Raw genomic sequence first — 72,089 nt, forward strand, 5'->3', positions numbered from 1 at the left:
AAAGGTATAATAAAAAAAAGAGAGGAAAAATTAAGAGTCGGTAAAGCAAGCAATGATGACTTATTGGGTCTATTAATGGAATCAAATTACAAAGAAATTCAAGAGAAGGAAGCTGGAATGAGTATTGAAGAGGTGATTGAAGAGTGTAAGCTGTTCTATCTTGCTGGCCAGGAAACTACTGCATCTTTGCTTGTATGGGTACTGATTATGTTATGTATGCATCCAATTTGGCAAGAACGTGCACGTCAAGAGGTTTTTCAAGTCCTCGGGAACAAAGAACCAAAATTTGATGAGCTAAACCGGTTGAAAATGGTAAGTAAACATTTCTTTTTAAAAATATACCTATATAGTATACACCGTTTCTATTTCTATCCTTAAACGCCCCAAGACAGCTTAATTAATTTGGCTTTCAACAGTTTAGTGTTAATGGGTTTGAGGCCTCGAACAGCCCCAAAATATAATTAAAAGGGGATGACATTTTCCCTCCCACTTAAAAATTGACCACCAGCAACCAGGGGCCGGATTTACTATAGGACCAGTGGGGAGTGGGGACTTAAGGAATTTTTTTTTTTAATAATTAGTTTGTCTGCCAGCAAATTCCATAATTGATGTGAAAAACCTTCATAATCTCCCCCCACACGTCTGGCCTTGGGTCAAAGAGCAGACATGCATGATGAGAATTTGGTTCTTGGTTCGGTTTCGAGCCAAACATAATCAGAGTAGAAGAATATGAACCAAAATTTATTTTGGTTTAGTTCAGTTTATTCGACTTTTCATTGTGGTTTTATTAGTTTTGGACCACTTTTTTTTTTTTTTTCAAAATTCGAACGAAATCAAACCAAATACTGAATACTTTGGCCTGAACGAATGTATACCAAAGCTAAACCAATTTAGAAAACCAAACTGAACCAAATTCAAGACTCTGGTTGTTATGAATAAAACCGAATCGAATGCTCAATGCTATAGCAGAGGCAACATGTTTCTACCACTGGATTGTCCCGCCCAGAATATTAATTAGTATAGTGAAATTTTTTTTAAGGAGTGATAAATATTTTTATAGGTATAAAGAGAGAATGAAAAATTTATCAATAGAACGAAGTTTGATTGAGGACTATTTTGGTATACAACAGAGTGTGTAGACTCAAAAAATAATTTTTAAAATTTAATAAAAAGGTGTACGAAGTAAAATTTAGAAAGTAAATATTCTCATCCTATAACTTCAGTGGTGCGAGTTCCTCTAATTACATTCATAAAATGACTACCGGTCCCTTCCACAATTGGTGTAGGATAACCGCAAGACAAAGAACATATTTTTTTGAAGTTTGCCTAATTTAATTATTTCTTTATCTATGTTTCAGGTTGGCAAAATTATATATGAGGTATTTAGAATATATTCACCAGCGTATTTGATTTTCCGAACTAATGTTGAGGAGACGAAGCTAGGGGACTTCATTCTACCGCCTGGAGTTCTGCTTTCATTGCCAATAATTCTAGTTCATCATGACCATGAATATTGGGGTGATGATGCCAAGGCATTTAACCCGGATAGGTTTTCTGAAGGAGTTTCAAAGGCAGCAAAGAATAATGAAGTGTCATTCTTTCCATTTGGTGGGGGTCCTCGAATATGCATCGGACAAAGCTTTGCATTGATGGAAGTAAAATTGGCTTTGGCGATGATTCTGCAGAACTTTTCTTTTCAGCTTTCTCCAACTTACGTACATGCTCCGTCTAGTGGTATAACTGTATATCCACAACATGGTGCTCACATGATTTTAAATAAACTTTAGAATGAAAATTTTTCATCTCTTTTTCTTTTTCGGGATATATATTTTGTGATTGCTCTTTAATAAATTAATTTTTTTGTTCTCTTGAACTGTTATATTACAATTTTTTAATATGATAGTTTTAGTCTATTTAAAGTCTAAATCGATACATATAAAATAAAATCTCTCTACAGTGATATTCTAAATAAGAATATCTACAGTAATACATATAAAGTAAAATTGATAAATTTTATCAACACAAACAAATAAGTGGGGGATGGTGGCCCCGTTTTCTCTTTATTCTAAACACTGGGGGCGGTTAAGAATATTTTATTGACTTAACAAAAAGTTTCTGTACTCCTTTTTTTTTTTTTTTTTTTCCATCGGAGGTAGATTCCTGTCGCAAGCATATCCATTCATTAGGCAAGAGTAAAAAGTATGCATAATAATAATTGATAAATGAATAATAGGATATACATGAGGAGCTCACCCAATTAAATAAATAAAAGTTAAAAATCCACTAGTTAAACTGATAGCGTGCTGGGGAGATTTGTGCTAAATCTGTTAATATGTCTTTCATTTAATATACTAAAACGCCATGGAAGCCTCTGTAATTGGCACCACGAACCACAAGCAATTCTAGAAAGTGTTTTTGTATTTATTAGGAGAATATAAAGGAAGTAAAATATCTCTGCCCGTTTATAAAAAAGGTCTTGGTGCATCAGGGTACTGTTCTTTATTTGTTTATTACTTACCAGATGGTATGTATATTATTATAATTAATCGAAATATACAAAATTGTAAGAAGTGAATTGAAAAAAAAAAGTAGTGTTATTGTAAAACTTTTAAGGCCATATTTGGCTGGAAGAAAGGGGAAGAGAGGAAGAGAGTGGAATGGAGGGGATGGGAGAAGAATGGAGTAAAGGAGAATAGTGAAATTAAATTTTATTGTTTGGTTTGATATAAAATTTGATAAAAAAATCAATTATAATTTATTTCTTTGGATAAATTTATCCTTTATCTTAAATATTAAATTATCTATATTAGTAATGAAATATAATTTAATATCAATACCAATTTTTTTAATGTCAAAAAGTCCTAAAACAATTCATGATTTATTAGAATATATATATACACACACATACACACACGTCCTTTCTTTATAAAATAAAACGGTGGTCCAGCAACGGCTCGGGGAAGTTCTAGCGACTTTTTAGGCAGTGGTCAACGGTCGTCTAACGGCGTTCCGGCGGAGTTCCGGCAGCGATGGTTCGACAATAGTTAATTTATATTTCTATATTTTTATATTAAATACATAAGTTTATTTATTTTATTGAGTTTCTTCAATCATTCATTAAATTCAATTAATGTAAAATTATTTATAATATTAAATTGATAAAATAAAATTATAAATAATAATTATTAATGGTAAAAAAGTTAAAAATATGAGAGGAATTTAAAAAAGTTAAAAATAATAATAATTTATAAACAAGTTAATAAATTGAAGGGTAATTTTAGAAGATTTGGTTTCCAACATTAGAGAAATTTAAATTCTTCACTTCTTGGTGTGGAATTCAAATTCTATATTATGATGGATATTAAATTCTAATGGAAATTAAATTCTTATATATTTTGTCCAACCAAACAACGGAAATAAAAATATAATTTAAATTACTTTCCTCTCATCCATTCTCTCCTCCTAAACAAACACCTCTTAAAATTCCAAGTAAGTCAGAATAGCAATGGTTAACCAATAACATCCGGCAAAAATCTCAACAATCACTAAAATTTGTTAATAGTTATTGTGAACAGTCATGTACACCATATCCACGAAAGTACTGATAAATAGTCCTAATTAAAAAATTATGTAAGTCCCATATAAACTTATTTGTAAGTTGGCTGTGAATGGGATAGCAACATATAAGGGCGATTTATATAAATATATTATCATTCTCATATAGGTATCCTCATTTTTTTTAATGTGGACATGTTGTTAAGTCTTATAGTTTTATAGTATTAAAATCTGACTCTGCAAAACCGCATTGCATAAAAGTGTGTCCACATGAAAAAATAAGGGCCCTTGCACTATAGAAAGACTGTAATATGTATATGTAAGTATGTGTGTGTGTGTGTGTGAGAGAGAGAGAGAGAGAGAGAGAGATAATTCATTCTCATGTGTGGGCACCCTCATTTTTTTAATGCGGACATGCTATAAAACCTTAAAGTTTGGCAGCATATTTGCATGAAATAAAATGAGGGCACTCTCACATGAAGTTTTAAAGGTTTATAATTTAAGCGTTTAAACCGCACGGTTTATGAGTTTTCCCGAATGATCCCGCACTTTAAAATTCTGAATTGGAACGTATATATATAGCAGCGATTCCTAACTCTTGATCATTTCAAATTTGAGGATTTAAAAGACAAAAACCAAATACAAACTTCAATACAATGTATTTTGTTCTATTGTATATTAAAATATGTGTTTTTTTTTAATTTATCTTTTACTTTAATTTAGTAAGAGGTCTTTGAATGGAAGCTAGCGGGATGAATAAATTCTAAAACAATTTTTTAACATAGCACCTCCCTATAATATTGTTCAAGCATTTATTTTATTATTATTTATTTTATAATTTGTAAATTATACAATTAAACATATACACATTAAATAGTTGCAAAATCTTTGACGCTTACATTGTACCTTCCACCAAATAAAAAAAGGGTTAAGTTGTAGGTTTTTGACCACCAAAACCAATGGAAACATAAAGGTCAATCATAATGGGGAAATTTATAAAAATGGCCATAAAAGTTTTGCGTTTTTTAACTTTGACTCCCCAAATTTTTTTTCTATCATAACTAGCCAAACACCCTATTTTTGGACTACATTATCCTCATCACTTTCATCAAATTTATAAAAGCATGCCACTTTTTCAATTCCAACACTACTAAATCGTAATCTTCCTAAAAAACTTAACAAACTTCATCACTCTCAACAAATTCCATCACTGTCAATAAATTAACAACTTCCATCAAACAAGTGTTGCATAATTGAAGATATAATTATCAATTGAAGAGCTTCTTAAGGTTAGTTTATACTCTTACCATAACCTAAACTTTTAATCTATTGATTTTATCATTTAAGTTTGAAATTAAAGTGTGTTTTTGTTGCAAACGTTGTTATTTCTCATTAATAAAACAATGTAATTTGTTAAAGTAGTTAGTTTGAGTTGAGAAATGAAGATAAATAATTGAAACCCTTGAAAAATAGAGCAAAAAAGAAGCTCAGATCAAGTGAGACAGGCGTTTGTCTCACATAGACTCACTGGTTTTATGTGAGACAGGTGCCTGTCTCACTACCTGTCTCACTTGTTCCCATTGATTTTATGTGAGACAGGCACCTGTCCCATTGCCTGTCTCACCAAAATATGTGTGACAGGCAGTAGGACAGGCGCTTATCGCAGATAAACCCACTGGTTTTATATGAGACAGTTACCTGTCTCACTGCTTGTCTCACTTGTTCCCACTGATTTTATGTAAGACAGGCACCTATCCCACTGCCTGTCTCACCAAAATATGTGCGATAGGCAATGGGACATGCGCCTGTCATACATAAACCCACTGGTTTTATGTCAGACAGGCGCCTGTCTTAGTACATGTCTCACTTGTTCCCATTGATTTTATGTGAGATAGGCACATGTCACATTGCCTGTCTCACTTGTTCCCACTGGTTTTATGTGAGACAGGCACGTGTCTCACTGCTTGTCTCACTTATTCCCACTGGTTTTATGAGACAGGCACCTGTCCCACTGTTTGTCTCACTAAATTTCAGCTATTTTCCAAAAGTCATAACTTGGGTTACATGTGTCTGTTTTAAGCGTATAATATACCATTTCGAAGCTTACGATGAGACGAATCAAATCCAAAATCGTATACTTCATTTCATCCATATAAATATGGTGCATATTCACTTTACTAGGTTTTGTAGCATGTAATTTTATATCTTTTGTTTTTATTTATTTATATTTTTTAGGTTTAATGGATTCCGGTGTACTTCAATTATGTTATGACGGTTGGTGGGAGACGTTAGCAGATGGCCGTACGGAGTACATGAATGCCAAGAATACATCATTTTTAGTTCGGAAAGATTGTACGTTTGAGCAATTTCTGGCAAGGGTATATAAAGTTTTACAGATAAATCCTAATGATTATAGTATGACGATGAAAACAACTTTGAGGTCTAGTAACACAATGTATCGTGCATGTTCACTACCTATGGACATATTTAATGATGAAATAGTTAAGGTTGTGATGCACATGGCCTCTGATGTGGTCAATTATGGATGCATCTCTATATTTGTCACAACATCTCCTCGAGTTCCGGCCGAAATTTCTGAGCCATTTGTGGAAAGTGAAACTTCATTTAGAGCAAACTAGTCTGTCCCCGATATTGAGAAAGAGGTGTTACCACAACAAATGTCGTTCCAGCAACGTTACTCCCCACTCAACGAAAACAATGACACTATTGATGAGAACAACATTACGTTAGCGGATGTTGAAGAAGAGGTGTTACCATTAGATAGGGTTGGCAAAAGTCCGGGTCGGGTCCAAGTTTCGGGACCTACTCGCATGACACACGTTGCTGCCCGGACCCAGACCGTGCTCGGATTTTTTCTATGCGGGCCGGGCATATGCCCGGCACTATCCGGGCACGGGTTTTTTTTCAGGTTTTCTCTGCCCACATTTTCCAAGCACTAGGCAGACTACAGAGGCATCCCTCCTGGGCTCTTCATGCTTCAAGCCTTCAACTTCAAGTCTTCAAGCATATATAAAAGTTTACTTTTAACTAATAAACCAGAAAAAAAATCAAATGACAAAAAAGAACATTACTAATGCCAGCTGCCGCTGTTGCAACAGTGATGTTGTCGATCTCGGAGATCCGCTCTTGCTCAAAATAATTTTTGAACACAGCCATCGTTTTCTTGATCAAAATATTTTTTTAACTGAATTTATTTCTCTTTTTACGGAGGTTGATTCGTGAGAGATTACAGGTGGTGTAGCGGGCTTGTGGCGACATGATGCAGCTGGTGTTTTGTGGAGGCACGCTGCGGCAGTGTTTAATGAGAGATAGAGAGGAGTTGCAGCCGTGCGACTTGTTAACGAGGGGGATCGGTTTTTCTTTTTTAAACCAAACAAAAGTCTGATATTAAATATTCAAACTTACAACTATTATTAAGCCCAAAACAAGCTTAAACGAAAAGATTCTCCCACAAAATTCTTCAACCAAAAGCATAATTTTCACTATTGGCAAAACCATGAAAACTAGCCATTGGTATTGTCACAATCCTACTTCTACACAATATATGCAGGAAATGTTATGATTTCGAACCAATCCATTAACTGAAGTCAGCACCCACTTCTTTTCAAGCTTCATCATCTTGTTTTCCATGCTTAACTTTTCTAATTCGCGATCTCTTTTCTTGCTAAACCTCTGCCACTTGAATCACTGTTTCTCCAGTTCCAGCATCTCAACTTGAATCTGTAACTTCTGTTCTTCCAATTGAAGTGAGCGAGATTCAATCTAATGCTTCAAGACAAACGAGAGGGATAGGTTGAGAGGCAAAAAATTGGGGATTTAGGCCTTCATTAATTCGTTATTTATATTTTATATTTTCTTTTTTCTTTTTTTTGTTTTACTTATTAAAAAATCGGGCACGGATCCAAGTTCCGGGTTTTTAGTGCCATGCCTGGATCCGTGCCCGGGAATGTTCGGGTATTGAAATTCAATACCCGGGACCGTTTTATTTGCATATGCGGTCAGGGTTTTGCCCGGACTGGATTGGCTGGGTCCGGACCAGATCCGGTCCGGGCGGGTTTTATTGCCACCCCTTCCATTAGGGACATCGTTAAGGCAACATTACTCTCCATTTCACAATAATGAGTTCCGCAGTTTTGATGATCCTGCTTATGACACCAACAACACAGAAGCTGATAATGCTTGTTTGGAATCGTTCAATAGTGTGCAAGACATGAACTCCAATATTGAAGTTGATGACATAGGAATTGGTCATTTCGATATTCATATCAATGATGAGGATGAGCACCAATATGATATTCCTATTAATAATAGAGACAACCGACCTATTCCTCCGATGGCCCGTTCGAGGAGGAAGACAACAGTTAATCCCCAGGTGAGTCTTGCTCTAGTTTTGCCTTCAAACTTGGTTGCTCCAAACTTAGTTAGAAGTTGTAATTTTGCTAAAACTGGTGTGGGAAAGTTGTTTGCTGAGAAGAATGAGTTAATACTGGAACTACACAAAGTGGCCTTGCGGGAAAAGTTTGATTTCAAGATTGTACAGTCCACAACGACACGCTTTAAGGCCCATTGTTCTTCGGAATCATATAATTGGCTTCTTCGCACAACGAGAGGTTTGGATGAGCAGAATGTTCCTTGGGTAGTGAGAAAAGTTGACAATGTTTATACGTGCTCTAATGAGGTATTGCCTAGTGGTCTCCGTCAAGTAAGGAGTCGAGTTGTTGGCCATCTTATCGCGGATAAATTTATTCAGGACAAACGGATATACACGCCGAATGGCATTAGAGCAGACATGCAGCAAGAATATAGTGTCAAGTTAACATATAAGCAAGCATATGGGGCTAAAGAAGTCGGTCTTGAAATAGTACGAGAGAATCGTGCAGAGTCATGCAACTTACTTCCCAAATACTCTCACTTGCTGACCAAAGCGAATGAGGGTGCAGTCACACACCTCGAGCGAGATGGAAATAATAATTTCTTATACTATTTTGTTGTTCTTGGATCTTCCATCAAGGGCTTCACGCAGTACATTAGGCTTGTGATCGCTATAGATGACACTCATTTAAAGGGGCTATATCATGGAAGTATGTTTGTAGCAACATATCTGGATGGTAATAACCAACTGTATCTGTTAGCTATTGAGGTCATGGATTCAGAAAACAATGATGTTTGGGAATGGTTTATGACAAAGTTACACGGAGTGATTGGCGATAGGCCAGAGTTAGTATTTATCTTTGATCGATGCACTGCCATAAAGAGAGCCGTTTTGAAAGCATTTTACACTACTGCTTATGGCGTTTGTTTTTACCATATCAAAGGCAACATTAAGTCAAAATTCAGGATGTCCAAAGCTATTTGAGATTAATCTGAGCCAGCCTTTATTAATGCAACAAAAGCATATGGACATGAAGAATTTAAAAGGTAACTTGAAGGGTTGTGGATGCTCTACTTGGGCACGGCTGATTACTTAGAGAATAATGTGGGTACGTGTAATTGGGCAGGGTCTGAATTTGAAGGTAAGAGATACAGTATACTTACCGCCAATATTGTGGAAAGCGTGAATTATTTAATGAGGGAACCACGAAAATTTCTTGTTACTCATCTTGTTAATCACTTTAAAAATATATTATAGCAATGGTTTTATGATAGGAAAATTATGGCTGAATCAATGAGCACTCGTCTAACGATGTGGGCACATGAGATAGTCAGCGAAAGGAGAATTTTGGTCGAAATAATAACTGTCTGTCCTGTGTCTCAGCATCGATTTCATGTTTTGGGTGGTAGTATAAAGGAATGGATAGTTGACATTCATGAAAGGACTTGCTCTTGTAGAGTATTCCAACTCGATCAACTTGTTTGTGCGCATGCAATTACTGCTTGTTTGACTGTCCGTGTGGATTACATAAGTCTTTGCTCTGCTTATTACTCTAAAGATTCATTGGTCATGGCATATGCATAACCAGTGGAGCCAGTTGGCGATATGACAGATTGGGATATTTTAGAAGAAATCCAGGAAATCAAAGTTAACCCACCGATAGAAGCACCGCCACCTGGTCATCGTCCAGAGTTAAGAATTTCTTTTATCGGTGAGGATGTTAACCGAAGAATTGTGAGATGCGGGCGATACAACCAACCAGGTCATAACCGCAAGAGATGTAAAAATCTCATCGTGTCAAATCCAAACTGACTATATCATTGTAACCAATTATGGATTTTGAACTCCTATTTTAGTTTATTTTACAATTATATATAATGAGGTATTTTATTTTATGTTCATTTGCATAATAAGTACTAAAGTAGATCAACAATTACTTATAGCTAAACATATGAATATATCAAAAGTTTATATCCATTAGAATAATCTACATCCATATATCAAATCTGAACACAATAAAATGACTTACAAGGCAATATCGCTCGTAAATATATCTACAGCAATTTTCTTCCTGAAGTAATGCCCGTGGCTACCATCAAAATCAAATTTGAGCCCGAACATCAAATACATTGTAAACATCAACATAAATACGCCGCAATCACCACTTCCAGGTTCTTATTGAGGCACATCCTTAACAATTTTTACTTTCCAAGGGTTCGCACTCTGCAGCTCAGGGCGGATGTTGTAGAATCCAACATCTTGAAGCCATTGAGGGAAGACGACCTGAAGAGGCTTGAATTTACGCAAATATGTTTTGTCATCGCGAAAGATAACCAACGAGTCGTAAATCCACACCCTCTTCACACGAAGGTCCACTCTAGTTAGTACCCAATGATCGCCGCCCAAATTCATATGGATGAATATCTACATAAATAAAATGTTAAATTATCATATTTTATACGCAACTACCATAAGATTGAGTGACAATTCTTACCACATCGACGTCCGTAAACGGTTTGGACATGATATCTTTCCGCCCATCTATATATCTGTTCAAGTTGTTGCCATATTATAATGAATGGACATCACAACTACCATTGTTCCATAATTGATTTAGGAACACCTATTGCATGATGAGTAAGAAATTAATAAGATTTCGGGATATTTAAAACGTCGAAATTATAGTTAATGATTTTAGAGTTTGTAAACATGCCCAAAAATATGTATCCATCTGCATGACGCACTGTGGTAATGCATTTGGAAACTACCGTTACTTCTCGCTGATCAAGCGGTAAAATGTGTGAATATGCTGTTGAGGGATTAAACCAAGTAAATTTAGAACAGAATTCATGCCAGCGGAAAGATGAACAATATTGTAATGTTTTGACTATTAAGCACACTTACCTCGTCACCAATCCACCCTATCGAAGCATTACCCACGAGTATTTAAAAAAAAATTTGGGACTGTTGGACTGGCCGATCCACAGAAATTTTGACAGCAAACCATTGATCAAACTCCTCACATAGACTTGAATCTTCTAGTCCCCTAAGCGGATTCATATCCACACTCGATCTTTCATCAACCTTATAGTCCGTAATTTTGAGTGCGGGTAAAGGCCTGATATTTTTAACTCTCTTGTCAGGAAGAATGATGTAAGGACTGCCAAAGATATATGACGGTTTGTACGGACGTCCAAACTTACTAATGTCGGGTGGTGCCTCTGTGAATATCTGTACACTGTCACCATTTATGTCCCCATAGAGATTGTACAACGACATGGGGGCGCGCTCGTCATCATTACCAGCTTCAGTATTCGTATCGTAGCTAGCATCAGCGTTCGGACCATAGCCATCTGCGGCCTATCGGTTTGAGGAGATGAATATATTAAACTAATTTTGGGTTTCAAACCATAATAACATAACAGAAGCATGTGAAACTTGCTCTCCGTGTACGAGCAGCCAAACAAAGAATCATCGTACGCGCACTAGGAAGAACCCGCGCCAAACTTGAAACCATAACTCATCTTTTTCATTTCCAGTGCCGTGGGACACTTGTCGAAGCAATATATTATGAACAATTACACCAATGAATGGATAGATTTGGCATTAGAGGAAATGCCCAAATATATTATCTTTGAACAATTTCAATTGTTGCTTTAACACCTTTTTCCCGGATGGCATTAACAACGACATCTAATTTGCACATACTCGTGATATGCCCGGGAAAGTGATCATCATAAGGTATCTTCATCATTCCCGGTTCTTTACTCGGTCCGAGTGGATTATGCAATGCTATTTTTTATTTGCCCATTTATCTGGTACAAGTTAAAAATATTACATGTTAATAAATTATCAACAAAAGCAACAAAAAAAAAGGTGTTGTTGTCGCACCAAGAGGTGTTGCTTCATGGTGTGACGAGGGTGCCTGTCGCACCAAGAGGCAGCACCTCTTAGTGCGACATGCACCAAGGGCGAGGCCTGTCGTGCGCGAGATGAGAGCAGACTGGTACACAGCTCGCACGCAGAGGCTGGCGCGTGCATCTCACGTGCGATCGGAGCATCCGGCGTGCGCATTGTATCTCGTGCGCGGATGGGCCTATCGCACGCCAGAAGCACGTAATAGGCGCATCCCGCGCGAGCGAGGTCGTACCTGTCGCACGCGAGATGTGTGCGCGGATGGGCATGTCCTGCACATATCTCGCGTGCGACAAACGAGGCCTCGCGCGTGCGAGATACGTTAGCCGCGCGCGCGGTATACACTACAACCTTTCCTTTCACTTCCCTTTCCCTTCCCTTTCCCACATGCATCTCACCCACCATCACCATTAAACACCAACATCAGCCGCGCGAGATACGCTAGCCGCGTGCGCGGTATGCACTACAACCTTTCCTTTCACTTCCCTTTCCCTTCCCTTTCCCACATGCATCTCACCCACCATCGCCATTAAACAGCAACAACAGCCCAAATACTCAATCCATCACTAATGCAACCAACACAACACAACAACAACAACAATAAAAAAATACAACAATGTTGGGTTTTCAATAACTCACATAGGGTTTCCAATTTTTGTCCTTGATTTTGGAGATCTCCGAAGATTTTCAATGTAATTTAGCTTGTTTCAGCCACCGACAACTTCCTCCGCTACCGATCTACACCGCCGACGATGTATACAAGATTCCGGTGATGAGATTTTGGTGAGAGGGGGAGGAATTATGTTGAGAGAAATGTGAGAATGATGAGAGTAATTTCGTCCTCAATTTTGGGATTTGGCTAATGTTGATAGAAAAAATTTGGGGGGTTAAAGTTAAAAAACGCATAAATTTTGTGGTCATTTTTGTAAATTTTCCATCATAATGAGATGCAAGAACTGGTAAGTGTTGAGAGGTATAAATATTATAAATAAAATAGAAGAGCTATATATAGGCACTGAGAGTTAGAGAAGCCAGTAGCTAGCAATGATGACCTTTTTGGTTATATTATTAGTAAAATGAAATCACGAAGAAATTCAAGAGAAGGAGATTGGAATGAGTATTGAAGAGATGATTAATGGAGGATTTGTTATCAGTGATGAAGGTAAGTAAGATTCCATACGAGTTACTTGCATTCAATCCTCATAGATTTTCTCAAGGCATTAAAAAAAAAAAAGAGTTCAAAACCCTGCTATCGTGGCCGATGCTACCTTTTTTTAAAACAAAATCTAATGAAATATATATAAATATGAAAAATTTATTAAAAAAGTATACTTGGACTATCCCAAGTATCTTCAAATATTACTTATTTTACGAATAAAATTTGGCGGACAATCCCACTAAATAAATTGTAGGGTTTATCTCATTTTAGTGGATCAAAATATCTAAAGTTTAAATAGGTTTATTTGGTTTGTAATTATTATTAAATTTTGAACTTATATGAAATTTTTTATGAAATTTAGCTTTGGAATCACGTGACTTTAATAAGAGCATAAAGCAAGCGTAGGGTTAGCAAAACCTTGGGCTGGGTCCGGGTATCGCAATGCCCAGACCCGGCCCGGATGCAATTTCTATATGTCTGGGCCACGTTTTAATCCGGGTACTTGGATTTTATATTGTTTAATATTATATGTGTATATTTTTTGGTAATTTTATAAGTTTTAAATTTATTTCAATAAAATTTAACATGAAAATATAAACTTTAAGTATTTAAAATTTTATATATGTGTAATAAATTAGTCAAATAAAAATAAATATTTAAAATAATATATATTTTATAATATTTTGTAATAAAATTCGGGTTCTGAGCCGGGCTCCGGGTTTATCAAGCGACGCCCAAGATCGGCCCAGCTTCATAAATACCCAGCCCACAACACATGGGTGCAGTCCAAGTCCGAACCGGGCAAGTATTTTTGCCACCCCTAAGCAAGCGGCTGACCTAATATCAAATCGCAAAAGACAAGTGAAGAAAAGAGAGGGCGAGAACAGTGGCGTGATATTAAATTTGGCGGTTAAGATTTCAATTTTTGATTAGACGATTGGAAGGTGATTTTAATTTTTTTTTTCTTAAATTTGGATTGTAAGTTCCTATCATCACCCTCTACAATCTCACTGGTCTTAATTTTTATTTTATTATCTCGTTGGCTATTAATTGAGATATCCATTTATTAGAGAGATAAATATTAGACTGTTATTGTAAGCCAAGAATGTTAAGATTCTTGATGTTATTAGTCTCTAATATTATCTAAAGAAGAATTTGTGTTGTAATTCCATTAATGTATTGGAAGAATATATCGAACTGCGATCCTGTAGTTTTTTCCGTTTTAGGTTTTACACATAAAAATATGTGTTTCTTGTAGTTGATTTATTACTTTGTATCATGGGCAGACCCAATTAAGGCCCAGGGGCCTTTAAGTTTTCTTTTAAATGTACCCCAAGCCCCTTCTGAAAAAGTTAGATAAAAAAGTTTGGATACATTTTTCATATATTAGAAGACTTGTAGTTCAATGGTAAGAGTGTTATTTAATGGTTTCAAAACCTTGGTTCAAATTTCATTAGCCACATTATTTTATTTTTTAAATATTTTGTGGAAACTACTTCGGAAAATAATATTTTCACGCATTTAAAAATAATAATTTTTTATTATTATTATTTAGAATTTAAAAAAGTAATAAAATTTGAGTTTATAAGACTTAATATGTATTCAAGTGAACATTAAAAAAATCTAAGTTAAATAAAAAATTTTGAATTAAGCCCCCCCTCATTTTAGTTTTTGGGTCCGCCACTACTTTGTATTGTGTTGGTTTATTCACAAAGAGAAAAAAAAAATTTATTTTTACTTAATTTGCAACTACTTATGAGAGTGCCTTTCCCAACATAACATAAATAAGAAACAAGAAGACAATCCTAGCTAGGTTAGGTAAATGATCAGCAGCTTAGTTCTGCTCCCAAAAAAAAATATGTGCGCATTTGAAGTCCATATTTAGCTACTGCGAAATATAGCCAACAGTGGTGTAAATGCCAAGGAGGAGCATAGGTATAGCCGAAGGTATACAGCCATTATCGAACAATGCAAAAAGAGGGGTAGGTAAAAGCTCAAATAAATTTTTTAGTCTGTAGTTTCTCTCCAATTTGAACTCATATGATCTGCTAAAGTATGTCACTGAAAACTACTTGGTGTAACGAAGCAGGACCAACTAAGTGCTTAAAAATTTTAAATATTTTATGATCAAAAAAGAGATTTTGATCGGTGACAAAATTTAGAAAAAATTGCCAATCCGTCTAAGGACTCATTTAATAGTAAATAATAGTAATAATAATAAATAAATAAAAGGCAGTAGACAATATTTTTTTGTCTTACACTCACCAACTCAATTTACTAGGTATGTCAACTTACTTTTTTGTCTGGTTGATTATTTTATTAGCTTAACAGAAATAGATTATTTTATTAGCCACCCAATAATCCCAAACTCCGTCATCATGCACACTGTTGAGTAGTGATGGCAGTGGGGAGGGTTCCGGTGGGGATCATGATCCCCTACCCCAAATTTAGTTTGGAGGCAATCCCTGAGCCCGTGCCATACTCGAAAAAGGTTTAATTGGAAATAATTCGAGGATGCCCCCAATAGTTCCCAAATTAATCGAGGATTAAAACGAGAACCCGATCTCTATTTAGTTTTTTTTTTAATTAATAATTTTAAATATTTGAAAAATATAATAATTATATACAAATTTTGAAGCATAAGTTTATCCTTTTTTTAAATCTTTGGGCTGTATTCCAATTCCATTAAAAAAAAAATGGAAAAGTGCATGAATCTTGCGGATCCATGAAGAGATGAAAGAAATTATGTAGAAAGTAATGAAATAAGGGAGCACCTAAGTTGCGATCAATGTACCTTACGTTTTTTGTTTTATTCTTCTTGGTAGATTTCATTTGAGTCCCTTGATGTTTCTTTATTTTCTATAGTTGAGGGAGTATTTGTCTCCTTCCATCTCTTCTACATCTATTTTTTATCCTTTCTAGAGTTGTATTTATTTCTTTTAATAGCAACAAGTGGTTATCAAACTCATATAGATCTATAAATTCAGAATATATTTCTGGTCCTAAATTTATTAATCCTATTCTTTCTTGCTCTAATAAGTCTATTTTTTGATTTATTAAATTTATATATATACTTACTATATTTTCCCATCCTAGATGCATATGATCTGTGCTGTTTATTAATTCCTGTATTGTGTTAACTGCTTGGTTCATAATGTTTCAGTTTTATACCAATATATTAAGAATTGTATAAATTTATCAATAAATTTCATTTTCTTTTCTATTAATATTTCTCCTCCCGTGGTATCTATATTTCTTTTCATAAGTTCTTCAGTTAATTCCATTTCTATATTTCTTATATTATTTTTATCAGTTTTTAAAGCTTTTATCAAATTTTTTATCTCCTCTTTATTATATACCTTTAATGTATACAGACTATTAACTATTGACTGTATTGGGTCCATAAATTTGTTTTTATGGCTCTGATACCATCTTGCTCTGTGAGCTAAAAAAAAAACTAATATTAACAAATTAATAAAAAAAATAAAAATAAACCAAAAAGATAAAGAATGAAAATGTAGAATAACGAATTACAGAAAACTAAAAACATAAAACAAAAATGTTTGTTCTATAAGGTATACATATCATAGCTATTACTGTTATTTCTTACATATAAGGCAGTAACTTGTTCTCCTTCTATAATTCTAGGTATATTATTAAGAAAACTAGGAAAATAAAAATCATAATAATTATTATTAGTTTCTAAAATATATGCAGGATTATTAGTCATACCATAAAATAATTCTATCTGTATAAAGTATATATTATTATTTATTATACTAAAATAGTATCTAATTTCCCTTTGTGTATCTATTTTTATAAAATATTCTGATTACAGGTACGTGGCTTGTTATCCCAAAGTGCAGAGGATACTAACGCCCAATAGGGATCGTCTATCCAATTTACGTTATGGGTTGCTTGCCGATATACCTTACAACCAGTTTATTTGTCTTATTTTACTAGGTTCCTATATTTCAAGTTCTTCGTTATCTGAATTTTCAACGTAGTTTATATATGATGGTCCAATTTCTCGACTTTCATGTTCTATATATGCCAAAGCTATGTCAATTCCTTGTTCTATTGTTAACATAATTATATTATGTTTTAAATTATCTGTTTCGATTTGGTTTATAATTTTTCTTTTTATTTCTTTTGGTAAATTAAGAGTATATACTGCTAGTAGATCTTCTGTTCTAACTAGCTCTGTTTTACTTAAAAGATATGAATTTTGTTTAAAAGATCCTAAGTTAAAGTCTATTATCATCATATAGTCATTATATGTTATTCTAGTGCTAGAGTTTATCATATATTCTTTAGAATTCCCAAGTAAAATATCGTTATTCATGTTTAAATTGACAGCTCTTCTTCCATAAATCTCCTCATCATCAATCATCAACAAACTTCCACCAACAGATAAGGTTTGAGAATTATTACCTAGAGTTGTTCTTATTTCTCTGCCTTCCGATCCTTTTCCAGTGACCTTCAGCCTGGTTGTCCTTATTCCCTCAACGGCCTCCTTGCCTCTACGGGATCAGCGGACTCGAGCGGCCTTACTGTATGGATTTTGATCGTTATGCTCGGAAATTTTGAACAAATTTAGGTTTCTCTTTCCTTTCTATGGTGTCGTTTTGTTTATGATTTCTGATGGCTTGATTTCTGGATTTTGAGCTGAAGAGTTGTTTAGTTCTTCATTTTGAGAGAGTTTTTTGGAAAAGATTGATTTCGTAATGGAAGCTCTGAGAGCCTTCTTTCTCCTTTCTTTTATTTATAATGAAAAAGATTACATTCTTGCCCTCTTATGTTTGGGGCTTTTACAATATTGCCTTCGTTCTATTACATTATTGCCCTTCTATGATTGGGCTTCTTACATCATTGATGACGTTACATATCACTTACTTTAGCATTTGACATTTTCCTTATTTTGTCGGGCATCTTCTTTATGCTTTTGTCGGGCATCTTTTTTATGCTGTCTGCCACTTCTTATCAGGCATCTTCTTTATGCTTTTGTCGGGCATCTTCTTTATGCTGTCTGCCACTTCTTATCAGGCATCTTCTTTATGCTGTCTGCCACTTCTTATCAGGCATCTTCTTTATGCTGTCTGCCACTTCCATGAGTTGAAAAGCTTGTTCCATAGTTTTACTGCTACTGGGAAAACGCATAGTGCTTATTTCATTGATGAAGTCTAATAGCAGATTTGACGGTGTATGGCTGTCTTCAGATGTTATGAGAATGTAGTTCTGGAATTTAATGATGGTTCTGAAGTTTCTTTTGTATAAATCCTTAGCTATGCTCCATATAGCCTTTATTCCTCTGGCTCTTCGTGTTCTGATCCACGGTTCGTTTATGTGTGGAACATTTGTATAATCTGTCCCAACTTCGACCTTGAAATTCTTAGTGAGATGACCTATAGAGATCATATAAAAGGCTTGATATTCTACGTTCTGATAGTATTCTGGGCTTATGGTGTAGAATTTTAGGTATATGGGTCTTTTTTGGGCGAACCTTGATACTTCTTTTATTAACAAGTCATCAAGACTGGCTATCTCCTGAAGATTTATATCTGGATAAACTAGATCTAAATACCCGTATTTCGCTATTTTTCCAACAAGGAGTGGGTCTGCTCCTTTTGTAGCAATCATTCTTGGATACATATTTTTTCCTGGTGCTTTGAAAATTGTATTCTTGTGGGAACAAGTGGAGTATATCCATGTAGAAAATTGTTTATATTCTTCTTCTTTTGAATTCAGGGGTTTCTCCTCTTCTTCTGTATAAGGATTGTTTATTTCTATGAACTTTTTTGGAAGTTCTGATTTTGGAGACTCGACTTCTATGGATATGACTTTATTAGGAATTGGATCAGAGATTGGTTTATCTTCTCTGAAGGGTCCACTACTGCTTCCGATATTTATTGGGTTAATGTTTATTGGGCTCGTGTTTATAGAGAGAGCTTTTGTTAGGTCGTTTATGTATGACTCTAACAAATTTACTCCTTTTTCATGAGCCTCAGAAGCTTCTTTCAAATAGTTTATTGCATCAATTATATCAGATGCTTCTGTTTTGAGCCTTTGTGCCTCAGCTTCTATTTTCCCGATGATTCTATTAACTTCGGGATTCATTCTCCAAATTCTATGTTCCTGCTTAAGAAATCTGCAAGAAAATTGTTAATTCCTTTTATATGGACAATTTTGAAATTATAATATGACAAATAAACTTGCCATCTATGCAATCTTCTATACTGAGGTTCATTTGGTAAAATTCTATTAATAAGGGAGTTTACCTGAGAATTATCAGTCTCTACAGTAAATTGTTTTTGGAGCAAAAATAATGAGAATTTTTTAATCCCTTTGTATATTGCAAGGAGTTCTTTTTCATGTACAGGATAATTAACCTGAGCTTGGTTAAACGTTCCACTGGTGTATCGACAAATTTCATTTATATCGGTTTTGAGTATTGCTCCCCAATATAGGTCAGACGCATCTGTTTGTATTACTAATCTATCTTTTTCATCTGGTAGTCTTAAAGTCGGAAGGTTTTTACATTCTTCTTTTAAATTTTTTACAGTTTCTGTATGTTCCTCATTCCATCCCCTAGTATTATTTTTTCTTAATAATTTTTGGAGCATATTTCTCTTTTTTGATAGATCCTTTATAAATCCTTCTGCATAATTCAAACATCCCAAGAATTTTTGTATTTGTTGTTTATTTTCTAATTTATCTGGAAACTCAATTATTTTTCTTCCTATATGGCTCTGGAGCTTGATTCCTTGTTTATCAAGTATCATTCCTAAAAATTCTATTTTCTTATGTTCTATTACTGCTTTTTTACTAGACAGTACTATCCCTTCTCTTATACATGTATTTGCAAATTCTTTCAAATGGTGTCTATGTTCTTCTATTGTCTCTGAAGCTATCAATATATCATCAACATAGACTATAATGTAATTGTAGTCTTTAAATATTTTATCCATTCTACTTTGAAAAATTTGTGGAGCATTTTTTAATCCAAAGGGCATTACTAACCATTCATAATGACCTTGTGGGGTACTAAAAGCTGTGTATGGGATACTATCGTTTTCCATTTTTATTTGCCAAAATCCTGACTTACAATCAAATTTTGAATAATATGTTTTATTTTTTACAAGATTTATCAGTACTTCCTTATTTGGGAGAAAATATCCATCAAATTTTGTATATTTATTTAGTTCTTTATAATTTATTACCATTCTTGCTTTTCCTCTAACCTGTTCTGCTCTTTTCCTGACCATAAAAGCTGGGCTATTATGCGGGCTATTACTGTTTCTAATAAGTTTTAAATTTAATAATTCTTTTATTTGAATTTTAAATTCTTCTCTATCTTCTTCTGTATACATCATAGGTTTAAGTCTTATAATCCTATTTTCAATTAATTCTATTTTTGCTCTAGGATGATCTGGTTTCCATAATGCTAAAGGATTTTCTTTATAAACTTGCTCAAGCTGTGATTTTATTGTTTCTAATTGTATATTATAACTTTGTCCTTTTTGTATTAAATAATGTTTTTCATAAATATACTTATCACCACGCTGGGCTGGCTGAACTCTGTAGGGTTTGAACTCGCGAGGGATGCGTAGAATATGATTACAAGGGGTTTTTAAAGTGATCATATAGGGTGTTTGTTGGTAATATTGGAACTGCTGTATGAAGTCATTTCCTAAAAGGATATCACAATCCATAGTATTGTATTGGAATATTTGGTTAATACGTACTACTTTACTTCCTAGTAAGATTTCAAAGTTTAAAATAGATTGATTGACATGTTGTTTATCTCCTGTAATACCAATAATTTTTAATTTTCCATTTGATTCCCATTTATTAGATAAAAAGGATTTCATAATGGTTATTTCACTACCAGTGTCTAGCAAAGCACAAGTATCTATATCTTTTTCAGTTATGTTTATTTGTATATATACAGACATAGGATATTTTACATAAGCTTGTTTTAACATGTGTAACAGATTATTGTTTGGCCTTGGATTAAGAAAGTTATCTTATTAGGTTCAATTTTGTAATACTCTAAATCATTTAAAAAACTATTTCCTAGTACTATATGTTTTTCTGGGTCTGCAGTCATGAATGAGTCTATATAACAGGCTACTATTATCCTAAGTCCTTCTATTATTATGGGGACTTTAACCTCTTGTTTACAAATATGTTTATTCCCATTGAAGTCAGTATACTCATATGGAATTTCCTTTTCTTTTACTAAGAGTCCTTTATTTTTTGTGTGATTCATGTAATTATGGCTTGTGCCAGTGTCTAATAATATAGGTACTTTTGCTGTGTAATCTATTCCGTTAAAGTATTGTCCAAGTATTTTTATCACATTATTTGTTGGTACTGATTTAATTATTTGCTTATCAGTGTTTAATCTTCTAGAAGAACTTCCTCTTATTAAGGTTCTTCCAGCAAAGCTTATAGGAATAATGGAGTTTTCATTACTATTATTTAAAAATTGTTTTTTATCATCGATATTTAATTCATAAGTTATAGGGATTTTGTAATCTTGGATTACAGGTTCTATAAATGTTGCAATATCTTCACAATCTTTATTTATCTCGATGTAAGGTTTGTTACCATATATTTCTCCGTAGTTTGAATTACAGAAACTATATAAAGCTGAGTAATGTATTGTCATTATTCTATTACCTTCTTTCATTAAATCTTTCTTTAATAGCTTAAAGTGTAAGCTTAATGTTTCGTCTATGTTTTTATCTTTAATGTGTACACAATATCTAGGATGACAAGTAAATAATAATTTAGTATAACATAAATTTCCTTCTATTGTTCCAAGATGTCCTATGTTAGGATCTATAAATCTTTGATCATGTAATGATAAAACTATTGGGCTATCTATTCCTTCTTTAAAAAGAGATTTTATTAAGATTTGTATTTCAGCAAGATATACATATTGAATTTTTTCTTTAATTGACTCACTTTTTATTTTTCTCAGTGCTAAATCTATGGATCTTTTATTTATTAAACTAAATCTAATGTTTCCTTCGGCTTGTGTGATTGTCACAGCTTTTTCTTGTTCATAATATTCATGTAATATTATTCGTTTTCTTTTAAACATATCTCTAAATCTATGGATTATTCCATACTCTGGTTTTTCCATATTTAATTTTAAAAGTTTATTATATTTTTCTTTGTTAAAAGTAGCAACAAGGCTGTATCCACTTTTGTTTTCTTCTTTTTCTATTTCTTCTATATCTTCTATTTTTTCATTATCTAATAATTCTTCTTTATTCTGATTCATTTTCAGATTCTTCTGCCATATAAACTTCCTCTCCTATATAATCAGATAAATTATTTATTTCTTCTAAGTCACTTTCTATATTTTCAAAATCTTCTTTTAAGAGTTTAACTTTTTTCTTTCTTGTACAATCTGTACTTATATGCCCTATTTCTCCACAATTCCAACATTTACATTTGGACTTATCTAATATTTTTCTCTGGTTTTTATATTTTCTTTTATAATATTTTCTTCCTGATTTTTTATATTTTTTCTTAAAATTATTATATTTTTTATATCTCTTTTCTTTATTATAAGATTTTCTTCGTTTTTTATGGGGTACATAACATCCCCATTGGGTAGGCATATCTGTCTTTTCACAACATATTTTTGTTATATTTTTACTCTTTTTTATTAAACTTCTTTGGATACAAATTTCACTTAATCTGGTATTTAAAAATCTAATCCTAGATCCTAATGTATCTGGGATTCTACTATCGCTTTTATTAGTATGTTTTTCATATTCATTTATAAAATATCCATTCCATGGATAAGGTAATTTAGAATAATATAAATTTTTATAAATGTTCTGGTCTTCATGACTCATGAATTGTGTATAATAATATTTACTAAATTCACATGTATATTCTTTTACAAAACACATATTACAGATTGTCAGGTTTATTAATTTCATTCTAGCATTTAATTTATCATTTTTTGCTTCATTTTCTGTATTTTGTAACCAATCTTCTCCTAAGAATTCACTAGCAATATATTCGATTATTCTTTCTATTCCTAATCCCTTATCTTTTCCTAATGCTATTTTGGTTGAATCTCTTATTAATTTTTGTGTATCTTCACTTAATCCTTTCCACCAATTAAATACATTTCCTGTAAAACTTGCTATTAGAATATCTGTTAATATATTTATTTTTTCTTCTTCAGTGTCTACATTCCAATCATCTTTAGATCCATTGAATATAAAAAATAATTTCATTTGCATTCCCCATTCTACTAATGCTTTTCGGGGGTCTATTTTGCAATCTAAGTCTAAAAATGTACCTGCATTGCTTATTGGCATCAAATGGTCATTATTAGGTTGGTAATCTTTTTTCCAAGGAGTATTTTTAATGGGTGGATAGTATTCATAAAAAGGTCTATTTTTCTTTTTATTTGTTTCATATCTGTGGCTGGGTTCTCCAATATCAGGTTTCAATTCTGGACCTCCAGCGAAATTCATCTTTATTTGATATTCTTTTTCAAATTCTTCTAAATCACTAAGGTTAATATCACTAAATTTTTCTGTTAATTCTTCTAATGTATTTTCCATTATTCTGTGTCACTATGTGTACTTTCTTTTATCTCTAATTTTTCTTTTCCCTTTTCTTCTCTTTTTAATTCTGCTTTTAACTTTTCTGATTCCTCTAATATTTTTGGATACTGGGTTTTTATAAACCAGTCATCATAACTTCCTGGTTGAGGTTTTGTCATATGTTTTTCAATGCTTGTTCCTATTATTCCTGATTTTATTATTTCAAGTTTCTCAACTTTTTTATTTTTCTTTCGACTTATCTGAATTGTTGATAATTCTATTTTTATTTTTCCTATTTCCTGTTTTATTTCTCTCATTTCCTCTTTGAGATTTAAAAGTATTTCCTTTAATTCGATTAATGTAGTTTCCATAAAATGTAGGGGTACTAACAGCTATTTTTACTTTTGAGTGTATGTTACATCCAATCGTAACATAGGGTTAGCCATGAAATAATAATAAATTCTATAATTGAAAAATAAGATTAGATCAAATTAGAGACAGACCAAAGTTGAAAGCGTAATCGGAGGACAAGAGCTACTTGTTGGCCATATTAATTCCAATAGAGCTTATGACGTTCATGGCCTAGGCTCTGACATCCAACACCACCAAATGGAAAAGTGAGAAATGAGAACAGCGCGAAGCTTGGTCTTTTGGTGTTGGACGCGATGACTGGGAAGGGGGAAGCTGCATTGGAGACACGGAGGTGGCGATGTGATTAACTCATCGTGAGTTTAAATCTAAGGTTTTATTTTTGTTATATTTTTCTATTATTTAATTAAACATATTTTTTATAAATTATTATTATGTGATTAAATTAAAATGTATTTTGATTTTTTTTAAGAAAGCCATATTTCAGGTTCAAATTCGGGGGCCGATAAAATCTCTGAACCCAAACCTGAAATATATTTGGAGCTTGAATTTATCCCCAAAATGGACCAATTGTTAAATCTAAAACTTTTTCAGGGCTCATATTCGAACTGAATTGACCAGGGCCCCATATCCGTGGAAATGTAGCCATCCCTAAGTTGTGTAGTAAAGAAAAGTTATATAGCTTTAAATAAAAATTGGTTCCTCCACCCAACAGATTAATCTTTTAAGTTCGAAGACCTGACGTCCTAGGCCAGCCTCCCATGCCAACACGCGTGACGCATAGCCGGCCGGCTTTTCCCATTGGCGCGTCCCTTTTAATGCTTAATGTTAATGTCATTAATCCAAATATGGCCTTCTTTTTCTTGTTTGTTGCCAACACTCCAACAAAATGATATAGATAAAATTATTTAAATAGACAACATGTCGAGTTTAGACGTGACTTAGAGATTTCAATCTTGTCAATTTTTGTCTTAATTGTCATATAATTAATTGCCAGTAGTTGTCACATAGTTACTTGCCAATCTTATATATAGAATTCTCCCTCTTTTTCCTCTATCTTTGTCTGTTCAATGAAAATAGAGATCAATGTTATAACAGATAACAGTCATGTCCTTGGCGTTCTCCTCTGCTTTAGCCACAATTATTCTAGCATATTGTGCATGGAAGATACTAAATTGGGCATGGCTAAAGCCAAAGAAGCTTGAGAATTTTCTTAGGCAGCAAGGTTTCTCCGGAAACTCCTACAAAATATTTCATGGGGACATGAAAGATATGTCCCTGATGTTAAAAGAAACAAAAGCCAGACCCATCAGCCTCTCCGATGACATTGTGCCTCGAATCCTGCCTTACCATCATCATATCATAAGCAAATATGGTAAGCTTCGCTGGATAGATATTAACGACTGATAATACATAACTGGTTCTCAGCACAATATTAAAATAAATTGTTCAATGGATTATAATTATTGCATTGTTCTTACATGTGCAGGTAAAAAATCATTCAAGTGGATGGGTCCAAGACCAAGCATAAACGTCCAAGATCCCAAGTTGATAAGAGAAATTTTATTGAAGCATGATATTTTTCAAAAACCCAAGGGAAACTCACTTAGCAAGCTGGTAGTGAATGGGATGGTGATGTATGAGGGTGAGCAGTGGTCTAAAGTTAGAAAGATTGCTAATCCAGCTTTCCACCAAGATAAGTTGAAGGTCTCTCATTCTGTAATCAATTCTTTTTTTTAAAAAAAAAAGAACAAGTAAAATATGTATCTTCACTATACAAGTTTTACTATATCATGAGTATTACATTGATAGAAAATATTCTTTTTATTTGTAGGATATGCTGCCGAAAATGTACTTAAGTTGTAACCACATGATAAGGAAATTATTTGAAATTGCTGCCTCAGATGAAGAATCATTTGAGTTAGATATCTGGCCTCATATACAAGCTTTAGCAGCTGATGTGATTTCTCGGACTGCATTCGGAAGCAACTATGACGATGGAAGGAAAATTTTTGAACTCATAAGAGAACAAAGTCATCTTTTGATTGAAGTTTCACAGTTTGATTACATCCCAGGATGGAGGTAATTAACAAGTTTAACTGATCACTCGATTTCATAGAAGTACTTACAAATTGCTGACAGGACCGATAAGAGGGATTAAGGTGTTATCAAATATTTATTGCATCTATTATATTCAATGTGTACTTTGCAAGCTGATTAGAACTATTTATTAATTTGTAGGTTTTTGCCTACCAAACCGAATAGAAAACTGAAAGCCAACCATCATGAAATGCGAAGACTGATGAAAGGTATAATCAAAAAAAGAGAAGAAGCATTAAGAATCGGTAAAGCAAGCAATGATGACTTATTGGGTCTATTAATGGAATCAAATTACAAAGAAATTCAAGAGAAGGAATCTGGAATGAGTATTGAAGAGGTGATTGAAGAGTGTAAGCTGTTCTATCTTGCTGGCCAGGAAACTACTGCATCTTTGCTTGTATGGGTACTGATTATGTTATGTATGCATCCAATTTGGCAAGAACGTGCACGTCAAGAGGTTTTTCAAGTCCTCGGGAACAAAGAACCAAAATTTGATGAGCTAAACCGGTTGAAAATGGTAAGTAAACATTTCTTTTTAAAAATATACCTATATAGTATACACCGTTTCTATTTCTATCCTTAAACGCCCCAAGACAGTTTAATTAATTTGGCCTTCAAAAGTTTGGTGTTCATGGGATTGAGGCCTCGAACAAAACAAAATTTTCCCTTCCACTTAAAAATTGACGACCAGCAATTTCCATAAATGATGTGAAAAACTTTCATAATCTCCCCGACATGATAGACAATTTTGTTCTTGGTTCGGTTTCAGGCCAAACGTAATCCAAATTGAACCAAAATTTATATTGGTTTAGTTCAGTTTATTCAACTTTTCACTGTATTTTTCCTAGATTTGGACCACTTGGTTTAGGTTTGGTATACAATTGTTGAAACCAAACTGTTCAGTATTTGGTTTGATTTGGTTAGAATTTTGAGGGGGAAATAAACGGGAATCGACTGCCCAATCCTATAGCAGAGGCAACATGTTTCTCCTATTCGATTGTCCGGCCGTGAATAATAATTAATATAGTGGAATTTTTTAGGATTGGTAAATATTTTTATAGGTGTAAAGAGAGAATGAAAAATTTATCAATTGAACGAAGTTTGATTAAGGATTATTTTGGCATTTATCAAAGTGAGTAAAGTGAAAATAATTTTTAAAGTTTAATGAATAGGTGTACGAAGTGAAATTTAGAAAGTAAATAGTCTCATCCTATAACTTCAGCGGTCAGAGTTCCTCTAATTATATTCATAAAATGACTACCGGTCCCTTCCACAATGGGTGTAGGATAACCGCAAGACAAAGAACATATTTTTTTGAAGTTTGCCTAATTTAAATATTTCTTTATCTATGTTTCAGGTTGGCAAAATTATTTATGAGGTATTTAGAATATATTCACCAGTATCTTTCATTTTCCGAACTAATGTTGAGGAGACGAAGCTAGGGGACTTTATTCTACCGCCTGGAGTTCTGCTTTCATTGCCAATAATTCTAGTTCATCATGACCATGAATATTGGGGTGATGATGCAAAGGTATTTAACCCGGATAGGTTTTCTGAAGGAGTTTCAAAGGCAGCAAAGAATAATGAAGTGTCATTCTTTCCATTTGGTGGGGGTCCTCGAATATGCATCGGGCAAAACTTTGCATTGATGGAAGTAAAATTGGCTTTGGCGATGATTCTGCAGAACTTTTCTTTTCAGCTTTCTCCAACTTACGCACATGCTCCTTCTCGTGGCATAACTGTATATCCACAACATGGTGCTCACATGATTTTAAATAAACTTTAGAACGAAAATATTCATCTATTTTTCTTTTTCTGGATATGTATTTTGTGATTGCTCTTTAATAAATTAATTTTTTTTTTCTCTTGAACTATTACATTACAATTTTCTAATATGAGAATTTGGGTCTATCTAAAGTCTAAATTGATACATATTGAGTGTACAGTGATATTTTATACAGGAACATTCTCCCTATAGTCATTAAAAATTTTGATTCTAATTTTGGCCAGTTATAAATCAATGAACTCAACATTATAATAAGTTATAATTTTTCTACTCTTGTCTTAAGAAACTTATTTTTACATGATAATAATTATATTTATATTACAAAATAATATATGCTTTGCTACATTAATAGTGTGTTTATTAAATGGTAATTGAAATGGGTTGGAATCAGAATTAGAATAAATTGTTTACTTTAACTATAAGAATCAGAATGAGTTGTATTGTCATTGACGTGTTTACTTTATCTTAGAATCGGAATAAATTGTTAAAAGTTAATAAAATGATCTCAGTTGATTATTGTCATTATTCATTACAGTAATTTTGATTATTAATTTTATTTCAAAATAATTATTGCTAATATTAATAATAATTTTAAAAATAATTATAATTATAAAAATTAAAAAAGAGAAAATTGATCATCGATGAAAAAGTTTGAAAAAATTTACCAATCGATCCAAGGACTCAATCTATTGGAAAAAAATAAATTATGTTTCACTGTCACTTATTAATGTCAACAAATAATGCCAATAGAAGTTCGGGTACAGTTCCAAACACAAAAAATATTAAGATAAAATTTCGTAGTCACGTTGAGAGATTCCAACCCTCGTAAAGATAATGACAAGAACTACTGATTGTAATTTCTATGTTATGAATTATGATTTTCTTTTTTCTTTTTTCTTTTTTCTTTTTAATGAGGCAATTGTTCGAATAATTAATAAAATGTCATGACGACATGGCCTGACCAACTCAAATTTTTTTTCCTCCATTGTAACTCCATTCTTTGGAGTGATCAATATTGGGCCCTACACTTAATTGTCACTTATAGCTTATTGAAATATTTAGCTATCTAAGCATGATTGGCTTTAAAATCAATCAATCTTGATGCGCACAGCCGGCCGGCCGGGCGTCCGTCTTTGTTTATTTTCCAACAATCCAATAAAAGATCCCCGATATAATTATTTACATACTCCGTATGTCAAATAAAATATGACGTATAGATTATAATCGGACTCCATTTTATGCCTCAATTCACTTAATTTTTTTCACCAATTTGTTCAAATTACGAACATTTTTCGCTCATTTAATGTTATAACTCTTGGTGTTAAAACATTAATGTAAAGATAATAAAAATTATTGAATGCTGAATGTAATTTTTTTCAATTAAAATTTAATTATGTGAAGGATTTGGATTCAGTACTAAGCTTTTGGTAACAATGTAATTAGTAATTATTGAATAAGAAACTGCATTTAGTTAAATCTTAACCGTACAATACTATAAATATATTTGTGGAAAAAAATTATAAAAAGTTCAGCACAGCTCAAAACAGCCTAGCACTAGTTTCAAATTCCTATATGAGATCTCTACAAATTATAAGTAGTTAATATGTTTGTTAAAATGTCATCTTGACTTTTCCTTCAATAATTTTTTTTTTCCTATTGCCGTTTTAATATTAGGGATGAAATAAGATAATTAAAATTTATAGGGGACCAAACAGTACACATATAAAATTTATGTATTAGGGTAAATACTTATTTAGACCTTATATTTTTTACTAGTGTAACCGTTTAGTCTCTATTTTTTAAAAAGTACCTCAAGACACTCCTACTGATAAATATGTTACACTTCTACCTTTACCTTTTCTTTTCTTTTACGATAATACTCTTACAACAATATTCTTAGTGATGTTAATAAAAAAATAATATTTATCAAATTAGCCTTAAAAAGTAACATAAAAATTTACCTAAGTTTTAGATTATTATTTTACTTTCAGGATTAATTTTTTATAATCTTACTTAGTTTGCTAATATAATCATTATCAGCAAGATTTTTATATGGGTTAAAAAAAAATACTAGTTCCTTCACACAGATATTTATTAGTTATTTTCTAATAAATAATTATTGGTTAAACTATTAAAATTAACATTTTAAAGATAAATTAATTGATGTCAAGAATATTGTTGTAAGGATATTATTGTAAAAGTTAAGGAAAAAATTAAGTATAAGAATATAACATATTTAACTGTAAAGATGTTTAGAGATATTTTTTAAAATATAGGAATTAAATGAACATTTATTTATATTATTATTATGAACATAGAAAGGTGCGCATTGCCAATCTTTGGATAAAAGTTCGTTTAGTCCCTATATTTTAAGGTTAGTGCTTGTTTAATTCCTATATTGTTAAAAATACTTTAAAACATCCATGCCGTTAAATTATTGACATCCCTGTTATTACTTTGTATTCCTTTTTGCTTACTTTTACAATATTACCTTTTTTACAATATTGTTTATTTTTTTGGACATTAAAAAAAAATTGTCAATTTAACCCCAAAAATAAAATAAAATAAAAAGAAAATATATATTAATCTTTATGGAAGCTATGTCAAAAAAATAAATATTGTAATAAAAATTTAATTACTAATCTTTTGGACATTAATAACAAAAATTAATATATTAACTCCTCATGGAGTATTCAAAAAAATTAATATAATTTTTTTGTTTTTATTTAGTTTTTGGGTTAAATTGATAATTTAATTTTCATTTTATTAATGTCCAATAAAGAAGAAATATTATTGTACAAGGGTAATATTATAAAAGTAAGTCAAAAAGAACAAAAATTAACAATAAGGGGTGTCAATACTTAATGGCAAGGATGTTTTGAGGTATTTTTAAAAATATAAAGACTAAATAAGTACTAATCTCAAAATATAGGGTTTAAATGAGATTTTACTCCGCCAATCTTTTTATTTAAAACTCTCCCTAACTATCTTCTTCCTCTTTGACTGCTTAATGAAAATAGAGATCATTGCCATGTCGTTCCCCTTTCTATTGACGGCATTGTTGGAATTTCCTTTTGTCAATAAGTTGCTTTTATGGTCCTAGTCTTTAGGAAGTTTGTTGGTAATGTTATTTGCAAGATTGTGTTTACCTAGTTTTTAGGCTAGAGTTACTAGAAAGTGGCTGCAATATTTGCTGAATAATGGCTGCTATTATTTCGTTAAGTTTGTTCATGTAACGCCTATAAAAGGCAACCTCATTGTGAATAAAATCTGTAGTACTTTCATCCATTTATCCTTGCTTTGAGTGAACTATTTCATATTCACTTATAATAGTGGTATCAGAGCTTGAATTAGAAAAGTGGAATTGACAGAATTAGTAACAGCAGCTTACTTGGCTCTTTTTTCACTCGTGTTGTAGCAGTAGAAATTCATGGCTTCTGAGAATTTTGTTCAACCTGCAATTCCCCGCTTTGATGGTCACTATGACCATTGGAGCATGTTGATGGAGAATTTCTTAAGGTCCAAGGAGTATTGGCAGGTTGTTTCAATTGGAATAACTGAACCACCAGCCGGTGTTGTTTTGATGGATGCTCAGAAAATAGAGCTTGAAGGGCAACGATTAAAGGATCTCAAGGCAAAGAACCACTTGTTCCAAGCTATTGATCGCTCAATCTTGGAAACAATTCTTAACAAAGACTCCTCCAAACAAATTTGGGATTCCTTGAAAAAGAAGTACCAAGGGATAGCAAGGGCAAAACGGGTACACCTCCAGACACTTCGAGCTGAATTTGAATCTCTACGAATGAAGATGGGAGAGTTGGTCTCAGTATACTTTGCAAGGACAATGGCAATCGCAAATAAGAGACGAATTCATGGCGAGTAGCTCGAGGATGTTATCATAATTGAGAAGATTCTTCGATCTTTAACGGCAAAATTTAACTATATTGTTTGTGCGATTGAGGAATCAAGGGATATTGACACACTTTCGATTGATGAATTGGAAAGCACTTTGCTAGTCCATGAGCAGAAAGTAATCCGACAGGATAAGGAAGAACAGGCATTACAGGCAGCAGCAAATCTCAAGCCAACTGGAGGGGGTAAAGGAGGTTGGAAAGCCAAGAATGGGCAGAACATATCAGAAGAAAAGGTTGATGATTCTCAAGGAAAAGGAAAGGATTGTGATGGTCAGAATTCGACAGGACATAAACCAAAGTCTAAAGACAAATCGAATGTTAAATGCTTCCGTTGTTAGAAGTACGGTCATTACCGCTTCGAGTGCCGTACTAATTTAAATAAGAATCGTGGCGAGAAATCTAACTTTGCAGAAAAGAAGGAAGAAGAAATTTCCCTTCTTATGGCATGTCATACAAAGGAGGAAAGTCACCAAAATCTCTGGTACTTAGATACCGGTTGCAGCAATCATATGTGTGGGAATAAATCTGCTTTTTCTGACTTGGATGAGACTTTTTGAAATACTATAAAATTTGGTGATGACTCCACAGTTTCTGTCATGGGGAAAGGAAGGGTTGCAATCCAAACCAAGGAAAGTTCTCATTCTATCTCAAATGTTCTATTCGTTCCTGAACTGAAAACTAACCTTCTCAGTGTTGGCCAGTTACAAGAAAAGGGGTATGAGATCTCTATCAAGGAAGGAGTTTGCCGAATCCACGATGAAAAATTGGGCTTAATTGCTCAAGTGAAAATTACGGCAAACAGAATGTTTCCATTGTATCTTCACCATACTGCACACTCATGTTTTGTTGCAAATTTCAAAGATACAGCATGGTTATGGCACTTTCGTTACGGGCATCTTAGTTTTGGTGGATTGAAGACCTTGCAGCAGAAAAATATGGTGGTAGGCCTTCCACAATTTGAGCAACCTTCACAGCTTTGCGAAGAGTGTATTGTCAGTAAGCAACATCGAGATATTTTTCCAAAAGGAAAATCCCGGAGGGCAAAGAAAGTGCTGGAGCTAGTGCATTCTAACTTATGTGGGCCAATCAAGCCAACATCAAATGGAGGTAAACAATATTTTATCTCATTTATTGATGATTTTAGTCGAAAAACCTGGGTTTATTTCTTGCAAGAAAAATCGGAAGCTTTCACAGCCTTTCAAATGTTTAAAGCACTAGTTGAAAGAGAAGCTGACAACCAAATTAAAATATTGCGTACTGATCGTGGTGGAGAGTTTAACTCTCAAGAATTTGGAAGCTTTTTTGAAAATCATGGAATTAGAAGACAATTGATAGCAGCCTACACACCTCGACAAAATGGTGTATGCGAGAGGAAAAATCGTACAATTCTTAATATGGTACGAAGCCTTCTGCAGAGGAGTGGTCTTCCCAAAAGTTTTTGGCCTGAAGCAGTTGTTTAGAGTGTTTATATTTTGAACAGAAGCCCCACAATAGCTATTCAAAATATAACTCCTGAAGAAGCATGGAGTGGATGTAAGCCGGCAGTTGATCACTTTCGAGTATTTGGATGTATAGCATATGTCCACGTACCAGATGAGAAAAGAAGAAAATTAGATGACAAAGGTGTAAAGTGCATTTTTCTTGGTGTTAGTGATCATTCAAAGGCCTATCCCATCATCAAGAAAATTGTCATTTGTCGTGATGTCATTTTTTATGAAGAGAAGACATGGATGTGGAGATGCAGTTCTGTTGGGCAGCAAATTCCAGCAGATTTCGATGGTGAAATTGAAGAAAATTCACAGCAACTTCAGCCTTCAACAGTCTCTGCTCCTGACCTGCCGCAAAATAGAGTCTCAGCAGAAACTCCACCAGCAACAAATGAACTTGATGAACAAGTTGAAGCCACAGATTCACGTTCTCAACGTGATAGAAGAAGGCCTGCATGGATGTCAAATTATAAGGTAACAGGATTTAACACTCTTGAGAATCCACTCATACACTTTGCCTTGTTTTCAGAATGTGATCCTACAACTTTTAAAGAAGCTGTCAAAGAACAAAAATGGCTAAAAGCCATGGACGAAGAAATTGCAGCCATTGAAAAAAATAATACTTGGGAGTTGACTGAACTTCCAATGGGGCAGAGGACAATAGGAGTCAAGTGGGTTTACAAGACAAAATTGAAGGAAAATGGTGAAATTGATAAATACAAGGCATGCCTAGTCGCCAAAGGCTACAAGCAAGAGTTCGGCGTGGATTATAAAGAAGTATTTGCTCCCGTTGCAAGACTTGAAACGATCAGATTGATTATTGCTCTTGCAGCACAAAATTCATGGCCTGTTTTTCAACTGGACGTGAAATCAACATTCTTGCATGGGGAGCTACAAGAAGAGGTATTTATCGAACAACCTCCTGGATATGTGAAATTAGGCAGTGAGCATAAAGTCTATAAATTGAAAAAAGCTCTATATGGACTAAAACAAGCACCCCGAGCTTGGTATAGTCATATAGATGCTTATTTCTTGAAGGAAGGTTTTCGAAAATGCCCATATGAGCATACTCTGTACATAAAAATTGGAGATGATGGGAAAATGCTTATGGTATGCTTATATGTAGATGATTTGATTTACACGGGAAATGACAAAGTAATGTTTGAGAAATTCAAGGAATCCATTATGCTTGAATTTGACATGACTGATCTTGGTTTGCTGCATTATTTTCTTGGCTTAGAAGTCATACAATCTGATGCTGGAAATTTTATTTGTCAAAAGAAATATGTGGAAGAGATCTTAGAAAGATTTCAAATGAAGAACTGCAACTCTGTCACTACTCCAATTGAAAAAGGATTGAAGCTTGTTAAGGATCCTGCAGGAAGAATAGTTGATAGTACCCTTTACAAACAGATTGTTGGAAGCTTGATGTACTTAACGACAACTCGACCTGATATAATGCATGCAGTTAGTTCCATCAGCAGATATATGGAGCGTCCAAGAGAGGATCATCTTTTAGCTGCAAAGAGAATTCTTCGATACTTGCGTGGTACTGCTGAATTTGGGTTGTTCTACAAAAAGGGTAAAAAATCAGATTTGTATGGCTTTGCAGACAGTGATTATGCTGGAGATTTGGATGACAGAAGAAGCACATCTGGATATGTATTTATGTTTGGTTCAGCAGCTATTTCATGGTCATCTAAGAAGCAACCGATAGTTACTTTGTCAACAACTGAGGCTGAATTTGTTGCAGCAGCTTCTTGTGCATTTCAAGCACTTTGGCTGAGAAATATTCTTCATGAACTTCAGTTTAAGCAACCAGAGTCAACACAAATCTTCTGTGATAATAGTTTAACAATTAAACTTTCAAAGAATCCGGTTCTACATGGAAGATGCAAGCACATAGATGTGAGATACCATTTCTTGCGAGACTTGACAAAAAATGAAGTCATTGATCTTGTTTATTGCAGGAGTGAAGACCAAGTTGCTGACATCTTTACTAAACCCCTCAAATTGGCTAGTTTTTTTAAGCTGAGAAAGTCACTTAGAGTTTGTAAATTACAATTTGAGGAAGATTCTGCAGAATGTTTAAACTGAATGTTAATAACATTTAGTTTAAGGGAGGGATTGTTGGAATTTCCTTGTGTCAATAAGTTGCTTTTATGGTCCTAGTCTTTAGGAAGTTTGTTGGTAATGTTATTTGCAAGATTGTGTTTACCTAGTCTTTAGGCTAGAGTTATTGGAAAGTGGTTGCAATATTTGCTGAATAATGGCTGCTATTATTTCGTTAAGCTTGTTCATGTAACGCCTATAAAAGGCAACCTCATTGTGAATAAAATCTGTAGTACTTTCATCCATTTATCCTTGCTTTGAGTGAACTATTTCATATTCACTTATAACAGGCATGTGCTTGGAAGATACTAAATTGGGCGTGGTTAAATGATGTAGCACGAGACATGAGGGTCAAAACAGTGGAATAAAGTAGGTGTGTTTGTTAGTAGAATGTAATTGGTGTGTCTGTTGAGTGGAGTGTAGTAGGTATAGTTAAATTTGAGTACTATAAATATGTAATAAATCCTCTGTAATAATCAACGTATCTTCAATCAAAGTTTGAGTTTTCTTCAATACAAATTCTAGTTGTGAATTTGCCATATCTTCTTCTCTTTTTGAGAATATAAGTTTGAGCGAAATTTAGTAAAACACTACGTCATTAAAGCCAAAGAAGCTGGAGAAGTTTCTGAGACAGCTAGGTTTCTTCGGCAACTCCTACACTCTAATTCATGGAGACATGAAGGAAATGGCCATGATGACAACACTGGCAATATCCAAACCCATCAGCCTGCTCTCCGATGATAATGTGCCTCCAATCCTGCCTCTTGACCATCATATTATCAACAAATACGGTATTTTATATATACTCACCCTCAATACATGTACTTTACAAAGTGTTTGATAATCAACAACTTTTTATTTATTTAATTAGCATACATAACAACTAGTGTTTCAATCTCTTAATTAGACTGTTAATTAAAAACCACAACACCTGAGTCTCTAATTAATAAATCATGTTTTACGATTGAATTTCAAATAATTTAAATACTTCAAAACTACCTATAAAAAAAATAAAAATAAAATGAAGTCCTTCAAAACTGACATCCCCCGAGGGTAACTTTCTTTCCACCTTTTAAGTGAATGCTCCTATAGGTCTTAATGTCTTATGGTTTGAGTCCATTGCCCAATTAGTTTTCATGTATTTTCAAAACTACTTGAAATGATCCCGTTGTACGCTTGTTTCTATAACTCTACTTAAATTAACTTTCACCTATTGCACAATAGATTTGTTTAATTTTTTAGACTATACTATTTTACTTTGAAAAACTAGATTCAACAGCCATAGAAGTAATGATAAAAGCATTTTGAGTAATTTTTTTTGTGTTTAATAATTTAGAACTTAATGAGATGGATGTTTTTGGTATTTTTTTTTTCTAATATTAGAACTATATAAATACAGTATACTTTTAGCACAAACTTAGGAACTAAAGGGAATTCACCATACATGTTTTTATCTAAAGTTTTGTGTATTTTCTAACCCTAGCTTAAAAGCTATTGCTAAAAGTCCGGAGAAGAATTCATTCGCATGGACGGATCCAACACCAAGCATTAACATCACAGATCCGAAATTGATGTACAGGCGAGCAATGGTCTAAAGTTAGAAAAATCGCTAACCCAGCTTTTCCATTAAAAAAAAAATTAAAAATTTGAAGATTCCGCATTAATCCTTTAGGCTTTGATACGATTCTATTCCTCCCATAAGCTGTTGATCTCGGAATCTCTGTCAAAACAAAAATTAGAGAATGACATTTACGGGCAAGGATTTGGTGGTCAACTGAGCATAGAATCAACAATTGGGATTTGACTAGGACCCATGCTAAACAAATTCTGATCGTTGATTCATTACATAGCACAAGTTCAACTAAGTAATGGATCCTGGTTCTACATTTAAACCCTAATTTTTTTATTTTTCAAACTTAGGTCCTTAATTAAATTAATTACACATTATATCATGACGTTAAACACCGGTAGTTAAATTAAACACACTTTTTACTTTCTTTCGCTAATATACTCTCGCTGTTAATCTAATGCGATATTTTTTGGTAGGAAAGGTTTGTACGTTTAAAAGACAGCCCCGTTCAATGGCATCTTTAGTGAAATCAAGAGGTCAAGGGCTCAAGTAGGTACTTCAACCAACATTAGACCTACTCAACCATCCATTTATTATTTTTTATTAATATTATTATGATTGACATAAATTGACTCTTTCTCTTTCGTTTTTTTTCTTAACTATAGGATATGCTATCCAAAATGCGTTTAAGTTGTGATGACATGAATAAGTAGTTATGGATTGTTTCAGCTTCAAACGAAGAATCGATAATGTTTGAGGTAGATATGTGGCCTCAAATTCAAAATTTGAGAGCAGATGTAATTTCCCGGACAGCATTCGGCTGCACCCATCGAGATGGAAGCAGAATATTTGAAATATTAAAAGAACAAATTCACCTTTTCACTGAGGTGTACCATCTCCATCACATCCCAGGATGGAGGTAATTCTTGATTCTTACCGACTTGAAATTTCCCTCTTCTTACATTGATTTGATTATTAATACAAATTCGTCAGGACGGAAAAAAAAAACATATTCAGTTTATCTTAAAAATTCAAGCATAATTAATAAAAAAAAATGCTACATTACATACTCTATTTATACGAATTGATGTGACATGAAAATACTGGAGGAGTAAAAAATAGAGAGATGATGCAAAGTGGCCGGGATATGATACATGTATAATAAGAAAATTTGTATGTAATTATGGGATAAGGCTTCTCTCATGTTTTGACATTTTATTTAGGCACATGCAATACGTGATTGGTAGTTGGTAAATGAGAAAATAATAATAAATAGGAAAAAGGACAACTAAATCCCAAGATTTAGGGAAATGATAATAAAATCTCAAGTTTTCAATAAAGGATATTAAAATCTTTTTTTCACCATAATACCATTTGAAATATAGTAATTAAAAATATACACTTTCAAATTTTTTGATAAATATAAATATGATATACATAATATAATATTTCTCTTAAATTTTTCTAATAATTACAAATATAATATAAATAATACATTCTATCTTGTAGACTAATAATTTTAAAATAATTTCTAATATTTAAAATAATTTTAGAAATATAAATTATTATATTTATTTTAAAAATATATTTGTATTTATTATAAAGATCTTAAATAAATATTTAGGTTAAATTGATTATATAATTAATAAAATATATCTCACGTATTAGTAATTCTAAAATTATTTTATATAATATTCAGCATACTAAATTTTAATATTTATTTTAATATTATATTTCTATTTATTATAAAATTAAAATATGTTTAGTAAATTGTTAATTATATTAAAATATTTTTTTAGATTGAAATTATTTCAAATGTATATATTATTACATTTATTTTAATATAAAATTTCTATTTATTATAAAATATTGGAGTCAATTTTTTTAGTTTAATAGAGTCAAAGGATAGTATGGTCTAGACTCTAGAGATGTCAATTTTATGTGGCATTCAATCCGAACAAGTATCTGCAATAAAAAGTTCAGTTTTTATTGTTTTATTGGGTGTTGGTACAAGTATGAGTAAGAATTATCTTCTGTTTAATTATGGGATACGAAGTTGATAAATTGTTTCATTATCTCCTTAGTATCTAAAACCGGCTCTTTTGAGTATAAAAACAAATTTATTATGTTTATATTGGTACTACATTCATTATAATTAAACCTAATAAATTATTTTTAATTTAATCAATTAATTCAATTTAGTTGACATACTTTCACAATATTGTATGCAATATTGATCCTTAAAAAAAAAAAAGAAAAAAGAACACTTATAGTCTGCACAAGTATTTTATGAGAGGCTTTTTAATGAAAATTTTCCTACATTCTCTCGTAACGTGACATGCGTAAGTTTGAGCACAACATTACATAGATAGTTTATGATATGATTGATGTTAATTTTTAACTATTTCTATGCATGTGAGGTAAACAACGTAAAATATTCTAAGTTTATTTGGTTGACTTGGTGATATATTTACATTACAAATGATGTATACACTTGCATAATAAATTTTGAAGAAGCGAATGGTTAGAGTTACCTGCAAAATCCATTAAAAGCCGTACCCTAATGGGTATGGTACTACTAAAAATTTAATAGGTAATTCACAGGTAATTAACAGGTACATATATCCGGAAACTTGGCGGCCGGATACGGGTCTAGAAATATCACTAGCCATTTATCGCCTCGATTACGTTCGTAATGAAAACTTAAAAGTCTCCGTGATCATTTCGTCAAATCTTGTAGGTGTAGTTATCATTTTCCCTAATAAATAAGTAAATCTTGAGTTTGGGCCACATACATAGATAAAATGCATTTATATGAGCTTAGATATACTCATATCATGAGAGACAGTACTCAGTCGTTATTAGTTAGGCTTATGTGATGAACAATATTATTTAATTTGTAACCATGTCCTTTAGTTATTTATTTTCGTTATTTTTTTAATAAATCAAGAGTATCTTCGAAAAACTTATCTAATTTTATTTTTCAAAAAGAATGAAAAAAAATTCTATTCCAAAAACCTCTTCAAATAGAAACAATTTTATATTATTTTAATCAAATTCTTCTCGCAACAAATTTAATTACTCTCCATTTTTCAATAATGTATTTATAATACTTCTCTGTCTTCAATAATGATGATATGAAAAGGAATATAATATTTTTTGAAGAGAGAGAAGTCACTCTTCAATTTTTTTTTTTTTTGTATGAACCATGAAGTGGTCTTGAGTGGGCCCCAACTGTAAGAGGCACCTTTAAACCGTACCACAACCTAGACTAATTTCCACTCGCACTGGATCAGCCCGTAAGGGGTAAAGTGCTGGCCAAAGTGGTGACTCCATACGAGAGAGGGGCTTGAACCCCTGACCTCTCTTAAAGAGTGAGAGTGCCGAACCACTCACAGCAACCAACTTTGATTAGTCACTCTTCAATATTGAAATAAGAGAAAGACATTCTCATTTAAAAGGCTTTTTGAATTTTTAATTCTAATGTGGCTTTAGTGAAATCTCATTTAAAGAGTCATGCATTAAGTGGTGTGGTTATTACATACAAATCAATAGCCACATCACTTGGGATCTAATGTCCTGATTGGGATTGAGGTGCAGTAACTTACAGCTGTTGTGGAAAAAAAAATCGTAACTATAAAAAAAAATTAATAATATGTAGTAAATTAAAGATATAATAAATTTTCTATTATACAAGTGAAAAATTATATAAACATAGTTTTTAAGTTATAGTAACTATTGTTTACCTAACATTTTAGTGTTGTAGCTCAATCTCAAACGCACCCTAAATACTGGAATACAACTTGGAAACTCTTGCATGTGACAGTGTCATTCTTAGTCAATAATAAGGTTAAAGATCTCAATATTTGAGTCCCAACTAATGTGATATTTTTCTATTGGATGGTAGAATTATAATTTTAGAAGTAATGAAATTCATTATAGTTTGACAAGTAATGAATTATAATTTTAATAGTAGATTTTAAGTCGAGACTCGAATATTGGGATGCCTATCATTCTTGTACAGCGAATATTCAATCATAGTACTAGGAACTAACCAATCACAAGCATATCTTTTTACTACTTGTCCGGCCACATATGTAGTAACTAAAGAAAATTTAATCCTTGTATAAAAGTGTTGGCAAATTTTTCAGCTTGTTTTGTAATTTCATGCATATCTTGCATATATTTTCTATTCATGCACTGGTATTCGCAGGTTTTTGCCAATCAGAAGTATTAGAAAACTGAAAAGCAACCACAGAAAAATGCGAGAACTGATAAAAGAAATCATAGAAACAAGAGAGGTAGCAATGAAAGTTGGAAAAGCCAGCATTGATGAATTGTTGGGTGTGTTAATGGAATCAAATCACAAACAAATTCAACAGAAGGGAACTGGAATGTGCATAGAAGAGGTGATTGGAAAGTGCAAACTACTCTATATACTGCAGCATCCTTACTCGTATGGACAATGCTTTCGTTATGCATGCTTCGAAATTGGCAAGAACGTGCGAGAGAAGAGGTTTTCAAAGTTTGTGGGAAGGAACCAATATTTTATGATTTGAACCAGCTCAAAGTAGTAAGTAAACATTTTCTTTCTTAAATATATATCGTCAATTTTTACTCAGGATAAAATTGAAGTAATAGAGACTAATTATAGCCCGGGCCCCGAAATTACAACATTTTGATTTTACAAGCCAAACACCAACTATTCCAACTCTTCTAATTCTTTCATTCCTAAGTTAAAATGCTGAAGCTTTTTGGGATTTATGTGGGATTTAAGTGGGATGTATATCATTCTTATAGCCCTAGTGAATCCTAACCCTAGATTGACTAGCATATAAAGGACAAGGTTGGGTCAACTTGTATAGATATGTAAAGAGGTGTGAAAACCTGCACCGTTAAAGGGACAATCTCAAATGATTTTGTTGAGAATTGATCATGGGGTAAATGTATAAACTTGAGCCAAACTTAATTCTTGATTTAACTTTGTAGTATGAGCTAGTCTCATAGACTTTGCTATGATATCAAAGCCAGATTCATGCACAAGTACGCCCATACCACCTCCCATCTATAAACATCAGGCAAAATAGTAACCTATATATGATGGAAGTGTTAAAAAAAGATCTCACGTGGATTAAGAATAAGTTTCTGAATTTAAAATGAGTTTAAGCTTGCTCTTGGATGTGAGTTCGGCCAACAGAACCTCACGTTGGAGTGAATCCTCTAAATTTTTGTCTTGACTATAAATTGTACTTTTTCTATGTTACAGGTAGGCAAGATTGTATACGAGGTTCTTAGGTTTTATTCGCCATCGTCAGTGCTTAACCGAAGAACTACTTGCGGAGACAAAACTAGGAGACATTGCTATACCACAAGGAGTTTTAGTTTCATTGCCAACAAGGCAACAATTATATTTCAACATGATCAAAGAACATTGGGGTGAAGATGCAAAAGAGTTCAACCCAGATAGGTTTTCTCAAGGAATTTCAAAGGCATCAAAGGATCAAGTCTCGTTCTTCCCATTCAGTTGGGTCCTCGACTATGCATTGGTCAAAACTTTGCTTTGATGGAAGTCCAACTAGCTGCGGCAATGATGCTGCAGAATTTTTATTTTTAGCTTTCTCCAACTTACATACATGCCCATTTTCGTGGACTAACTGTATTTCCACATTATGGTGCTCAAATAATTTTACAAAAGCTTTAGAATTAAAATTTTTCTTTAGCTTTCATGCATTGTGTAAAGAATTTAACTCCATTGCTTGATCTTTTGCACAGACCTTGTTGGATGAAATTCCTAGCTATACGGGGATTTTAATTGGCTTTTTTTTGTGTTTAACTCTTCATGGAAAGTATTCATTTTTTTTTTCGTTTAATGCACATTAAATTATATGTATAAAATGCTACAGGTTGTTGGATGGGTATAGACCAGTGAATCTCAAGTGAGATATACTGGTAAGAGTAAGGTGAGATTGACAAATCTGTCAACTCAATCAAATATTTGATAAAGGATTCGTATTCCCAAAATTATAACACGATTCGTCTCCTTTGGTACTTTATTTTCTCTTATAGATTGAGTTTTATGTTAAGGTAACAATGTTATTTTGTTCTTAGAATGTTTTTTACTTTGAAATTTGCTATCAGATTGATTAAGAACAATGGCTTGATAGTGTTTCATAATTTAAAGTTAAAATTTTTAAGTTAAAATAGTTCGAATTCTAAATTATTATTTTCAAACTTCAAATTTTTTTTTTTTAATAGAACTTACTTTATAGGAGAAAACCGGTTGGGAAAAAAAACTCGATCCGATCCAACTTGTTGGGCTTACTCTAGAGACTAGAGATCCATTTTCAATTTGTTTTTTAAATCATTATTCGAAATTTCAATCAAACACACAATCCGATCCAACAAAAGATGAAAATGTAGAAATCAATTTCACGGCGACATGTAATTATTTGTACCTTCGTACTATAAATACGGCCGAAAATTAAACCCGACTGGTTTGAAAATAATTTTACCAATTCAACCAAAATCATGTAAATTTTTGAAACTTTTTTAAAAAAGGTAAAATTAATTAGTTGTAAAATTAGCTGGTAGAAATCAGTGGAATATGCAAAAATTTCATATGTCAGGTCATCCATTTATAGAATGGAGACTAATTGTCACCGCCATGAGTCATGATGGCCGAATGCCTAGTGTAATGCCCCAAGCATCCCAACAAGCCTTGATGTATGCCACCATCCATGAAGGTTCTAGAACCATAGAGGCTCTCTACGCTCATATAGTGCATGTGATAGCTCGTAGATAGCTCCATGTAATTAATGAGATGGGTGGATAGTTCTAGAGCACAATCTAGACATTTCCTGGTACTCTATAAATAGAAGGGGCTTTATTGGGCTCAACACACACAAGAAATCCAGTACACACACTACATAAAGCATTGTAAGCTTTCCTTTGAGTAATAGAGTTCTTTCGTCCCATCTTGAGCGAGTTTGAGTGAATATTTTTTCCTACTTTCGAATCTAGCAATGTTGTGAGTGAGTAAGGCTGACTTAGGGCCAAGAGAGTGGCATTTGACGCCTAAGGCCGCATGATTCAGTGAGGGATCAAGTGGGTCGTGACAGTTGGTATCAGAGCCGTAATCACTTTTAAGGCATTTGCATTGTTTAAAAGGAAGAATGTCGAACCTCACTCATGATGACTAAAAGGGGAGATACCAAAATCATTACTCGAAGAAGGGGAAGAACAACAAGGAGAAGTCCATGGATATACTGAATGCCATGGAGAATAGGGCTGTTCATGGGGAGATTGTCACCGTCAACGTAAAAGAGTGTCTCAAAATCTTCAAGCAAAAGATAGAGAAGGTTGATAATCTTGAGGGACATAAGGGTGACCTGAGCCAAGTCATGATGGTGCAACGCCAAAGTCTCGAGGAGTTTCAAGTTGCGATGATGAACTCCATTGAGGCATTAAGAGCTCAAGTGGAGGAGCTTAACATGAGTCTTGATGAGACCAAGAGTGATTGGGCACTGTGCAAGAAGGCGGTGGCCAGCAGAGTGCTTACCACCAATGCTACACCTTCAATGAAGGTTGAGGTATGGAGACTAATGAGGTACAGGGGCAAGCGAAGATGCCCAAGAGATTGACAATTTTTTATTTTCCATAGAGAGGTACTTCGAAGCCACCAATGTTCAAGCCGACCAAGAGAAGGTGAACATTGCGACAGGGTATCCTGAGGATCACGCGACTACTTGGTGACAGCGGAAGCATGTGGAGATGGTGCGTATGACGTGCATCATCAACACATGGGACTTGCTCAAGTGCGAGCCAAATAAGCAATTCTATCTGTGGAATGTTGCATATAAGGCTCACAAGAAGATGAGAGAAATGAAGCATACATGGTCCATCTCGAGATATGTGAAGGAATTCTTGAAGCTGATGCTTCAAATTAACAACATGAACTCAGAAGATTTATTGTCAACTTCATAGAAGGACTCCAACTGTGGGAACAATGAGAGCTTTAGCGGTGCAAATTAAATGACATCTCCACTGCCCTCACTGAGGCAGACACACTTGTAGAGTTCCAAATAAATAAATCATCTAAGCCAAAGAAGGAGGATAAGCCCCAACATGGAAAATGTAGGGGAGTAAAATGAGACAAGCCCCCACAACATGATGTCAAGGAAAAATCGCCACGAAAGAAGGATGGTTCGAAGGGCGGTAAGAAGGAAGTCAAGTGCAAGCACAATTGCTTCCTTTGCGATGACGACCATTGGGTGAAGGACTACCCAAAGAAAAAGACTTTCAATGCCACGAAGAAAAGCAACTAGAAATGCCACCAGCCAAAGCTGTTAATATGGGTTGCCTCCAATTCTTCAATGTATTGAATGCCAAGCAAATTCCCATAAAGGTGCAAGGCAAGTCGTTAATGCATGTTGAGACCATGATCAACGGAAAAAAAAAACACTCAAGTCTTGATTAACATGGGAGCATCTTACAACTTCATCAAGGTGGATGAGGCCAACCACCTTAGTTTCAAATTTGAGAAAACTAATAGTTGGCTCAAGATGGTGAATTCGGAGGCTAAAACACTTAGTGGGGTAGCGAGGGATGTGGAGCTACATATAAGCACTTAGCGTGTTAAAGTAAACTTCTATATTGTACTTTTAAATGACTTTACTCTTGTTTTGGTATGGAATTCTTGTGGCAGTTCAATACGGTGCCACTTTCGAGATATAACTCCATGTGCATTTTGGAAGGAGCCTTATACGGTGCCAACTTTCCACAATACAAGTCAGCAAAGGTTGGAAATGATATAAGGAGACATTTCTCGCCATCATTCATAAGGTCGATGAGACGGAAAAGATATCGCAACCATAGAGCCAATACCGAACGTGGTAGCTCAAGTCTTTGAGGAGTATAAGGATGTGATGCCATTCAAGTTACCAAAGTAATTACTGCCACAATGGGAAGTGGATCACAAGTTAGAGTTTGGTGCCAAGCCACTAGCAAGAGCACTCTACCAAATGTCCCTACTGAAGTTAGAGGAGTTGTGGAAGCAAATTAAGAAGCTGCCGAATGCGAGATATATCTAGCCTCAAAAGCACTATATGAGGCACCAGTTCTCTTTCAACAAAAGAATAATGGGATGCTTCAATTGTGTATCGACTATTAGGCCCTCAATAAGGTGACCATTAAGAACAAGTACCCTATCCTATTAATTGCGAACTTGTTCGACCAATTTGGATAGGCTAAGTACTTCTCTAAGCTCAATTTAAAATTGGGGTACTATTAAGAGTGGATTACGGAAGGAGATAAGCCAAAGATTGCTTATGTGACTAGATATGAGGCATACGAGTTTAGGATCATGCCTTTTGGGCTCACCAACGCTCCAGCCACATTTTGCATGCTCACGAACCGCATCTTCCAGCTATACCTTGATCAGTTTGTAATGGTATATATTTAACGACATAGTGGTCTATAGTAACACTTAGGAGGAACATGCCGAGCACCTACGGACTATTTTCAAGATATTTTAGGACAATGAACTTTAAGTTAAGTGAGAGAAATGCTCATTCACAAAGTCAAAAGTTGATTTTCTTGACCACAAGATCAGAGATGGGACGTTATTTTTAAATACGGCCAAGGTCAAGTCCATTGTCGAATAGGAGCTGCCAATGAAGGGTAAAAGTTACTCTCTTTCTTCACCTTGCTAACTACTATAGGAGGTTCATCAAGGGCTATTCTACGATTGTTGCACCATTAACCGAGTTGCTCAAAAGGAGCACAAAGTGTGAATAAACCAAGAGCAGCCAACAAGCCTTTGATGCCCTCAAGAATGTTATGGAAAAGTCGATTTTAGCACTACCAAACCATACATTACTGTTTGAGTACATATGGATGCTTCTGATTTTGCTGTTGAAGGTGTGTTGATACAAGGAGAGCATCTAATAGCTTTTGAAAGCCAAAAGCTAAATGATACGGAGCAACAGTATATGGTGCAAGATAAGGAAATGACTACAGTAGTACACTATTTATGCACTTAGAGGCATTACTTGCTTGGGTCTAAGTTCGCGGTGAAGACGGACGATGTGGCGGCTAGTTACTTTCAAAGTCAAAAGAAGCTAAGTATGATACAAGCAAGATGATAAGATTTTCTGGCTGAATTCAACTATGTTTTAGAGTATAAGCCAGAAAGGGTCAATTTAGTATGAATTTGCCACCACGAGTAAGATATAAGGGGAGCTTCTCATAAAGAAGGGTATAGAGCATGATCCATTGAGCAATCAATTGGTTTCTTTTGCACAACAGGAGAAATCCAAGAGATTTTGAGTTGAGGATGGTTTTTTGTACACCAAAGGATAGCGCATCTGTATTCCGAAGTGGGCAACTTGAGGTAGAACTTAATTAAGGAGTGTCATGACACCAAGTGGGCTGGACAATCGAGGCAAAGACAGACACATGCATTGCTAAAGCCGGCGTACTATTAGCCTCAAATAAGAGATGAGGTAGAACAGTCAAATCAATAATATCTCGTAGAGTTACTCGAGTCACTTCCCAATACGGATTAACCATGGGAGAGCATATCAATGGATTTCATTATATATCTTCTGAAGTCCGAAGGGTTTGCAATTATTATTGTAGTGGTAGATCGATTATCCAAATATACCACCTTTGTTATTACCCTGAATGAGTGCTCAGTGGAGGACACCACCAAGCTTTTCTTTAAGCATGTGGTGAATAAAAAGGACTTGTGAAATCCATCATTATTAACTATGACATCCAGTTTACTAGGAGGTTTTAGACTGAGTTGTTCAAGCTTCTGGGATTGGCCTTACATTCTTTTACAAGCTTTCACATACAGAACAATGGGCAAATAGAGAGAGTGAATGCTTTGCTAGAGTTGTACTTACAATATTTCGAAAGCACCAACCAGCATGGTTGGCCGAAATTACTGGTCGTGATCTAATTTTCTTACAATTTGCAATGAAGTATGGCTATTTCTAAAAGTCATTTAAGGTGGTCATGGGATAGCAACTGCTAACAACGAACACGCCCATTGTAAGCAATATTGAGAGGCGTTCTACAACATACAAAGTTGCTAAGTCGTGGCATGAGCAAGCAGATATAGTATGGGTGCACCTCGACAAAGAAACTAAGCAGATGAAGAAATTGGCGGACAATAAGCATATACATGTAGAGTTTAATGTAGAGAACTTAATGCTAGTCAAGATCTTATCGTCACAATACTAGTCTACCTGTTTACTGTAGAAGTGTCTTGCTCGGTGGTATGAGGGGTCATTTCTTATTATTAATAGGGTCGTCAACATATCATATAAGCTAGAGTTGCCTTTTTAGTTCAAACTTCATCTGTGTACCATAGTGACACGGAAGATCCAAAGCACAGAGAGTCAAAGCGCCCTTCACTCGCTAATACAAAAGTGTATGACAAAGTGGAGAGTGTTTTGGCTGATCGAATAATTCAAAGGAAGAGTTTTCCACCATGCCAAGAATACTTCGACAAGTGGAAGAAACTACCTGAAAGTGAAGTAAGTTGAGAGCCCGTAAATGACTTGTGGCAGTTTTGAGATAAGATCAAAGACTTCCACAATAAGTTGGCAAGGACGTCTTTGGATTAAGTGGGGGAAAATGTAATGCCCTAAACATTTAAGTAAGTCTTGATGTGTGCCACCACCCATGAAGGTTCTAGAATCAGGGAGGCTCTCTACACTTATGCATTGCATGTGGTAGTTTGTAAGTAGTTCCATGTAATTAATGAGATAACTGGATAGTTCTAGAGTATCATCTAGGCATTTTCTTGTACTCGATAACTACGAGGGGCCTCATTTAGCTCAATACAAGTAAAAAATCTAGCACACACATAACGTAAAGCATTATAAGCTTTCCTTTAAGTAATATACTTTTTTCCTCTATTCTATAGCGAGTTTGAATAAGTATTCTTTCCTACTTTCAAATCCAACAATGTTGTGAGTGAGTAAGGCTGACTTAGGGCCAAAAGAGTGAGATTCAATGCTTAAGGTTGTACAATTCGGTGATGAATCAAGCGGGTCATGACAATAAGCTTGGCTTGTGGCCTTGTACCTAGTTGTGGTAGCAACATGGGCATGCTTGTGGGAAAGCATGAAAGCAAGGCAAGAGCTTATGTGGTATCAAATGTGACAATATCCCCAAAGTCCTTATAGGCTGCCATGCTCCTTAGATCTGCCCAAAATACATTTTTTAACTGACCATCCTCATCTAGGTCAATATTGAAGAAAAACCCATCATTTTCTGTTTGCATTTTCTGAAAATACCTCTGAATTGCAATAGCATCCCTTTCTCCGAGTTTTAATCGCCTCACCTTGTCAACATGATTTCTAGCATTTCTTTCTTAAAATGACACATTTTCAAAGCCACCAGCCTCAACAACAATCGACTTAAAACTTTGAGCCATTTTAATTCCAGCTTTTTCATTTATTTCAAGTTGGTTTTTAACAAAAGGACTAATGGTACGGTTGCATCGATAATACCTACTCTTGCTTAGACTCACGGCATGGTTGTGTTCAAGGATCAAATTTTTAATTACCCATTTTCCACTAACAAAATCCAAACGTCCTCCAATTTTAGCATTGCGTCCAATTTTTTGGTTTGGTTGAAGCCGCAAAACATTAGTGGATTTGGCTTTTGACGTGCCGTTTCTCCTACAAGTAAATGTCACATATCTCAAACTCCCATCATCCATTTTTCTACAAGATCTCCGCATCACTGGAAACCCATCTTGTAGGCCATAAGTTTTATAATATTCAAACATTTCATCAGGACTATCAAAAGACATCCCAACCGTAGGCTCAACAACATTTTCCACCACCAATTCCTCATTGTTTTCTTCCAAATCAACCCCCTGTAAATCCTGCAATTCCCCAACTTCATCAACCTCCTCCACTTGTTCGAAATTATCCATTAACTGCTACAAATTAAAATAATTCAATATCTTATTAGTTATTTATCGCAAATTCATTAAATTTAGAAACAAAATTTAAAAAACAAAATGAAACAACTCAACATTCAAAATGCAACATAGAAACAAATACTCAGCAGATGGTAAGGTGTTTAAGTTGAATAATTCAAATCCAACAGATGGTAATTAACAAGAGTATTAGTAATAGAAACTTCTCCATATTCATCACTCTGTCAACTCAAGGCTGTATACAATATATCTTATTGATTTCTTGAGGACGACAATGAACATTAAGGTTTGAAATCTAATGAAAAGAATTTTTCAAATTGTACAGGTCAAATGATACAGCTTTTGCAGTATATGGTTCGGATATACAAACAAATGCCCAGCTCATTAATCAACATTCAAAATGCAATATAGAAACAAATACTCAGCTTAATATCCATTATATTAACGTAATTGTCAAATAACGGCAATATCACCCAAAACAAAGTTTCATACAAACATGAGAACGAGAATGAGACAAATCAAGAATATGAGAACTGAAAAAATATATTCAATGTTACAATGTTACAATGTTGTAAAAACGCAGGGAAAAATTAAAAAAATCAAAAAACAAAATGCTGCAAAGAAGACAGTACCAAAAAAAAAAATTCAAACTTTCAAGCACAATGTTAATCTTGCTCTGCCGAAACTTCGCAGCTGCTGTTGGTCTTGTTCCGTCGAAACTCAGCTTTCAAGGACAAATTTCGCAGCCGAAACTCAGCTCTTGTTGGTCTTGTTCTTCACTAAGTGGGTACGTTCTTTGTTAATCACTTTCTTCAGTTCAGCTTAAGACGAAGAGGATGAAGCGTTCTGCTGTGGATCCCGTTCTGCTGTGGATCGCCTGCTGTGGATCTCGGTCGAGGATGGAAGAAATGAAAAAGAAACGAAGAAACGAAAAAGAAAAAAAAAAGAAAAGAAAACGACGCAAAAAAAGAAAATGGAGAAGCAAAAAAGAAAAAAAAACAAACAAAACGACGCCGTTTGGTTTATTTTCGGGATTTAACCTAGGATTTGACCCTGGACAAACATTAACACTCTAAATTTTACTGCATTTAGATTTAATTTATGTTGTAAAAAGAAAATATAAATACTTGGATCAAGTGAAACATCAAGCACGTGAACGTTAAAGATTTTGTTTGGTCCTGCCCTGCCCATAAATATTTAATCTTACATACAACATAAACTTTCGAGTCATAATTTTTAAATTACATATCATATTTTGCATATGACTTCTTCCCAGATTTCTTAATTTTTAATTAGTTTGATTCAAAATTATATGTACTTGTTTAAATAGCGTTGGATTAATTTATTCTCCTTGGTGGTCTAAAAGATCATATTTTGTTACCCTTGATTGGAATATTATATCAATTGAATCAAACACCCAATTCGTTCATCCCATTTTTTTAAATTTATTTATTTTTAACAGTACATAGGGATTCATCTCATTTTATATTAAAATAACTTAGGTTTGGTATTGTAATTAAGAAGTTGGAATTTAAAAATTATAATATTAAAGTATTATTTAAAAGTAATATTTATCATATATTATTAATTTTTATTTTATAATTAAATTTTTTTATTTAAGCTACGACACTTTAATATTAAACAGGACCTAAGTAGAATGCACTATGATAAATATTTAGACTACTGTTATGCACATCTCTCCTTTTCTTTATGTGCATGGAAGATTTTTCTGAATAGTAAATTTTTTCACCTAAATCTATATCTGTAATATGATTTTCTTCGTGTTGTTGATGATGATTATTTTTACAACAAATTTGTTATGGTATCAATTAAAAAAATTTTATCAAGCGATGAATTAATGACGGTTTTGGTTGAAAGAGCCTCGGAATGCATTATTACATGAGATTGCATTAGTTATTTTAATGCAACTCTACTTTTAGTATTAAAAAAATAATAATATTATATTATGGTGTATTATAAATCCAACTTGATGCCTACAGCCGACTAGTTATTATTGTTATTTTGAATTGTTGTTCATGAAGGAATGAAATTAAGTTTAAAGTAACATAATTTGGCTACCGTACTCTATAACTTGGCACCATCAAATCATCAAATTATGAAAACAAAAATTAATTTCGTTTGCTCCCCCGTATGGTTTGGTTTTTATGTATTAAGATAAATCAAGCGGATTCTCTCAGCCCTTCCTCTAATTTTCTCAACTACCTTAAACTAATAAAGTCAAAACTTAATTAAATTTTTATCAATTATAATTATTGCATAATTCAAGAAACATTGATTGGAATCTCACTTCACACACATGCAAAAAGAGAAAAAGAAAAAAGAAAAAAAACGTATTCTATATATATATATATATATATATATATATATATTTTACATATTCTACTTTCTTCTATTGAATATTCTTATTGATAATCAGAGAAAACGAACTTGGCTACGATTTTTGACCACTAATTTGATTTCCCCATGGATTTACTGTGGACCCACAGATGAGGCCGTTTCATGGCCCTTTTCTTACATCTAACCAACAAGCGTGCAACACTTCTTTCGTTTTAGAACGTCACTGGCCTCAACTCTCTTCAAACTAATAACAACAAATAATGTAAGATCCTATGTGGGTTTCTTTGTGCCACTCGATTTCGACCACATTTGTATTCATTCTGTGGAGAGTAAACTGTCAGCGCCAAAACAAAAGCACCCAGTTGAGCTCTTTAGCTTCTTTTCAAATTTTCTCCCATACCCAGTTGGTGATTTGTTCGGTGTTTGTTTCAAAATTTTGTTTTTATGGGGAGATTGAACTGAGTTCTTTATCTGGATACTTGATTTGAGTCTAAAGTTTGGTGCTTTCTTCGTTTTTGCTTTTTGGGTATTTAGTGCTGAGAATGATGTCAATGACAAGCCACAATCTTGATTTTGGAAGAAGTGTACTTGATTTGTTGGCTTGTGGGTGTTCTAGTAGCGCCTCTATTCATAGGAGTTCAGTGAGAAAAATTGCAATGACAGGTTCTAGGAAGAGTAACAGGGGCTGTGGTGCTAGGAGATTGGTTTGTTGTAGGCAAAACCTTGCTCGTTGTCGAGTTTATTCCACCAAAACACCTGAGACTCTACTTAATGGTAATGTATTTTGCATCTTCTGATGGCTAAGAGTTGTTTTTGTTTGTTTATGCTATTTGGTTTAATCCATTCTGCTGCCATTCTTATTGCTATATCACTGTTTACTTTCAGTTTGGTACTGGTATTCTTATTGATAATGGTTGTGATTGGTGTTAAGTAGGGTATATATTCGTGCTTGATTTTATCGAATTTAGTATCTTGTTTTATTGGTAATGGCAGTGCTCTTTAGCGTGACATAGTACCTGGTTTTGTTGTTATCATGTTGGATTAACAATTGAAATTATAACTTTGATTTTACCTATGGAATCAATATAGAAGTTGGCCAAATTCCTCCAACGGTTTTGAATTTGAAGGAAAAGTCAAGAAGCCCAATTTCTCTGGCCAATATTTTTGAAGTGGTTGCTGAGGACCTTCAGACACTTAATCAGAATCTCAAGTCTGTAAGTATTTTCTGTGAATTTTTTATACTGGCTATTGTTGAGAGAAGCTACATAGTTTTTTAATTTTTGTTTTTGCAATGATATGTTTGTTAATATGCTGGTTGCTGTTGTCGTGTTGTTGCTTTACTTGTACTGCTATACTCAGTTTCATTAAGCTTATTCTTCCATGTGAAACGACTACAATTGTTTCTGGCCTTTCTATATTCTTCCTGGTGAAGTAAAGAAAGTTCAAGGTGCTTCCCTGCAGAACCAATATTTTGCTAGAGCTGAGCCAGTATGACTTGGTTCCTTTTGATTCGAAACAATTATGAGTTGATATACAAATGTAGTTTATATTTTTACAGAATACAAGAATTCATCTAGTTGCATAATGAGAAGATTGCATTGTACTATCTTTATTATCACCCTAGAATGTGAAGTAGGGACAGATTTCAATGCATTTTGTGGTGTAAAACCTCTCTTGAAAAGATTCTTCTTCCTTTACAATGTACATAGCCTTCTTGTGATGTCAATTATAGTTTTTCTTGATGCTTGCAGTTTTATCTTATAAAATATTGAGCTTGTTCTAATTTGTTTTGTCTCTGACGGTCTGTGACTTCAGGTTTAGTGAATGGGGTAGACCCTTGCAATCTCCATTCTTTCTTTTATCCTCTGTTTAACACCTTGATTATGTTTGTCTGAAATGGTGCTAGTTTTGGGTCAGCTGGAGCTCAGCAAGCGCAGTTTTTGGTGTTATTATTATGATGTCTTATAGCCTAAATAGCATGTTTGACAATTTATGGAACTGGGAATGTGAGTGAGAGTAGCTTTTGCTATCTGTATATTCTAACGTCAGTCTCTTGTATTATATTCTGTGGCACTCTGTAAATGCCTACTTTTGTATTTATGACGACCAATTAAAATTGAAAAATGAAGGAAAGATTTAACTCAGAATCTCTGTGTTTTGGTATTGTTTTCATATCAAATCGTATATAATTTTTCTGATGATGATGCTCTGCTAGATTGTTGGTGCAGAAAACCCAGTTTTAATGTCTGCGGCCGAGCAGATCTTTGGTGCTGGTGGTAAGAGGCTGAGACCAGCTTTGGTGTTCCTAGTGTCAAGGGCTACAGCAGAATTAGTTGGGTTGAAGTAAGCAAAATTCAAAATCCTTTCTCAGAAACTGAATTAATCATGTTAATCTAATGGAACATTCATTCTTTTCTTTTTTCAGAGAACTGACCACAAAGCATCGTCGTTTAGCTGAAATCATTGAGATGATTCATACTGCAAGTTTGATACATGATGATGTGTTAGATGAAAGTGACATGCGAAGAGGTATATTTATACTGCTACATCTGGCTATTCAGTAAAATTTTACTTTTTCTTCATTTGCATCTCCATCTGCCTATTCATTGAGGACCAAATCTATTTTAGAATTTTTGCATAGATGTCAAGCCATTGCCTAAAACAGGAGCTTGCATGGAGTGTCCACAAGATATTGTATCAAATATTGATGCTTTGACTGCCCAGAGTGATTCCATTCTTGAATTTTGTAACAAAGTTAACAAATTTTCATTCACAATAATGTATTTGGAATACTCTTTTCTCATGGTCCAATTTGTTATTGATTTTGTCTTATAAAATCAATATGTTAGCTTCCACTACCTACTATTGGTTTTGCACTTGAATTTTGCTTCATTTGGGAGGATGACTGAGGAGTGCTGTAGATTAAATCACCATCAGCATGTCAATTCTTGGGCATATTGCTCGGATAACTCCTTCTGGATACTTAAAAGCTAGTGTCATGTGTTTATTTTCTAAAACTGGTAAAGAAGACCAATTTATGTCATCCATGATTGGCACTAAGTATGTTCATTTGGGGATTTTCTATAACCAAATGGAATAATCATATTCATGGGGATGCATTTATGCACCCTAGATAGATAGCTTTCACTCTTCTTGGCAATGCTGCATTTATTTTGTTGATGATGTTTAAATACCAAACTTTTGTTTATTTACCAAATGGGCTTTTGTTTTTGAAAGTGAACTTTTTATAATAGATTCCAGTTGTAGGTGGAGAGGACAGTGGCAATATGAGCAACTTTACAAAGATAGAAAATAGCAATCAATTGTCATGTTTGTTGGTGAAGTAGTGTTCAAGTAGATATATCTAAGTCCAGTGAAATTGGTGTGAAGCCGAATAGGAATTATTGCTTAATCAGAAGAACTCTGAAAGAAACCATCCTGATCGAGTTTGAATGTGAAAATTGGTAGGCAACGTTGTTAGGTTAGGAATACAAAATTTCCACAAGAAACCAAATTGAATAGGCTGCAAGGAGGATTCTCAAGTACTGGGTCCAATCCTGCCCTATTCTTGTGCGAGTCAGTTTCATTTGATAAATAGTTATTAATTTAATTGGATTATGGTAACTACATTTGGTCATAATTTAAGATGATTTATAATCTCACAAGTCAAGATGTCACCTCCATGTAAAATCCATGATTTGACACTGTAAACTCCCACTGTGACCCAATATGGTTTATCCCGTTCTTTTAGCCTTCAAGGTTGCCTGTGATCTGAAGGATTTCTGCTCATTTGCAGGTCAGGAAACTGTTCACCAATTGTATGGCACCAGAGTTGCAGTACTGGCTGGGGACTTCATGTTTGCTCAGTCTTCATGGTACCTTGCAAATCTTGAAAACCTTGAAGTTATTAAGCTTATCAGTCAGGTATGACAGAAACTCATCTCTTGTAATCCAAAAAGTTCACAATTTTCTTTTACCGATGCTATTCTTGTTAACTGTATTTTATTTGTAATCTGCATTTGTACTGTGGCAGGTTATCAAAGATTTTGCGAGTGGTGAAATCAAACAAGCTTCGAGCTTGTTTGATTGCAACCTCGAACTTGAAGAATATTTAATCAAGAGCTACTATAAAACAGCCTCCTTAATTGCTGCTAGTACCAAAGGAGCTGCTATTTTTAGTGGGGTTGACGGCAGTTTGTCCAAGCAAATGTATGAATATGGTAGGAATCTTGGTCTGTCTTTCCAGATTGTCGACGACATATTGGATTTCACACAGTCAGCAGAGCAGCTGGGTAAGCCAGCAGCCAGTGACCTGGCAAAAGGAAACCTGACAGCACCGGTTATATTTGCTCTAGAGAAAGAGCCAAAATTGAGAGAAATCATTGAATCTGAATTCTGTGAGACTGGTTCCCTCGATGAAGCCATTAAGTTGGTTAAGACTTCAGGAGGCATTGAGAAGGCACAAGAATTAGCGAAAGAGAAGGCCAATCTTGCAATTCATAACCTCCATTGTCTTCCTCGGAGTCCCTTTCGAGTGGCTCTCGAGGATATGGTGATGTTCAATCTTGAAAGATTTGTTTAGTTCAAAATTAGTTTACCACGCGTGTTACTTCTTGACAGAAAACACCCATTTAAGAGGATACACAAGGACAAGGAAATGAAAGTTGAAGCAAAAGCCTCTAACAGTGTTGACTGTGCCTTTCTCATGTTCACCATCAGAGATTCATACCAAAGCCAAGCTGCTCGTGCCTGGTTGTATATTCATATAAGGTATTGAGCTATGATTTTGGCTCATAATATTTGTTTATTCAAGCACATGCCTCGACTTGGATGCAAGAAAAGAAATCAGTAACCATTGTTGTACAATAAAGCTAAATGGCCATTAATAATGCCGAGTCATATTATTCATTTTTTTAATTTTCTCTGTCAAGTTACATTACAAACTATGGTTTCTGCCAATTATACTCACTATAAATGCACCGACGGAAGTATGCATGTGCATAGTTCCATTAGCCTCGTGGATAAATGTTCGGGGAGAAATTTTCAAAGAAGCTATTGCTGATGATCATGATAATGTCCAAAACCGGAGTTGTAAAAATTAGGAAGAGCATCATTGGATGGAGCACGAATCTCAAGAGGTAATCTGCTTTGATGGTGATGAAGATTAATATTTTCATTATTCACACCAAAAAATGGTGAAGGGTTGTTTTTGGAATTGATCAAAATCTTGTTAGCTTGTTGCTCCACATTCTTCTTTACGTCTTCCATCGCCGTCTTCAATTTTTCAAGTTCGTGTAAACCTAATTCGTTTATAGGAGCTTCCCACCAACATTGGCTTCGACTTGCTTTTCTTATTTCATTAAGCACTTCACCATGCTTCTTCTCAACTTCTAGTTGTGAAGCACTCGTGTTAGATGCATGTTGAGCTCTCGAATGTTAGCATTTCGATGAGCTTCAATAAGCTTGTTTGTGCCAGACTCTGAAGGCGACTTAGGGTCTTGAGCAAAATAACAATCAATAATTGAATCAACATTAGGGTGGCCGAAAGAGAAGGCTTTGTTGGCGGGAGGGAAGACTATTAGCGCAATATCAACGCCAGTACGCCACAAAGTGTGATAAGCTCACTGGTTATTTTGAACAGTCGGGTGTGACGTTTGGTTAATTGAAGATGATTTTTCTTTGGTATTTTTGAAATTGTAATCTTTTGGCGACCCACACAAGGCTTCGTCATCTCCATTGCTAGAGATTAAAATCAAAGAATAATAAAAAAGAAATTTACAAAATGTTGGTTTACCTTTTTTTTTTTTTTGGGATTTGTTGTGGTCACTGTTGAGGAAACATAAGAGTATTTATAGGGTTAATCTATTTAAAGTTTGCATTGTAACTTAATTTTGTGATTAATTCAAGATTTGGAAGTTATAGAATTTTATTCTTTAATGCATGATTAGTGAGAACTAATTATCTATATTAGTTGGCCTTTACAAGATAATAATTTCACTTGTCCAGTAATCTGGTTCAGTGAATACTGATTAACCATAATCGTTAGTGTTAATTCCAATATAGAAAAATCATAACCGAATTCTTTTACCATTTTTCTAATTAATATCTTTCGTCCAATTATGACTGCATGGTTTCTAATAGTGCAATACAGCCATGGCTAATTAAGTTCACGTATGCATTAAAAGCTATGTAACAGTCCCAGTATATATATATTTTTTTGAAAAGAGATTCAATTAAATTAACGTTGAAAGGAGATACATCACTTGTGAAGGGTATGAACCCTTCCACACAACAGTTTCGCATTTCTCTAAAGCTAACTTAGCTAAAGAGTGGGCAATAACATTACAAGATCTAGGCGTATACTTAATACTAACACGTTCAAAGTTTTCCACTAACTTCTGAATTTCTGAAACAACCCAATAGATCTCGGATCTGCTGCCCTGTTTGTTGTTAACTAAATTGACCACACCTTGAGAATCTGATTCCACGATTACAGCTTTCACTTTTGCTTCTCTTGCTACCAACATACCCCATTCCATAGCTTCTGCTTCCGCATAAGAAACATCTCCATGAAACTTAGAAACCTTGATAGCAGCTGGTGTAACATGCCCCGAATCATCTCTGATCACTGCTCTCAGCCCTACAATGTTCTTTTCAAACCTGATAGCTGCATCAATGTTTACTTTTACAAAACCATTTTGAGGGGGATTCCATGTCTGAGGAGGTACCCTCTGCTCTGTTTCACTGCAAGCCTCAGCTGAAGAATGCACCCTCTTATAAACTGCAATCATAGCTTCAGCTTTAGCTACCATAATCTGGGGGTTCTCCCTCTTTCCTTTGAATAGCAGCTGATTCCTAGCATTCCATTTTACCCAACAAATTGTTACCAACAGCTCCAGGTCAGCTTTGCTTCTCATTCTTTTCATAACATGCAACAAACTTAAAATATCTTGACTGTGAACTGCATGAATATCATCTTCAAAATGGATTAGCTTCCATACCTTCTCAGCCGATTTGCAGGCCACTAGAGCATGAAAAATATTTTCCATTCCCATTTTACACACTTGGCAAGTGGGTTCCTGGATTATCTTTTTCTTCCACAGATTCTTAGCTGGGGGTAGTTGGTTTTTGGCTACTCTCCAAGCAAAAATTCTGATCTTTTGAGGCAAAGCAAGGGACCAAATAATATTCCACTCATTTTTGGAAACCACAGAGCTTGAAGGCATGGCTGGAAACTTTATTTGGAGAGCTGTCTGGTACCCACTTTTAACCGAGAACTGGCCATTTTTTCTATAATGCCAAATCAGCTCATCCTCCCTTGGTCTTCGAGGTAGAGGAATCTTAGTAATTAAATCAGCATCCATTTTGTTGAAATGCTCATAAATCCTCTTCTCATCCCAGCAGTTTGCCTCATTGATTAATTCAGAGACTATAGCATCAGAAGGCAAAGTTGGCTTAACCACTGGCTAGAATGTTGAAGGTTGTGGGATCCAATTAGCCTTATGAATATGAATTTTCTGACCATTGCCAACTCTCCACCTAGAGCCCGAGCAAATTATTTTCCTTCCCCATAGAATGCTTCTCCAAATATATGAAGGGTTTGAGCCGAGTTTTGCATCCAAGAAATTTTTTGACTGGAAATACTTGGCTTGCAGGACCCTTGCCACCAGCGAGTCTGGACATTGCTGAATCCTCCAACATCCGTCATTGCCGCCACTCTTCTCATCCGGATGTAAAACTTCATTAAAGTCTCCACAACACAACCAAGGGCTAGAAAATAAAACCGTCAGCCGCCTAAGGAGCATCCAAGTGTGTTTTTTCTAACCTGTTTTCGGATGTCCGTACACTCCTGTAAAACGCATTCGATTTCCATTTGGCATTTGAGTTTCGGCATCAATATGGTGCTGAACAGTCCCAGTATATTATTTAGACAGTTAGAGAAAGGCATTATGCATTTCTCCAATTGGTTTCATTAATTAAATCAATATAAAGAAAGAATGATTATCCTTATGCCACATAATGAGTTTTACCCGTCAAAATATTTTATATTTATGCATGGCACTATGGGATAAAGTAAGAATATGTGTGGACAAGAAAGTACAAACTCAATGAAAATCTATTTTTAGGAAATATAATTATCAATATCTTTAATTAAAAAAACAAATCTTTCAAATCTGATAAGGATATTCTGCCACACGTGATCTTGAGCCTTGCTCGTGAATATCTAAATTTGCTTGACGATCAGCAGCCAATCATCTCTATGCTTAAACTATAATTGACATGGCATACATGTCCGTATACCTGTACCACATCTCATCTACGTGACGAAGCTATAAATGACAAGCCATACATCAATGACCAAAGATTTATTTCTCTTTTTTCCTTTTCCTTTTCCTTTTCCAAATTAGTACAAATTAGAAAGCCACTCATTGGTTGAGTGCTGAGTACCTTACATTATTTTTGAAGTATGCTCTAACAATTACATTTCACTTTTGATCAAATCCCTTTTTTTTTAAAAAAAAAAAAAAAGATACCTTCATTTTTATTAATGAGTTGCAATAATTTTCTCCTCTTTTATTATGGTTGTGTGAATAATTTCCAGTTTGGAAGTAACTAAAGGATCTAAATAAACTCTTAATTATATCATCATTACAATTTGGATTTGTTGGTATCAAGCCTTTACACGTGGGCTCACAAAACTGTTGAATTATGTTTTCAAGCAAGTGGGTTTATCCGATTCATATTTGTCTGCACACATAATGAACTCTCTAAATTCCTCCATGAGAAATGCAAATCAGGTAACTTCACTTTGAAGAACTCAATTGGTTTCTTTAAAGACATGATTGATATGAAGCCCCCTACTCCTTTGGCCTCAATCATTATTAGTATTTTCTACTCTTGATAAGAAAAATCATTATGACTCAGTTGTTTTGTTTTACAAGAGGTTTTAACTCCACCGATTTGATCCCTAATTTGTTTACAAATGCAACCAAATCGATCCCTAATTATGATCCCTATGTGTGTGTATAGGGTGGTGATATTCCCCTATTTTAAAGTAAAACCACTCACAAAGAAAAATGAAAATATATTAAATAACGGTTAAGTTATTCTAACTTGAATTTTTGATCTTAAGCCACTGATTTTAACAAGTCAAATGATAGATGAATTACCATCATTAAATAACATTTTGACTTTTAATATTTACAAATGGAAAATCAATGATTCAAGACTTGAGCCAAAATTTTAAATTAGAATAACTTCACCCATTATGTAAATCCTACAACACTCATGCAATATTTATGATATTATGTTTTTCTATTTTTTTATTAAAAATTTTATCATTCAAATAAACTGAAAAAAAAAATCATTTCATATTTGCTAGGCAAGTGAATAATTTTTTTATTAAATAAAATTTTCAAAAAAAAAGTTACGTAAATTATTCCCATTGTATGTCTCCTTCCTCTATCAATTCAAATAATGTGTCTATCAAAGAACCTATCTTAGCTTATTTTATAATTTTTTATAATAAAAAAAGATGTTTGCGAAAATTTTTAAAACCTCCTTATCAATTAGCTTATAAAGTAAATATTAGGGCTGGGAAATTTCAAATATTGGATTTCAGATAATTCATATTGGTAAAAAGTCAATTCGAACCTCAAATCCGATCTGCTTTAAAATAATTCGGATCATATTCGAATTGGATGAATATTTCAGATAAGTTTGGATTTAGATTGACTGGGATGAGTTTGGATTTCGGATAAAAGTCATATCTCTCATCTTTGACCTTGTCTCTTTTCACCTTTCTAAGAGTCACCAATCCTCTAAAACTCATACAAGCCATAGAAATATCCAGCTTTGCTGCCCTCTTTCTCTTCAATATCATCTCCTGCTAAGATGTTGTCCATAAACTGGTTGCCAAGGCTCAGAGTGACGAGGAGGAGGACAAAAAAGCAACAACGAAAGAAAAGAGGAGCCCACTTGGTGGCTTTTGAAAGCAAAAATGAAATGGAGAAGCAGTGGATCGAAACTAGGGATGGCAAAAATCCCCACGGGGACGGGTACCCTCGGGGATTTTCCCCATTCGGGGAGGGTACGGGGAAAATTTTATACCCAATTTTTTTTTCGGGGAGGGGACGGGGAAAATTTTTTACCCAACTTTTTATTCGGGGAGGGGACGGGGATGAGGTGGAATCCACGTCCCCTACCCATTTCCCCATTTTAATTTTTAATTTTATTTTTATTTTTAAAATTACTAATAAATAAATAACAAAATTATAAATATTGTTAAAAATAATAAATATCAAAATAGTTGTATGTTGGGAAAGTGGTCACCCCTTACCGGGAATTAGTTGAAGAGTATTAATTGAAGTTTTCACCAACTGTTTATTGCTTTGATTATACTGGTAGTAGTTCTTCTACTAGATCTACAGGGGATTCTTATAAGAAAGCAACCAAATGGATGACAGGTTTTGATGATTATGTAAACAATGGAGATTGTGCATTTGTTGCAGATGAATTAGATTCATATTTGGATGAGAAAGTTATACCTCAGATGGAAGATTTTAATATTTTGAGTTGACGGAAGACAAATGCTAATAGGTATCCTACATTAGCTCGAATTGCTAGAGATATTTTGGCAATTCCAATTACAACAGTTGCTTCTGAATCAGCTTTTAACACTAGTGGTAGAGTTGTGAGCCCATACCATAACAAACTTCATCCAAGCACATTGGAGGCCTTAATGTGCTGTCAAAGTGGTTACGAGCTTACAATAGCGGTATGAGTTTATTTTAATATGATTAATTTAAAATCGAAAATAAAAAAATGTATTAGACTATTAGTTATTCGGGGACCGGGGACCCTCGGGGATCCCCTGTTATTATTCGGGGAGGGGATGGGGATTCTCTCAAGCAATTCTGACGGGGATGGGGAGGGGACGGGGACATATGCAAAATATCGGGGATGGGTATGGGGAGATTGGTCCCCTCCCCTCCCCTCCCCATTGCCATCCCTAATCGAAACAGATATATTCTATCTAAATCCTATCTGATGACCAGCCCTAATAAATACATAATATAACTAATGACAATTTTAAAATTTCTACTATAACCTCATTAATTTATGAAAAAAAAATTATAAACTCATTAGTTTATGAAAAGACAACGATATTTTACTTTTTTTTTCCACAAAACTCAAGTTTTTAAACAATAGCCCTAATATATTATATTACCACAACTCCTAAAATCACATATTAATTTTGAAAATTTACAAAAATAGCCCAAAAGTTTTGGGCATTCTCACAAATAGCCACCCTAAGTTTTTCTATCATATCTAGCCATATATGTAATTTATAGACCTAAATATCCTCAGACCTATTAACAAAATACCTAACAAATCTCATCAAAACCAAATCTCACCAAAACTCGCCACCCTCTACTCACTTAGATTAATTATCATCTACTCAAATCATCAATTGGAAAGAAAGAAATTAGGGTTAGTATTTTTTTTTTACACAATATGCATTTTTATCTTTGGATTATTTGAAATTTTTGTGGGTATTTTAAGTAAAAATGAATTAGGAGACGAACCTAGAAAATGTGCGACAGACACCTATCGCACATTAGTATTTGTTTTTACACAATATGTATTTTTATCTTTGGATTATTTGAAATTTACGCGGGTATTTTGAGTGAAAATGAGTTAGGAGACGAACCCAGAAAATGTGCGACAGATACCTATCGCACAACCTCAATGTGTGACAGGTGCTTGTCGCACAAGAAAATATGGGATAGGCATGTGTACGAGCATGTACGATAGGCATCTATCGCACATAAGCATGTCGCACAAGAAACGTGTGACAGACGTTTGTCCCATGTGCTTTGGGTTTTTTTTAAGTGTTGATATTTTTTATCTTTTCTTAATTATTCATGCTTAATAGAGTCGGTTGTTTTTTAAATGTGTTTTGATGGATCATGAGAGGAATTGACAAATGGTCGTTTTGAGTATAGAAATGGAAGAAATAGAGCTTTATTTGTTTCCAAAAAATTGTACATTTGCTATATTTCTTGCAAGAGTATATGTAAGTTTTGCAAATAAATTTGAATGATTATAGCATCACATTAAAGACAATTTTACAATCGAGATGTTCTACCCAACCCGTATGTGCACTACCTATGGATGTACAAGACGATGAAATGGTAAGAGTTTTGTTACATATGAGCTCTAATTCGGTGAACAAGGGGTGAAGAAGAGAATGGTGTTACACTAGCAGCTATTGAAGAAAAGATGTTACCACTAACGATATCACTGCAACAAGGTTACTCTCATGTCTAATATAATAATGATCCAATTGATGACACAAATAATACACCAGTAGACAACATTAATGTTGAATCATACCATAGCCCAATTGATAATAAGGACGATGATCTTTTCAATACTTCTATTGATAATGGTGATGATGGTCATCTGGATAATACATGCGATTGATTGATGAATATAAGTTTTGTCGTCACAAAATTCCCTCATTGAGTCATAGACTTACTCGTGGTGAAAGTGTACTCGGGTTACAACCCAATGATTGTCTTCTAAATTAGTTGAAATGAAAACCTAGATATGGTAAAAATTGAAATTATCTAACATTATTAAATCCAAAATCTTTAAATATAGAAGGAAAAACATTAAATAGTTTAGTAATACACACCATATCATCATCTGCGAACAGTTTTGATTTTGCATCTTCCCAGGCCCCAGCCATCAATGTAGCTATTAAGCTAATGAATTTAGATCACAATCAATGTTATTCCATTAAGCCCTCATGAAAACCTAATCAATTTATTAGAAGCAAATAAAAAAAATTGTTTTATTATAATATAGTAAATCGATGATTATAAGTTTAACTTTGTTATTAAAAAAAACATATGTATGCATGCAACGTTGATACAGATAATAGGATATTACTTCTATTTATCACTTATCAAGCGGTAGTATACATAGATTAGTTGTACAGACAAAGAAACGAGTCAAATTATATGAGTTCATTAGAAGTAAATTAAATAAAAATTAATAATAATTACCCCGTCTTCTAGCCATCTCATTGACTCTTTCCCTAAGAATATTCTAAAAAACTTATGCGACTGTCAAATGTCACGGTCAACTATGATGTTACCAGCAAACCACTGGTCAAACTCATGAAATTACATCGAATCCTCCATTCCTCTAAGTGGATTTATATCCACACTCGTCCTTTTGTTAATCTCAACATCCGTCAGATCTATAGTGAGGGGACTCTTAATGTTCCTTACTCGCTTGTAAGTTTGTAAGTAGGGACTTTTAAGGACATATGATGTCCTTAAATACAGGCGGCCAAATTTGCTTATGCCAGGAGGTGCTTCTATGAGGATTTGTAAGTTGTCATCATTTGGGTCCCCATATAAGCTCTAAAATGATTGTGGGGTGTGACCATGATGATCGTCAACATCATTAGGGGCTTGTAAACAGTAATTATTGTTATTATTGAACACTATAGTTACATTGAGTATGAACAAAAAGAGGTAACTGTTTAATTTTGCTTACCATGTACGAGCATCTCATCGGGATATCACTATAATAGTGCTTGACTGAATTATCACTATATGAATTAATAAACCCCATTACAGATTTTGCAAACTCTCTCTGTTCTTTTCTAAACTCTCTTTGTTCCTTCCGCTCAACCTCAGCATCCAACGTAAATTTATTCATCATTTCTTTCATATCAATAATAGAACGATCAAATCCTCTTTATCTGATGAATAACATAATCATACGAAAACTTTGATTTTGTCTATTACCATAAATAAGAAAAAAAAACAACTTTTTGTATAACTTATTAAATCCAACATCATTTTTTAAATAATTACAATGTTAAAAATAGCATGTTACCTCTCTTTCATATGAGTTGTCTATTTCATATTAATCATTAATTGTTGGCTTCTCTTTGTCCTTTTCGTTGGGTGGCACTTTTATGTTGGGGTGATGCTGCAAAGGAAATAATAGAAACAATTAAATAACTTGTAGCAATTCGAGATTCAATAATAATATTATAACTTAGTTGAATAATGCATTCACATTATTGACCCAATGTAGGATTGATTCCCTGTAATCCTTCACACCATTTCAATATGGCGTGTCTTTTTTCAGCGTGCTCAGTTCGAGTGTTTGTTGCAAATCTTCTATTATTTAATAAATACTCACTGCCAATCTAAAATTATATGTAATACTTATAATAAGCTTGTCGTTGAAAAACTTATACACCTCAGTATAATATATTTTAGAAGATAAAATGTCTTCTCATTTATGTATGCAAGGAGTCTTCTTATTTGTTTGGATAGCTCAACTTTCCCTCAAAAAACCATCACTTACTTCAAACAGGTAGGCCTGTAGCAAGTGAAGATACAAAGTCAAGGAAAAAAAAAAGATGTTAATCATTGTTAAATGCAAGACAAAGTAACCATATTTGACTTTTCAATACACTTAAACCCCAGGACAGAAGCCATAAAAGTTGTACTTCACCTCTTTAAGAGTGTTACCTTGGAAAGCCTCTAATTTTTTGTTCATTGCAGTATCCAAGCTGTCATATACGGTTTCTCAGGATGAACGACCCCATGGAAGGCTTCTAAATTACTCAAGATCATAGACATTATTTAGCAATAATTAATTTGATCTACGTTCATCTTTTCTTCCATCTTTTCATCTATCGAGTACTCTATCTGTAAAGTGATATAATACGATCTTTAGCTCATCAAAGTCATCCATATCATTAAAGTCCAAACTCTCAAATTTTTCATCTAATTCTTTAAGATTCGCCCCTATATCATTGTCAAAGTACAAATCATTTAACCTATGGTTAGCCCCCAAGCTTTGTGTTTCTATGTATATCGTATGCACTATAACAAAGTCTCGCAACTAAGCATCATTCATTGATCGATAATTATGTTAATTGGCCACCAAATTCAAATCACATCTGATGTTCATCACATTCATCATACGCCACTTGCCTCAGTAGTGCGTTGTGCATGATCACACCATTAAACACGTGTGTATCCATCTTTACGAAATGTCCGAATGCATCATTCTTGAATAATCTTAAATGTCATCTTGTTAACTTCGTTTTGATAGCTTCCATTACATTTCCAAACAAGATTTTTAATATGCCTGATGAAATGCTTAGATGCATAAATTTTCATCGTACTTGGTTCTCTCTTTGGACCATGTGGATTATGCTTTGTCCGCAGCTTCTTGGCCATTTTATCTGTAGAAAAATTCAAATTTTATTTGTTATAACATTCATTAACCTTGAAATATAAATCAAAAGATGTAAAACATTAATGTGTTTTTGAGTGACGGTCACCTGTCGCACAGAAAATAGACGCCCGTTGCACAAAATTATATGTTGTTGGATGTCCCATAGCCCAAAGTTCTAGCAACCTCGAGCCTTGCATGATAACGTACCAAGTGTTTTCTTGCTACAAGTGTCTGTCGCTCGAAAACACTTGCCGTACGGCAATGCCCTCAAGCCATTATCAACCCATAACACCTTAATCTATCAAAAATGAGACAAATAAAGTCTAAGAAGCATTTTATCGAACACCTGATGTGCCATTTGTAATATAAAAACTTAACACAAAATAATATTCCCCAAATACTCATCTATCATGAAATATACACAAATATACACTCAACTCCATGTAGTTGATGATTTAATGTTATGAAAAAGAAAAAACAACTTGTTTTGACGTCAAAAATCACCGTCCAATCGCTAGAAATATAGCCGCGTCTTACTAGAATTGATGCTGCCGTCAAAAGCCCATCGAGTCGCCGTTGATCTTGCTGGAAAAGAACTGATAGTAGAGGATGATCATGCCGCCGACGGTTTTGAGAGAGAAGAGAGTGAGTTGCTAATTTCAAAGGCAACGGTTGTTTCCAAAAAAAAAATTAATTGGCTACTAATGAGAGAAAAAATTAGGGTGGCTATTTGTCAAAATACCCAAAACTTTTGGGCTATTTTTGCAAATTTCCTAATAAGATTGGACATGACTTTTAGTTTTAATATATATTTTATGTAGTTTCAAACTTTGCTTCTTACTTATACTAAAAGATCATTTGCAGTTGTTGTCGAGAAAGTTTAGAAGATGCAAAATCACTAATCTTACAAAAAACTTTGAAAAATATGAAAAAAAAATTATTTGATTTTGAGAATACATTTTATCCTTAAATTTTCACATATATCATCACATGTATTACATAAACCCAAAATTATCATTATCCAACTTACAAATAAAAATAGTAAATATATAAAGTAATTATTATTATAGTGAGTTTTTATTTTACATTTATAAATTTTTATTTTTTTCAATAACTCTTATAATATTTACTTCTTTTACATTTCATTTACATAATTTATATGTTATTTTACAAGTTTATATTACATCTGTAAGTTTATGTTTTGTTTAGTAATAATAAATTATTTTATCACTCTTATATAAATTTACTTATTTTACCTTCTATTTATTATTCTTATGTTTTATTTACTTAATTTATGTTTTATTTTATATTTAATGTTGTTTTATAAGTTTTATATTACATCTATAAGCTTATGTTTTGTTTACCAATAATATACCATTTTATTATTTTTATGTTAATTTACTTGTTTTACATTCTATTTACAGATCTTATGTTTTATTTACTTAATTTATATTTTATTTTACACGTCATGTTGATTTACAAATTTTATGATTTATTGATAAGTTTTTGTTTATTTACCAAAAATATATCAATTTACCACTCGTACGCTAATTTACATATTTTACCTTTCATTTACAAGTCTTATGTTTATTTTATACTGAATGTTGATTTACACATTTTATATTATATCTATAAGTTTATGTTTTATTACCAATAATATATTAATTTACCACTCTTATGTTGATGTACTTGTTTTACCTTCTATTCATAATCGTAATCATTTGCACAATTTATTTAATATTGATTTACCAGTTCTATGTTATATCTATAAGTTTTTTTTTGTTAAGTACAGCACCAATTTACCACTCATATATTAATTTATTTGTTTTACCTTCTATTTACAAGTTTTATGTTCTATTTACATAATTTATATTTTATTTTACACTTAATGTTGATTTACAAGTTTTATGTTAAATTTACATGTCTTATGTTTAATTTACACAATTTATATTTAATTACGATATTGATGCCGTGACAATTTTAAATTTATATGTCTTATATTTATATTTAATGACTAGATAAGAAATTTGCCTCCACATACCTTAAAACGTTACAGAAATGTGCTATTCAATTGGGATTGCTTTTGCTTATTGAAATAATTGGATTTCGATTCAGCACTGATTTAATCTTTTTCTTAATATTTAGGAATATATAATTAATATTATTGGATAAAAATATAACATTAATTGAATTTTAATGGTATATTGCTATACATGTACATATGATAAAAGATTATAAAAAATTAAGTACATACTAACTCAACATTAGATCCAACTCTGAAACAATTAGTTGGGTCTAAACAGAGTTAGGTGTTTGTTAAATTGTGTTATTAAAAGTGTTGTGAGTTTTTATATAAAGATCAATGGATTTGGGACATTTGTTAAACTATTATTTTATTGTATAATGATTACAATAGATAATAATTTAATTTATCTAAATATATATTTAGTTATTTTCTTTTTAAAATATGCAATTTTATAATCAATATAAAATATAAGAAAATGCATAACTTAATAAATAGATATGAATGAAATGGAAAATTAATAGGAAATTTTGCAAAAATAGCCCAAAACTTTTGGGCATTTCACAAATAGCCACAATAATTTTTTCTCTCATTAGTAGCCAATTAATTGTTTTGGGACCAAACAACCCTTGCCTTTGAAACTAACAACTCACTCTCTCTTCTCTCTCAAAACCGTTGGCGGCTTGATCACCCTCGACTATCAGCACTTTAAGGGTGTTCGCAGATCGGATTTTGCGGATTCGATATCAATCCATATCAAATCCATGATTTTGTGAATTATAAACTTTTAATCCAATCCAATCCACAAATCGGTGAAATTAAATTCAAATTCAATCCATGCGTCTGCAAATCGGATGTGGATTTGACCCAATCCATATCCAATCTATCTTTCTGCGAATTGGTTTGCGGGCTAAAAATTTTTAATTATGTCCTCTCCACGAACTAAATAAATAAAAAAATTAATATAAAAATAATTTTCCTACTGATCAAATTCAAGATTAAATAAGATTTAAATAGATTAATTGTTTAAATAAATATAGAAAATACATTCACACCAAAAAGAAAAAAAAATCTTATTTGTTTAGATCAATACATGAAAATTAACTGCTTAGGAAGCTATATTTGTCTACTTAATTATTTTTATTTGATATTATTATCGGATAACATATAATATGGCATTAATGTAACTATATTCTAACTTATTTATTTATTAGTAAGTACTAATGTCATATTTACAAGTTTAATTTTTTATTAAATAAATTGTTTTTGCAGATTCATGAGTTTTTACAAATTTACAAAAGTAAATTAATACCCAATCCACCGACTGCAAATTTTTAAATTTTCAATCCAATCCAATCCACCAATTTACAAATCAAATTTTTACTAATGAGACAAATTTAGCTGATTGGATTGGATTTTGAACACCCCAATGCTTTTCTACCAAGATCGACAACGACTCGAAGGGCTTTTAACGGCAATATCAATTACGGTAAGACGCAGCTACATTTTCAGTGGTTAGACGGTGACTTTTTTCGGTGATTGGGTGACAACTACATCTCGAGATTTTGACATCCAAGCATGGTATTTTTTTATTTTTTTTTTGCTTTTCCATAGCATTAAATCATCAATTGCATGAAATTGAGTGTTTATTTGTGTATATTTCATGGTAGATGAACATTTGGGGAATATTATTTTGTGCTAAGTTTTTGTATTACAAATGCCATGTTAAGTGTTCGATAAAATGCCTCTTAGAATTTATGTGTCATGTTTTATATATTAAGTTTTTATGGGTTGATGGTTGCTTGGGAGGATTTTTGCACGTCAAGTGTTTTCGGGCAACATGCACTCTTAGAATTTATTTGTCTCAATTTTTATGGATTATAGTGTTATAGGTTAATGGTTGCTTGAGAGGATTTTTGCACATCAAGTGTTTTCAAGCGACAGACATCTGTCGCATAGAAACACTTGGTGCGTTATCGTTCGAGGCTCAGGGTTGCTAGAATTTTGGGCAACAGGCTGCCGTCACTCAAACTTCTAGCAACGTTGCTTCTAGAACTTTGGGTGATGAGCGCTCGTTGCCCAAACTTCCAGCAGCGTTGCTTTTGAAATTTTGAGCTACGGGAGCTCGTCGCCAGAAATTCCAACAACCTCTCAAACATCCAGCAACTACATTTTTATAAATTTGTGCAACGGGCATCTATTTTTCGTGTGACAGGTGACCGTCACTAAAAAACATAGGATTTATATTTCAAGGCTAATGAATGTTATAATAAATAAAATTTGAATTTTACTGCAGATAAAATGGCAAGAAGCTATGGGCAAAGCATGATCCACCTGATTTAAAGAGGGAGCAAGGTACGATAAAAATTTCTGCATCCGAGCATTTCCCTGGGTATATTGCAAATCTTTCAAAGTTTAGAAATGAAGCTATCAACATGAAGTTAACAAGATGACAGTTAAGATTATTCAAGAAGGATGTATTCGGGCATTTCGCAAAGATGAATATATATGTGCTTAGAGGC

General features: G+C 33.6%; 4 protein-coding genes and 2 long non-coding RNA genes across 8 annotated transcripts in view; 4 read left to right on the top strand and 2 right to left on the bottom strand.

Moving 5' to 3' along the window:
- The window catches only part of LOC102615908 (cytochrome P450 CYP72A219-like), a 3,067-nt gene extending 1,234 nt beyond the window's left edge, over nt 1-1,833 (top strand). The window contains exons 4-5 of the mRNA XM_006477825.3: nt 1-312; nt 1,359-1,833. The exon at nt 1-312 is cut by the window's left edge and continues 64 nt beyond it. Of these exons, the coding sequence (XP_006477888.2) occupies nt 1-312; nt 1,359-1,787 (741 nt within the window). The 3' untranslated portion in view covers nt 1,788-1,833. The remainder of the gene's footprint in view (nt 313-1,358) is intronic.
- Nucleotides 1,834-25,051: 23,218 nt separating this feature from the next.
- On the top strand, nt 25,052-27,914 carry LOC102615604 (cytochrome P450 72A397-like). Its single transcript, XM_006477824.3, has 5 exons — nt 25,052-25,349; nt 25,464-25,681; nt 25,809-26,056; nt 26,216-26,591; nt 27,432-27,914. Exons 1-5 carry the CDS (start codon nt 25,082-25,084, stop codon nt 27,858-27,860), a joined length of 1,539 nt encoding a protein of 512 aa, XP_006477887.2. The 5' UTR covers nt 25,052-25,081; the 3' UTR covers nt 27,861-27,914.
- Nucleotides 27,915-49,097: 21,183 nt separating this feature from the next.
- On the bottom strand, nt 49,098-49,898 carry LOC127900593 (protein FAR1-RELATED SEQUENCE 12-like). The gene is made up of 2 exons (XM_052435748.1): nt 49,472-49,898; nt 49,098-49,327 (listed from the first exon to the last, which is right to left on the bottom strand). Exons 1-2 carry the CDS (start codon nt 49,896-49,898, stop codon nt 49,098-49,100), a joined length of 657 nt encoding a protein of 218 aa, XP_052291708.1.
- Nucleotides 49,899-52,440: 2,542 nt separating this feature from the next.
- LOC102612772 (solanesyl diphosphate synthase 2, chloroplastic) lies at nt 52,441-57,288 on the top strand. 2 transcript variants are annotated; one of them, XM_015530068.3, is made up of 7 exons: nt 52,441-52,623; nt 52,797-53,036; nt 53,355-53,476; nt 54,478-54,605; nt 54,688-54,791; nt 56,059-56,186; nt 56,296-57,288. In XM_015530068.3, coding segments are annotated over exons 1-7 (1,272 nt in total). In that variant the 5' UTR covers nt 52,441-52,622; the 3' UTR covers nt 56,845-57,288. The 2 variants fall into 2 exon arrangements, with proteins under 2 accessions (XP_015385554.2, XP_015385553.2); XM_015530067.3 differs by having other exon boundaries at nt 52,444-52,623; nt 53,352-53,476.
- Nucleotides 57,289-66,293: 9,005 nt separating this feature from the next.
- LOC112498232 (uncharacterized) lies at nt 66,294-68,298 on the bottom strand. Its single transcript, XR_008052805.1, has 4 exons — nt 68,082-68,298; nt 67,651-67,842; nt 66,830-67,551; nt 66,294-66,677 (listed from the first exon to the last, which is right to left on the bottom strand). It is a non-coding gene; the product is annotated as an uncharacterized LOC112498232 (long non-coding RNA).
- A 2,628-nt stretch (nt 68,299-70,926) lies between these two features.
- The window catches only part of LOC127900940 (uncharacterized), a 2,921-nt gene continuing 1,758 nt past the window's right edge, over nt 70,927-72,089 (top strand). The window contains exons 1-2 of one of the 2 annotated variants that reach the window (XR_008052848.1): nt 70,927-71,148; nt 71,864-72,089. The exon at nt 71,864-72,089 is cut by the window's right edge and continues 103 nt beyond it. This is a non-coding gene — a long non-coding RNA (uncharacterized LOC127900940). The remainder of the gene's footprint in view (nt 71,149-71,863) is intronic. The other variant, XR_008052847.1, reaches the window with a different exon arrangement.

This window comes from Citrus sinensis, chromosome 3 (genome assembly GCF_022201045.2).
Source record: "Citrus sinensis cultivar Valencia sweet orange chromosome 3, DVS_A1.0, whole genome shotgun sequence".
Classification (NCBI taxonomy): domain Eukaryota; kingdom Viridiplantae; phylum Streptophyta; class Magnoliopsida; order Sapindales; family Rutaceae; genus Citrus; species Citrus sinensis.

Bases quoted from the DNA above. Each gene is read 5' to 3' on its own strand.
- LOC127900593 (XM_052435748.1), bottom strand. From the start codon at position 49,898: ATGGATAATTTCGAACAAGTGGAGGAGGTTGATGAAGTTGGGGAATTG. The intron at 49,328-49,471 runs GTAGGTATTATC...TGTCATTTTAAG, and splicing joins TGCCGTGAGTCTAAGCAAGA to AAAGAAATGCTAGAAATCAT.
- LOC102612772 (XM_015530067.3), top strand. The intron at 53,477-54,477 runs GTAAGTATTTTC...ATGCTCTGCTAG, and splicing joins TTAATCAGAATCTCAAGTCT to ATTGTTGGTGCAGAAAACCC. The intron at 54,792-56,058 runs GTATATTTATAC...GCTCATTTGCAG, and splicing joins TGAAAGTGACATGCGAAGAG to GTCAGGAAACTGTTCACCAA.
- LOC102615604 (XM_006477824.3), top strand. From the start codon at position 25,082: ATGTCCTTGGCGTTCTCCTCTGCTTTAGCCACAATTATTCTAGCATAT. The intron at 25,350-25,463 runs GTAAGCTTCGCT...TTACATGTGCAG, and splicing joins TCATATCATAAGCAAATATG to GTAAAAAATCATTCAAGTGG. The intron at 25,682-25,808 runs GTCTCTCATTCT...TTTTATTTGTAG, and splicing joins TCCACCAAGATAAGTTGAAG to GATATGCTGCCGAAAATGTA.